Genomic DNA, 72,089 nt, shown 5'->3' on the forward strand with positions numbered 1-72,089 from the left:
CCATGACTTAAGTTCACCCTGATGGATCGAATCTGAAGGTAAACCAAGAACCCAACAAGTTTTTTTTAAATCTCATTATTTTAAACCAATTTCAGATGTTAGGAGGCCTGACTTATACCTTTTAAAGGTATGGGGTTAATAAGAGTGTACATTGTAGGGTTTCTTTTCAGGGTAAACATTAGATGAATCTATTCATAGTCTGAGTTTTAACAGGATACACAGGAACTGCTTTCATGGCTTATCATTTACATTTTGTGACATTTTACTCCATATACTCATTTGGTGCATTTAGCAAGATACAGCAGCTGCTGCCTGAGTTTCTCAGAATATGCCCCAAGCACTCCATACCAAGTCCACAAACCACCAGATGGATTCAGATGGTAGAATGAGACAAATAATCGTATAGAATACTGGAAGATTTACCTGGGTCTTTAACTCAATTATTTTGTTTTTTTGGAAAATAAAATGAAAATGTACGTGCTTCATTTAAATCATTGCTTTGGGGTGGGGCTGGGGATGAAGGGCTCAGTTTGCAGGCTGCCAGGGCCAGCCCTCTCTCACCACAGTAGCTTGGGGTCAAGTGAGGTGTACTTCTCCATGGATGCTGAAGCTCCAGTGAGCACAGCCAGGTGAAGGGTGCATGTCCCCTGGCTAGGACAGGTCCATTTTTGTCTGCCCCCTGCATTCCTCAGTCAGAGTGATGAAGGGGAACAGCCAGCAATGTTACATACAAATTGGGAGGGAGGTTCACCCCGCCCTCCATAGGGTGCCGGGGGAGAGAGAAGGAGGCTCAGAACCTGTCTGGTGATTATGTCTGATTTCTATATGGTTTTATGAGAAGTAGCTTCATTCCAGGCACATCCCATTTTCCTGACAAAACTAAGCCCTTACCTTGCTTTAAGTTACAATAAGAAGAACCTGTATATCCTTGGTATCCAACATGCTAGCCACTAGCTATATGTGGCTATTTGGCCAGTTGAGTGTGGCTAGTTGGCTGGTTGTGTATAGCTAGTTCGCTATAGCAGTAGCTACTATAATGGCTGCTGCTTCACAACTGGTTGGGCAACATGGCTCTATGCAATACTTAGTGATCCTAGCTCTTACTGATTAGCAGGAGCTTTTGAAAACAGACAAATGCTCTTAAATATATAGTAGATGGTGATCTAGAACAGTTAATTTGGAATTTGATTGCCTGATGCAAACCACACAGCATAGATTGTTTCCCCCTTATTATTATGCTGATGGTCCAAATATTGGAAAAATTGGGTCTGTCTTAAAAAAATCTGTCAGTTATGGAAGCAAGGGGGCAAAAGGGAACAAGATTACTCCAGGGTCTAGTAAAGGCACAGTATCAAATAAGTTAATCAAACTGTTTTTCATTAATTACAAAATTACTTACAAAATGTGCAGTAATAAATATCTTTTTGGGTTTAAATCTTTAATTTCATGCTACTATCTGACCCAAACAACCTAAATCTCTTACACTTTAGACTATTCACCACTGGCTAGATTAGTTGGCTTTACAGCATTACACTGTAAAGGACTGTAATATGGGTAATTTGGCCTTACTACTTCATGAGGCTGAACTTTGCTTTGCTTTTACTTCTGTTGCTTTATTTTCTGACTTACTCGTGCTAATGCTTTCAAACACTATACATGTACTGATAATACTATAACAAGCAAAAGAAGAAAAACAGACCATCCATGACAGGAACATAACATTTTGATTATAGGCCCTTAAAAGAAACAAAGTGTTCCAGAGGAACATTTTTACACTTAAAATGACACTCTAGTAAATATTCTGCTAAGAGGCTTAAGGAAATGAATGACCCAGGTGGTATCCTCTTATTGCTAGAAGAAGAATCAAGGGAGAGAGAAGGGAGATAATTATGCTAGAACTTAGAGCATCAGTTCAACACAATAGATCCTCTTTATTGTGGATCCAGACTTCAGTCCCTAAATTCACTCTGTCATTCATATTTCACAATCTTTACAATAGGATATTACCAAATATATTCCAATCTGCTGTGTCTTTTTTTTTTTTTTTTTTTTTTTTTGGTACGAAATAAGTTCAAAAGCTACCTTTCAGCCTTGCAGGTATCTCAATCTATGATGCCTCCCTCAAATTGTTTTTCTGATTGCTTTCTAATCCTTTAAATGTCAGATATACCATATGTACAGCTTGGCAAACAATTCAAGCTTTTTATTTATTTATTTTTATTTTATGTTTCAGCCAGCAAACCAAAGTATCAGAAAAAAGTCTGATTTCCAAAAATTCCATATTTATCAGCAAAATCCACATTGGTTCATATCATATGAAAGTGCAGAAGGAGGGCATGTCTTACATAACTCTGGGGGAGGACACTTGTTTGGTGGGTTTGAAACCAAACACCTGAATCCTCACTCTGGTTCACGGACTTGAATTTAGCTCTACCTTCTACCAGCTAAGAGCCCTAAACACTGGATTATTCAAGGGTGGGTTGCTCCTAGTTTCTCCTGGTGAAACTGTTCGTCTTAGTTTATACATTTATTGCCCCACGAAGAGAGACTGAGAATTACTGTGGGTTTGTCTACCCAGCAATTAAAACTCTCAGGGTATGTCTACACTACAAAGTTAATTCGAACTAACAGACGTTAGTTCGAATTAACTTTGATAGGCGCTACACTAGCGCTCCGCTAGTTCGAACTTAATTCGAACTAGCAGAGCGCTTAGTTCGAACTAGGTAAACCTCATTCTACGAGGACTAAGCCTAGTTCGAACTTACTAGTTTGAATTAAGGGGTGTGTAGCCCCTTAATTCGAACTAGTGGGAGGCTAGCCCTCCCCAGCTTTCCCTGGTGGCCACTCTGGCCAACACCAGGGAAACTCTATTGCCCCCCTCCCAGCACCGGACCCCTTAAAGGGGCATGGGCTGGCTACGATGCCCGTGCCAGGTGCAAGCCTGCCAGCACCCAGCTAGCAGACCCTGCACCTGGCATGGCTCAAGCCAGCCACCCGATGCCCCCCAGCCCTCCCCCTCTTCCCGGGACCAGGCTGGCAGCTCCCGGGAGCTTGCCCGGGACCGCAAGAGGCGGGCACCTGCCTGGGCTAGTGCGGACATCGTGGACCTCATCCACGACCTCCGCACTAGGCACAGGAAAGTGGCCGTCTAGGGCATGAGAGCTGCCAGCCTGGCCACCCAGGAACAGGTGTGCATGAAAATCAAGGTGGTCCACTGAGACCCCCGACCCTGAGCCCTGAGCTTACAATGGCCGTACTGGGTCAGACCAAAGGTCCATCTAGCCCAGTAGCCTGTCTGCCGACAGCGGCCAACCCTAGGGACCCTGGAGGGGATGGACCGAAGACAGTGACCAAGCCATTTGTCTCATGCCATCCCTCTCCAGCCTTCCACAAACTTTGGCAGGGACACCACTCCCACACCCTGACTAATACCACTCCATGGACCCAACCTCCATCACTTTATCTCACTTCTCTTTAAACTCTGTTCTAGTTCTAGCCTTCACAGCCTCCTGCAGCAAGGAGTTCCACAGGTTGACTCTTTGCTTTGTGAAGAACAACTTTCTGTTATTAGTTTGAAGCCTGCTACCCATTCCTTTCCTTTGGTGTCCTCTAGTCCTTCTTTATGGGAACTAATGAAGAACTTTTCTTGATGCACCCTCTCCACCCCACTCGTGCTTTTATAGACCTCTATCCTATCCCCCCTCAGTCTCCTCTTTTCTAAACTGAAAAGTCCCAGTCTCTTTAGCCTCTCTTCATATGGGACCTCTTCCAAACCTCTGATCATTTTAGTTGCCCTCCCCTCTCCCACCCTCTCTCTTCCCCTCTCCCACCTCCTTTTCCCAGTCTCCCCGAGTTTTGTTCAATAAAGAGAGATTCTATTTTTGACCACACGTTTTCTTTATTTTGTACATCAGGAAGGGGGGCTAGGGAAGGGTAAGTGGAAGGAGGTGAGGGAGGAATGGGGTACGAGCCACCGATGGGGAGGACTGGGCTGGCTCTGCGGGCTTCTGGGGGTTGAAGCTTTCCTGCAGCCTCCCAATTGCCCCCTCTCCCCAGATGGCAGCCTGCGGCAAGTGCAGCCAGTCTGATGGCCGAGTGCTGTGATGTGCCCAGTGTGGGCACTCAGGGCACTCCAAGCCAGGACTGCTTTGCAAGCAGGGAACCCCTGAGAACTGTCTGTCCGGGGTTGGGGGTCGTGACCCTTTAAGCACAGCCCTTGGCTTGCCTAAGTCCTCATCTGATGCCCTGCCAGCACTGCTTCCGGCCATCTTTAACCCTGGTTCAGGGTCCACTTAATGTGGACATGCTAGTTCGAATTATCAAAATGCTAATTCAAACTAGTTTTTTAGTCTGGATCCGTTAGTTTGAATTAGCTTAGTTCGAATTAACTAATTCGAACTAAGTTAGTTTGAATTAGCGCTGTAGTATAGACATACTCTCAGGCCGTGTCCAGACTCAGGGGTTTTTTCGGGAAAAGTAGCCTTTTCCCGAAAAAACTTCCCCTGCGTCCAGACTCAAGCCGCGTTCTTTCGAAATTATTTCGAAAGAACGCGGCTTTTCTTTCGATGGCGGTAAACCTCGTTTCACGAGGAAGAACGCCTTCCTTCGAAAGTCCCTCTTTCGAAGGAAGGCGTTCTTCAATGTAAAGAGGCCGTCTTCGAAAGAGAGCATCCAGACTCGCTGGGTGCTCTCTTTCGAAAAAGCGGATTTCTCTTTCGAAAGATCCGCCTGCAGTCTAGACGCGATCTTTCGAAAGAGGCTCTTTCGAAAGATCCTTTCGAAAGAGCCTCTTTCGAAAGAAGCCTGCAGTCTAGACATAGCCTCAGATAGCCAGTCAGCTGACTCAGGCTCATGGGGCTAAGAGGCTGTTTAACTGCAGTGCACAAGTTTGGACCAAGGCTCTAGAAGCCTGCAAGGTGGGAAGATCCCAGAACTCAGGATCCCCAGTGTCCACACTACAATTCAATAGCTCTTTAGTCTGAGCCTCTGGAGCCCAAGTCATAAAGCCTTCCTTCTTCCAGCACCTACGCAGGCACTAGGTCAGCTGCACTCTGGGGCAGAGAGGCATCCTCTTTTTCTCCCCAATTTGTCATTCAAATGAGCTACTGAGAACTTGAACAAAGACTCTGAATGATACTCATCCCCCTTTTCAATTCATCGTACTTGATTGTCTATGACGTTGTCATCCTTATTCTCCAGTCAGGAAACAAAGCAAAGTAAATGAAGGCAGAGAATTCCAGTTTTATGAAGCTGTAGCCCAAAATAGTGTAGAGACTTGGAGGGGGGGGGGATATAGTGTAGTTGAGGTGTGAATTTGTAAAATGAACATAAAGCCTTTCAGCACATGATATAACAACACATAAAAGGGCATGAGTACAACTTTTGTTATCAAATGTCATTTAATGAAATTGTTTATGAATGACCTTAGATGTTTGTGTGCTCATCATAATGCTGTTATTAGTTATATAACACCCCAAAATGTCTTTTTCTAAACATACAGTACTCCGGTTAAATTAAATCCATAATCAAAGCTATTGCTGCCATAGAAGGTATGTGTACACTACAGAGAAGATTGAAGCTGCTGCTGTCGATCTTCCAGGGTTCAAATTAGCGGGTCCAGTTAAAGCATGAGAGGGGTACTCCAGTCAATGCCAGTTGTCCTGCTTCCACAAGGAGTAAGACTCCCTGCTGTGTGGATAGCGCCAAAAGTCGAGTTAAGGTACTTTGACTTCAGCTACGCAATTAACGTAGCTGAAATTGCGTATCTTAATTTGACCTTATCCCATAGTGTAGACATATCTTTATAAAGTATTGCATGACATTCCTGTGTCAGACTGATTTACTGTAAATTGGCTTGTGCCAGCATAATAAGTAGCAGTGTGGCTTTGACACCCTTTAAAATAAATCAATCAACAATTGCAGGCTGCAATTTCACACCATGCTTTTTAGGTCTTGTGCAGAACTGAAATTAACATTTACTAACATAATTTATTATAGGGACTGTTGTTTAGCTTTCAAAGGGACAAAGTCAGAGTGTAAACATTCAAACTGAGATTTCTAGATTGCAGGGCTTTTTAAAAACAATGTTCCACTGTTACACATTAAGCTAGATATTAGCTTTTAAAAGTGAAAAATCACAAAACTTTTAAATAAGACTATTCACATCTTGTACCTGCTAGCATTATTTATAGACAAACCATTGCACTAATTCCTCTCCAGATACATAATGATGTATGAAATCCAGGGGCAAAATGAGTGTGGGCAGGTCACACTGATTTTGTCAGAAAGCTGTAAAACTGGTGGGCAATGCAAACTGTCCCCTGCGTTTAAGACAAAGTCACTCTGTGCTGTGGAAGGGAAGACATAGAAATGAAACCTGATATTAGGAAAGGTTTCATGGATCAGCTGCCTCATGCTTCTGTAAGATTCTGGGACTCCTATGTTGATTCTCGTAATTGCAATTTACTGATAAGTTTGGTAAGAGCATTATTCTACATCCAGTCAGTCATGTACACAGGGCTCTACTCTTTTCTGCAGCAAGAATCTAGGGTTTACTCTATTCTGCAGCAAGAATCTAGGGTTTCATATTTTTTTAAAAAATAAGGGAAAAATGTCTGTCCATGTATTTTGTATAACTTCCTTGAAGTAAAAATAGAGCTCTATTTACTCCAGCAGGAAATGTGGATTTAAATTTCTAGCCTTTTAGGCTTGCAAACAAAATCTAAATATGAAGCAAATGCAAACCAATTCAGTAACATCTCTGTAAGTACACAGATGCTATGACATGTACCTCAGAGCTGTGGACTAACCCCTTTATACAAATGGAGTTGTTAATTCTGAAACCTTAAGCTGGCAAGTTCAGTATCAATATTGCTAACTGTTTCACTGCTGATCACATTAGCAGAAATACCCAGCTAATGGACTGTTCTCAAACTACCCTCTGCATCTTTCCAGTGCTAACAGCCCCAATGTTTCCTTCCTGGTTGTCACAATCTCCACAACAGTTCTCTCAGCATGTTGACAGCCAAGACCATGTGTATATGGGAGGGGTGAGCAAGATATGGCCAGTGGCCCAGATCTGGCCTGCCAAGCCATTTAATCCAGCCTCCCCGCAACGCCCTCCCCCCTCCCCCCCGCCTGAGATCCTGAGGATGTTCAAAATGGCTGGCGGCTTCCTTCCCCTTTCTCTGCCGGGGTTGTGCAGTGACTAGAGGAAACCACCAGCCATTTTGAACAGCGAGGCACAATCCTGGCTGGAGGGAGAGAGGGACAAGAGACTTCACACGCTCCCCCCACTCCCAGACCCCAGTTGGCACATGGAAGGAATCTGCTTGAGCAGCCTGGGGCGGCTACAGGAGGGAGCCTGCCTCAGGGACACTGTTAGGCTGCTAGCCGAGAGCCACCTAAGGGAAGTGACTCCCAGCCAGATCCTGCCTCTGGCACCCTGGACCCTCTCACTTCCCAACACCCTGCCCCAGGTCACCACTCCCTCCTGTCCTTGGTCACCACTCAAATCCTCTGCACACACATCCCGCCCCAGGTCACAATTCCCTCCCAGAACCTGCACCCCCTGCTACACCCTTCCCTCAGGTCAAAATTCACTCCTGCACCACTTCTCCCTCCTGGGCCTGGCATCCCAATCCCCTGCCCCAAGTCACAACCAGCTACTTCACACAAACTCCCTCTCAGACCCCATACCCTCTCGTGGACCCCAGTCCCCTACCCCAAGCTCCCTTCTACACGCATCCTCTGTCTCAAACCTCACACCTCCTCCATAGAAAAGTGCAGCCCTTGACCACTTTCCAAAATCTTGGAGTGGCCCCTCATAAAAAATTATTGCCCATCTCTGGACAGTGGTGCAGCCGCAGTTGTACCCATACAGCTGTGTCGCTGAAGCTCATCTAGTGAAGATGCTCTGTGCTGATGGGAAAGAGCTCTCCCGTCAGCGTAGAAAACCACCTCCACAAGTGGTATAAACTGTTTGCAGGAGAAGCTCTCCTGTCAGTGTACTGCTCGGCACACAAGGACTTAGAGCCGTGCGCACAAGGGCTTATGTCAATGTGGCCATGTCTACACTACAGAGAAGATTGAAGCAGCCGCAGTCAATTATCCAAGGTTCAAATTAGCGGGTCTAGTGAAGACACTCTAATTCAAACTGAGGGTGTGTCTAGACTACATGCCTCCTTCGACGGAGGCATGTAGATTAGCCAGATCGGAAGAGGGAAATGAAGCCGCGATTAAAATAATCGCGGCTTCATTTAAATTTAAATGGCTGCCCCGATCTGCCGATCAGCTGTTTGTCGGCAGATCGGGGGAGTCTGGACGCGATGCCCCGACAAAGAAGCCTTTCTTCATCGACACAGGTAAACCTGGTTTCACGAGGCTTACCTGTGTCGATGAAGAAAGGCTTCTTTGTCGGGGCATCGCGTCCAGACTCCCCCGATCTGCCGACAAACAGCTGATCGGCAGATCGGGGCAGCCATTTAAATTTAAATGAAGCCGCGATTATTTTAATCGCGGCTTCATTTCCCTCTTCCGATCTGGCTAATCTACATGCCTCCGTCGAAGGAGGCATGTAGTCTAGACACACCCTGAGAGGGCACTCCCATTGATGCCAGTAGTCCTGCTTCTATGAGGAGTAAGGGAAGTTGAAGGGAGAGTGTGGATGGTGCCAAAATTCAAATTAAGCTATTTTGACTTAAGCTACGCAATTAACGTAGCTAAAGTTGTGGATCTTAATTCCAACGTATCCCCTAGTCTAGACCAGACCTGTAACTTATCTCTCTCAGGGGAGTGGAACATTCATCCCTCTGAGCAACATGAGTTTTGCTAACAGAGGCTGTAATGTAGGCAGAAATGTAGAGGGCTAAATTCTTCCACTCTTATTCACAGAGTAGTACCCTCTTCCATTAAAGTCCTTGAGAATGGGTGCAGAATTGGGCCATTAGGAGCAGTGTAAAATTAGTTAAAATCATTGTTGTATCATGCTCTAAGGATCAGATAAGTACGTCCAAACCAGTTGTTTAGCGACAAACGCTCACTGGTACCCGCACCAGGTGAAGCATCCATTTTTCAGCACTGGAACGTGTAAACAAGAAATGTATATTTCATCTGAGACAGTTCAGATTTCACTACACAAGAGAATGACTGCACCTCAGCAAACGGTAATACACAAAGAGGGGAGAGGGGCACAAGTATGTAAAGTAGTGGCCTCTGCATTGTCTCTCCTGCTCCCATCTCTCTGCTCATGATATCAACAAACATCAGAAGGACCTTGAACTGAGGGACGGTTTTCTGGCAAAAGGAAATCCAGCCTACAAACTAGTACAACTTGTTGTAAGAGAAAGATACTTGCTTTAAATCCTATTAGCTTGCTGACTCTAGGAATTCATTTGCATTTTTATCTTTATTTCTTTTGTAACCATTTCTGACTGGTATGCCGTGTCACTTGTAATTTAATCTTTCAGAAGTTAATAATCTTACTTTAGTGTTTTATCTAAACCGCTGTGTATGTGAATTAAAGGGAGTGAGAAACTCCATTTGGGAATAATAAGGCTGGTTTTCACAGAGTGGCCTTTCCTGCCCCCTCCAGAGGGCAGGGGTAGGACCCCAAGTCTCTATATGCAGTCACGGGATCAGCCCTTTAAGGCAACTCCCACTGGCCCACTGGCCCGAGTCTCTAGGCAAAGCCTGTGACTATTCCTTTAACACAGGGCCCACTGGCCCAAGTCTCTATAGTCACTTTAAGCCAGGGCCCGCTGGCCCACTGGCTGGAGTCTTTACACCAAGCTGGAGTTTGGTCCTTTAATGCAGGGCTCACCAGCCCAAGTCTCTATTCCCCAACACTGGTTGGCCCTTTACAGCAGGGCTGAAGGGTCTGTGACGGCAAGTTGCTGGGAGAGCGGCATCCCTGGTAGGGGGACCCTGTGGCCCTGTGAGTGGCAGGACGACCTACCAATACCTCGGTGGGGAATCTGTCCAAAACGCGCCAAGGATCCCGGGGCAGGAGAGGCTGCTCCTGCAACCTCCGTGGGCCACTTCCTACCTTGTCCGATGGGGTATCTTCCCCCATTCTCACAGGGCCCTCTAATTCCCCAGGGGCTGATCCTCCCTTGTAGGCAGCAGTGGAGATGTCCCAACTTGCACGAGTGGCTCTGCTGTCTCCCCTCCGGGCGGCTGGCTGGTGCTAGTAAGGAGCTCCCCTCCTCCGGCAGTCAGCCCAGACTGAGCTTCTCCACAGGCTTTTATAGCTGGGCTACAAGCTGAGCATGCCCAGCAGGGTCGTGGGGACAGGGCTCCTTTAGACAGGGTGACCTGGCTAAACCCTGTGAGTTCAGTACAGGGCTGGTTCGCCCAGTCACACTAGTGTATAATATTCCTTTGTTAAAATGATGGACTTACTGTGAACTTCCTCTGTCCAGGACAGTACTAGGCAGTACAAGATGCACATTTCTGGCATCAAGGTTGCGATTAAGAACACACAGGGGTCAACTTGTAAGTAATTTGTAAGTGGCTAGCTAGTAGCACTCAGTAAGATGTAACTGGAAGCAAATTGCATGCTGAAGGCTGTGTGTGAGCCGAACCTGGAGAGTTGATTGTTCGCCAGCAAAGCAGTATAAAAGGCATCTCAGGACAAAGAATTTTAGGGGGCACAGCTGTTCAGTGGTGCAGATTATTCCCTGTGGCATGTCACAGAGAGTTTACTGCTATAATTATACTGCTGAACATTTTTCTAAATAGTCTGGCCTCATGGACAGAACACTGAACGGGCACCCAGGAGACCTGGATTCTATTTCCAGCTCTGGCGAATGGCCTTGGGCAAGTCACTTCCATGCTCTGTGCCTCAGCTTCCTCATCTATAAAATGGGGATCATGATACTGACCTCTGTTTTGTAAAGCACTCTGCAATCCTCAGATGAAAAGCACTGCCAGGGCTATTAATTTAGAAACTGTTTGTAGGAGCAAAAATGAACTTTTTCTGGTATACTGCATACTGGGTTTCTGACTGAAATAAGCAGTAGTAACAAGAACATTTTTAAGTCAGTTTCTACAGGAGTTCTTATTCTGGTTTATAAAAAAATAATAATAATAAAATAAAATCGCACCCCAACCTATGCTGCTAGAACAAATGTACCTAATTGATTAAAAGGTGCCAAAAGTATGGCCTTAACACTCCTAGATTTTTAAAATGCATCCCGATACAAGAACTGTCCTTGCCAATGTCCTGAGGATGCTGGCAGCTATACCAGCCCTCTCAGTCCTGATTGAGTGTCCTGCTTTCTCCTTCTGCTGTTGCCTGATCTTTGGTGACTGGTTTAAATAGTCTGAATTCATCTTTACACTGGCAGGGCAGACCTTGTGTAAAGGACTTGTGTGGCAACCATGAATCAGCACCTGGACTAACAGGGTACCAATATATCTCCAACATATCTCCAATTCCTATCTGCTGAGAACCCTTATCTCAGACTATCTCAAGGGACCCACCTTGGCCTGTTCCACAATAGGACTTTACCCCAAATTTAGCCCCTCACAGTCGCTTATCTAAGGGTATGTCTACACTACCACCCTAGTTCGAACTAGGCAACCGGAGTTGCAAATGAAGCCCGGGATTTGAATTTCCCGGGCTTCATTTGCATAAAGCCGGGCACCGCCATTTTTAAATGTCCGCTAGTGCGGACTCCGTGCCGCGCGGCTACATGCGGCACGGACTAGGTAGTTCGGACTAGACTTCCTAGTCCGAACTACCGTTACTCCTCGTGAAAAGTTCGGACTAGGAAGCCTAGTCCGAACTACCTAGTTCGTGCCGCGTGTAGCTGCACTAGTGGACATTTAAAAATGGCAGCACCCGGCTTTATGCACATACCCTCTGTGATTTGTCCACACTACCAAGCCTGTTGATTCGCCCTTAGGGGATGAGGAAATAAAATCCTGTAGTCCTGCTTTTTACAAAGAGTAATGCTATTCCTGACCGTACATGTCCAAAATTACACTAGTGTAGGTGCTGTGTTGAGGGAAATTCTACCTCATTAGCTTCTGGGAAGCTTCCCACAGCTGTCAACTCTGACTGCTCTGACCACACCTTGCCATCAACAACACCAGGGACACACTTCTGGTGAGTTCTCTAACTTTGTTTAACTACAAGAGGGGTCAGGCAATGGGCTCTAAGTGTGGCACGCTCTGTCTCAGCCTGCTCAGCATTAGAGGGTGCTGAACAGCTTGTTCACATGTCTCCAGATGGAGCTCCAGTCTTGAGTACTGAGCTCCATGAAACTCTCACAAAGGAATCCCTCGCCTTATTCTGTCCTCCGCAGTAGGACACCTTCCCACACCAAGTCCGTACATAGGAATTTCTGTGCAGGGTGCTATTTTTGTAAATGTGGACTGCAATTTTTTTTAAATATAAAGGAGTTCAAAATAGTTATGCAATGAGAGTATGCAATGTTATGCAATGTTAATGAAAAATCTGAGTGGAAACAGTAATTGGTAAAATGATTTTGTTATAACATACTAAAAATGTATGCAGTAATAAAGGTTTTATAGAAATCACCTTCTGGGATCATGGCGGGCAGTGCGGCCATCATGGCTCCTCACTCCCTTAGCCACCCCTGCCTGTTGTTGCTCTCCCTGCTTGGTGAGACCAGCGCCAGCTGAGTGTAAGCAGGGCTTCTGGCCAGCAGGGCCAGGTCTGGGCCACTCCTCATGAGTGGGGTTGCTGTTTCTCCAGCCCTGCTGTGCTGCCACCAGCCCCGCCCACCCATACCCCAGCAACACAACCCTCTCCCTCTAACACAGTGGTTCTCAAACTTTTTAGCCCGTCACCCACCGGGCTCAATGCAAACCTTTCCATGGAGCACCAGTTGCCAATGGAAACTCACCATTAATTACATAATTACGCCAAAGCTATTTTGCTAGAACTGCAGCTAGGGAGAATGGTTTAATTTAACCAGTAAGAAAGGAAATATTAATTTAAATTCTTAAACAGACTAAGCTCTTTAACTTTCGTACTTCAAACTTCATTTTAAATAAAGTCAAATATTAATTATGTTCAACACAAAAGGTTCCCATGTTTTCTTTATTTATGGCAGGGGTTGGAAATCTTTTTTAGGTCAAGAGCCACTGATCCACAGAAAAATCAGTTGGGGACCACACAAGTGAGATGCCCCCAACTGAGACACTTTACTCTTTTGCCACTCCAGCCCCACTGGGGAACTGACAGGGAGGACTGAGGTTCAGGGCTTCCCATAGGGCAGATTTACTCTTCTGGGGTTTCAGGGTTAGTGGATTTTGTGGATCCCCCTAGATTCTGCGGTTGGGACAAAAATGTGGGGTTCGGTGTGTGGGACAGGACTGCCGACTGCCAGTGATAGGAATGAGGGTACAGGATCTGAGTGGGAGGTGAGGTGAAGGAAGGGGTGAGGGTGCAAGGTCTGAATGGGAGGTAGAGTGTCCGGCCAAAGGGATGATGCAGGAGCAGGCTGGGGATAGGGTGTCTGGTTGGGGGAAGGGTGCAGGAGTGGGCTGGGGATAGGGTGTCTGGCCAGCGAGGGAGGGCAGGAGCAGGGTGGGAGTAGGATGTCTGGTCAGGGAAGGAGGGAGCAGGAGCACGCTGGGGGTAGATGTCTGGCTGGGGATAGGGTGCAAGACCAGGCTGGGAGTATGGTATATGGCTGGGGAAAGGGGCCAGGTGTGTGCTGGGGGTAGGGTGTCTGATCGGGGGAAGGATGCAGGAGCAGGGTAGGGGTAGGTGTCTGACCAGGAGGCAGGGGGCAGGAGCGGGCTGGGAGTGTGGGGTCTTGGTGGTGTGTGTGTGTGTGTGAGGGGGTTGGTGGTGCAAGGGTATGGGAATGAGGGAGTGGGGGGCACTTACTTATCTTCAGGCCCTGTGCCAGTCCCAGGCACTGCCTCCTGCTGCTCCCATTGGTCGGATTCTGGCAAATAGGAGTAGTAGAGAAAGCCTTTAGGCCAGCCATGGCCAACCCAAGGCTTGCAAGCCACATGCGGCTCTCCCCTCCTCCCCCTCCCCCCTCTGCCTGGGTGCGGCTCGTGAAGCCCTCCCTGTGGCTCGTAAGCCACCCCTGCACACCCCGAAATGGCCCTCTCCTCCTAGATCCCTGTGCTGACCTGGGCAGGGGAGCCGCCTGGCACGGCCATGAAAGATGTAGAATTAAAGATGGCATTGGGAGCCTGCTGCAGCCAAAAAGCCTCAAAATGCGTTTAAATGCATTTTCTTAAAGGGGCAGAGCTTTTGCTCGACAACTTTGCCCCAGCTCTTTGCACTGGATCCACCGCTATCTTGGCTCTTTGCCCAGAATGGGTTGGCCACCCCTGCTCTAAGCGGTGCATCTGCGTACTGCTGTTTCCCCAGTACGGGGAGGAGGGAGAGTGCTTCTTCCCCACAAGTTGGATCACACGGTGAGGCTCAGGGCTTTCTCTCCTTCTCCCTGCCCCCAGAAGGAAACTGGTGCTGGTGCTCCAACCTCGTGAAGCGGGGAGGGAGGGCTAGGCTGTAGTACTAGCACTGGCTCCCTGCTGCATGGGGAAGGAGGAGGGCTGAGCTTGAGCTGCAGACCACCTGGAAGGAGGCCATGGAGCCCCCTCTTGCTGACTTGAGGGCTATGGGGAGGTTCGTTCACACCCTTCATACCCACCCCTTCGTATGGGCCTGAGTAAGTAGTCAGGTGTTAAAAAACCACACAGTAGTGCAGCATAAGGCCCACGTTCATGGCCACACTCAGTCAGCATTCGCTCCCAAGCAAGCACGGTGATGCGGAGAAGACTGATATCTCACATGGCAACCTGCCAGGAGAATGGGGAAACCTATTAGCACTCTCTTGGGAAGTGGAGTGTGCTGCTCACACATCCTCCACCCCCCTTCTGTGGACAGAGAAAGAAGCACTCTCTATGGGAGGCTGCAAGTGCTGGACACAACAGGAAGCTGACCCGCCCCTTCCCCCGCTCCTGCCTGCAGGTCCCTGGCCTGGCCAGGAAAGCTACACTGTCCTGAGAAGCCGTGTATGCTGGATGCAGTGGGAAGCCATTCTCTGCCACCATCCCCCTCCTGCCTGCAGGCTTATGGCCAGGCTGGCCCCTAACCGGGACTGGCTGCCTCCAGACCGAGTGTGTCCCGATGCTCCCCTGAGACATCTGTGCTCCTGCTGTGAAGTGCCCCTTTTAAAACCAAAATGTGTCCTTGCATGAAATACATTGACATTGTCTGAACTGTAACCTTCAGTGTGCTCTAAGAGATTGGGGTAGGCTTCACACAATGTCTCTCCTGTGATGTCTGCCCTTGTAACTTTTCTGGACAGCTGGGCCAGCTCGGTGTGTCCTCCGCCTCCCACTGCATCTGCCCACCTGGCTGGGATCCACAGTCAGAAATGCACCAGAGATGAACTCTTGAGGGAACAGATAGATGGCACTCTCTTGTGCAGGAGATTGGGGCCGAGAGGCAGTACTGGGTTGAGGAGAGGAGAGGAGGGGCAAGAGAGAAGACAGGAAGGCTGAATAAGGAGAGGAGGGCCGAGTGGCCGGAGAGAAAGGCCACCCAGGAGCAACTTGTGCACCAGCAGGAGACAATGTTCTCCACCCTGACCTCAGCAATGGAGCACATGGTAATCTGCCTGGAATGGGTCACTGGCCAGACCCCTGTCCATGCCTTGGCTTCCACTGGGAGGATCACCAGGGACCACAGGGGCCCCAGAACACTGGGCAGAGCTCTAGGGCAGCTAGAACCTCCAAGGTCTCTGGAGGCAGACCCTCTGGCTCCAAATGTATTCCCTTTCCTGTTGTTTTTCCTCAAATGAACACTCATTGAATTATTGAATAACAATCTTTATTGCTTGAACTGCAGGAATATGCTGGGGAAGAGAGAGGGGCGGGGGGAAGGGGAGAATGAAAGGCAAAAACAGGAGTTCCTTGTGGAGAGCCAGGGGGAAGTCTCAAAACTGGCCTTGCATAAAACTGTCCCTCAAGGCCTCTCTGCTTAGCACTGAACCTCGCTGTGCTCTCCTTATGGCGCTCGTTTCTGGCTGCCCAAACTCCCTCGCCAGGTGCTTTGCCTCAGCCCCTAACCCTGGCAGAAAGGTTTTCCCCTTATTTTTGCAGAAGTTGTGGAGCTACCACAAAGGGGATGTTGTGCTCACTGAGGTCCAGGCAGGTCAGGAGACTCCTGGACCTCCCCTTTAAACGTCTTTATGCACATTCCACCACAATTCTGTACCTGCTCAACCTGTTGTTGAACTCCTCTTTGCTGGGGTCCAGGCTGCCCATATAGGACTTTATGAGACATGGGAACAAGGGGTAGGCTGGGTCGCCCGTGATCATGATGGGCATGTCCACCTCTCTGACTCTGCTTGACCGGTTTGGGAAAAAAGTGCTGGCGTGCCTCTTTCGGAAGAGGTGGGAGTTCCAAAAGATGTATGCATCATGTGCTTTTCCCAGGAGTTGGGACTAATTGTGAGTGTGATATTGGTACTTGGGTTTGAGGTTTAATGTTTCTTTGAGTTTGTGTGGAGGGAAAAAAAGGCAAAATAAACATTTGCTCATATCGGTGACAAGGTCCAGTTATTTAAGTCATTCAAATGCAACCAACCATTCATAACTCCACACAAATGATAAAATCAAACAGGGAAACTGAGCAAATAGCAATAGATTTTAGAAAAACTGAGTAAATAAACCAGATCAAATCAGCATAAAAGTAAATTAAATGAGTGCCGTGGAGGCCAGTTCTGCCACCTTTCCTCACACTGAGTAGTATTGTGGAGCCCACTTGTATACTTACTTGTGTTGATGAGTACTCACTGTGGGTACTTCTGTCAAAATCATTATGCCCAGACTCCATACACCCCACCAATGTGGAATTATGTGCAGAGTAAGCTATTACTGTACAGAAGAGTGGTAGGATTACTCTCAATATCCTGATTCAGCACAGTGCTTCGTGTGCTACAATGCTTTTGATGAATAGGGATGGAATCACTCCTATGCTTAAAGTTAAGTGCGTTACTGAATCATGGCCTCTTGGAATTTTATTTCACTGGGGAGACACTAGAAAAAGGGTGTGCTAAGGAGGTGGTGCTGCACAGCCGTTCCCTCAATTCTTCCTCATCATGAAAAACATTCTTCAGTCTTCATTTGCATCTAGAATCATCTTCCATTTATTTAGCTCTGGTAGCATCTTTTGTCTTCTGTCAGAAATGATTTATTGCCACCAAAAGTGGTTGAGTCAGATTTTAAAACTGGGGATGAGCAATAACCTAGGGAGCACTGACTACCTGCAGCAGCACTCTCTGTCCAGGTACTGCAACACTGATCCTACATACATGTAAATGAGAGACCCTGGAGGAAAAGAGACCACAAAATGAGTCCCTTCCTGCATTCACCCAGGAGTAGTGGTTCCAATCCCGTGGGGCTGGGCCCAGTTCTCCACTCTGGCCATTGCAACCTGGGGTTGGGATCACAGAGCCACTCAGGTATGGTGTGATGGAGAAGCAAACACAACTCCCACTCCACCTGCAGACATGTGAAAAAGCTGTTCTGCACCCCCCGCCCTTCTGTGCTGTGTAGGCAGGGAGAGAGCGTTCCACACCTCACACCGCATTGTCTGAACCTGCTTGTAGTTAGACAAAGTTTGTGAACACAACAGAAGTGCCCTCCCTGGGGTTGTTGATGGACTAGGAGATGTCCTAGGAGGATGGGATTGGCTCCAGAGTCATGAGGAGCTCCTGGCTCTTAGGCATCATTGGCTGCCTAGTCTCCTTTTCCACCTCCTCATGACCCTCTGCCACCCCACTCTCCTCCCAGCTGATGCCAGCCATGTTTTGGCGGACTTCACAACCACACTGTGGGAGCTGAATGGCGTCCAGCTGGTTGTGGAACCGGCAGGTATAGGGTGCTGCCCCAGAGCATCCACTTGCCTCCTTGGCCCTATGACAGGACTGTTGCAGCAACTTGATTATGACCTTGCACTGCTGGGCGTCCCTGGAATATCCTTTTCCCCTGAGGCAGGTTGCAATCCTGCTGCAGATCTCGGTGTTCTTTTTGGTGGTTCTGAGGTCACTGAGGATGGCTTCATCCCACCACACCTCGATGAGGTCCAGGATCTCCTGGACAGTCCAGACTAGAACTCTTCTGTACCCCGGGAAGTGGAGGCCATGGGAGCAGAAGTACTCGCCACTGTCGCAGCATCTGACGGATTTCACATGTGCCACGGCGTGCTGCTCACTCTCACTGGGCTCATGAGACTGGCCACACAGGTCAGGTCCTTTTATGGTTCCTGGGTCTTTTTGAGCTCAATGGGAGAGCAGTGGAAGTAGAAGGTGTGGCCAGAGTGGTCATAGTAGACAGCTGCAGGAGGCCCTGGTGAAAAGCCGAAGTACAGACGTCGACTGCTGCAGCCCCTAAGGGCCATGCAACTGGCTTGGTAGTATGGACTCATAACTGGGATAATCGACCGGCGGTGAGTAAATTCAGTGTAAAATCCTATCGCAGACCAGACCTAAGAGCAAATCTGTCATTGTTTTTAATAATACATGATCAGGACCACAAAATGCTGTAAAAAAAGCAAGGAAGGTGATACAGTGGTGTGGCCTGTAATGAAATGTGTGAAATTAAGGAAGGAGAATAATTCATGAGGTAAAAGTCACTAGATCAAATGCTTTATTATTAATTATATCCAATGTTAAAGAGGTGTAAACTGAGGTACAGACTGGTTAAATGATTTGCTCAGTGCCATCAAACTAATTGGAACTAAACTCATGTAATCTGACTATCCCATGTTCCCATCACTTGACTAATTTGAAAATACTTTAGAAGGAGTCTACACATTACTTTGCAGTACCTGCTTTAATACAACAGTTTTTAAGCTTGGACATACAGTCAATATGGTTATGGATTAATCCTGTATTAGGAGAAAAACAGATTGGATGACTTAAGTCCCCATCCTATACTCCTAACTGCTGGAATGGGACTTTACACACCATTCTTCCTTAATCCTCTAGAACTGAAGGGACTTTCTTGCTATGGACCAGATAATGATTTCATGTACACTGGTATAAAGCAAGTGTGATCAGACAAAACCAATCTAGATCTGCTGAAGATGGATTTACAGTAGATTGACAGTAATGTGAATGAAATCAGAATCTGGCCAGATACTACCAGCCTTACTGATTGACACTAACGTTAAAAATGTGAATACCCAGACTGGAGTGCTCTCCCCTGATATTTAATATATAAATTGATGTCACAACCTATATCAGGAAAGTTTCATCTCATGAATTATTCTCCTTCATTAATTTCAAACATTTCATCATAGGCAATACCACTCAGTGAAGGATGGCTTATCCCCTTTCTTAACTTATAGCACTTTACAGTTTCTATGTCAGTCTTAGGAAATATATGACTTATGCAATATAAATTGACTTCAGAATGATTTTCTATCAATAGTTAGATGGGAAAATGGCAAATGTAGTATTTTAAATCCAGGATCTGAGACATTAAAAGCTATTCAATGTATTTTGGTGCTTTAGAATCCTGTCTGAATATCTCCTGCCATGAGTGTAAAATCCCTTTCTTATCTTCATATATATAAAAATCTAACAATTTAACCTATTCTGCAACAGTCTGAGAGTTCAAAGAAAGGGCATCATGACTCAAAAAATGAGGAGTACAGGATCTTTTGAAAAAGGCTTTTCTTTTTCAAAGAACCGCATCTAGACTATGGTTTCACTTTTGAAATAGCATTTTTCAAAAGAACTCTGTGATGCGATTATGCAAATGAAGTGTGGGAAATTCAAATCCCAGCTTCATTTGCAATTTCGATATGTCTAATTTACAGCCCTCATTCAAAAGAGGGATGTAGTCTAGACATAACCAAAATTATTAGGGGGCTGCAGCACATGATCTATGAGGAGAGACTGAGGGATTTCAGTTTGTTTAGTCTGTAGAAGAGAAGAGTGAGGGGGATTTGATATCAGCCTTCAGCTTCCTGAAGGGAGGTTACAAAGAGGATGGAGAAAGGCTGTTCATAGTAGTGACGGATGGCAGAACAAGGAGCAATGGTCTCAAGTTACAGTAGGGGCGGTCTAGGTCGGATATTAGGAAAAACTATTTCACTGGGAGGGTGGTGAAGCACTGGAATGGGTTACCTAGGGAGGTGGTGGAATCTCCATCCCTAGAGGTTTTTAAGTCTCGGCTTGACAAAGCCCTGGTTGGGTTGATTTAGTTGAAATTGGTCTTGCCTTGGGCAGGGGGCTGGACTTGATGACCTCCTGAGGTCTCTTCCAGCTCTATGATTCTATGATTCAATACTTACATGATTTTTTTTACCTACTACAGTATTAGTATGATTTATACCAAAGGTTAATGTAAATGACAGATTAGCTATTCAATACATGGCCTGTGGGCCACCTGTTTGTTTGTGGCCTGTGGTGTAGTTTTGGTTTATGCGGGGCTCAACACATGGCCCACGGGTGTGAGCCAAAACAAAAAAGTAGTCAACATAATTGTCTTCTGTTGATATGTGATTTAGTAGTTAAATTCTTGGCCTGTAGTTGCTCATTAAAAATGCTGTCATATGGGTGGAAATCTGGTAACTATTGCATTTTATTAATATTGGCAGAACTGACTTCAATGGGGCCTGTGTGTTGTGTAGACTTGCCTTAATCTTTGTATTCAGGCCCATCAGTGAGAAAGAAGCTATTTGCATGTATATGTACAGTTGCGGCCCTCAGCATGTGCTGTGAGTATCACTGTGGCCCCTGGAGCTTCCAAAGTTGAGTAGCCCTGGATTAGCTGGAAAACATGTTCTGTTTTGTTTTGTTTTGTGTATTTGATGGCTCTTGTGTATAGTCAGCTTTAGTTTTTCCTTTTATTTGTGTGGAGAAAAATAGAAAAAATATAGGAAAACCTACCAATTAGCTATAGTGCACACCTGTAACACCCGAAACTATCTTTTAATTCTGTTTTGAATTGGCTATATATTTCAACTGTATGGTGTCCTTTAAGGCCAAAATACTCCTTTCAGATGTATAAAGGGGGCTCTCTGTTCCAGCTACAGGCTGCCATGTGTGTTTCTGCCGGAACCATGCATGAAAGATGTTTAGAGCACCATTTTAGCTACCTGGTTCGGCTCCCACTATTGGCTTGTCCCTAATAATACAAGGAACCAGGACAGGGTTCCACTACAATTTTTTTAATGTCCACATTGAGTCCATGTTATACCCTGTTTGCTGATGAATGTGAATGAGGTGTCATCTGTTATCATATTATCCATCAGCTGTGGTTTTTTGCCCGAGATCATAAGCATGCTATTATTCACTATTCTGTTAGCAAAATTAGTTTGTCTGGGTCACTAAAATGACTTCTTAGGTTGACACTATGACTTGCTGTATTTGTTCTAAAATTTACCTTTTTATTATCATCTGCTTACAACGTGCTGAAAAGTTTAGGTATTGTTGAAGCAAAAGCCTCACTCAGTTTACGCAGCTAAACAGACAGCTTTATTGATCAATAAAGCCAAGTGAGCCAAACGTGGTCCCAGCAGAGCCAGGCCCAGTAAGGCTGGCTAATACAATCAATCCTAGTATCTTTATACCCTTAACCAAACAGTCTGACGTCAGGGCATCCAATTACAGAAATCATCAATTAAACTAGAAAAAACAAAGCCTTATCAACAAGATGGCGGACAGGTACGAGGGAATACCTCTCCTGTCTGAACCAGCCCAATTAACACATTCCAATAGCCCATCCTGTAGGCCTCTTCTCACGGGGTGACAGAAAGTTCACTCTGGTCTACGTGCGAGAGGGAAAAGCTGAAATGGTTTCTGTTATACAAGATGGCTTCTAGCTAAATATGGTTTCTACAGTTTCTAAAGTATTCAGCTACTAAATGATGTGCAAGTAGGCCTGGGGCATTCTACAATCACCTAGGATATGTCTACACTGAACGCTTATTTTGAAATAAACTATTCAGTTATTCCAAAATAGTTTAGTTTGAAATAGCATGTCTACACTGCAGGGAAGCCTCAAAAGTAGCCCGAGGCAGGCTTCCCTAATGTAGATGTGCTATCTCGATTTAGAGCCCTAGGAGGCACTGGGGTCTAAGGCAGAACTTAGAAAGGCCCTGGTGAGGGGTTATTTCAGAACAGCAGCAGTGGAGCATCTACACACGCCTTATTTCAAAATAGCTACAGGCAGTCCCCGGGTTACGTACAAGATAGGGACTGTAGGTTTGTTCTTAAGTTGAATCTGTATGTAAGTCGGAACTGGCGTCCAGATTCAGACACTGCTGAAACTGACTGCCAGTTCTGACTTACATACAGAATCAACTTAAGAACCCCAGGCGTCCCCAAGTCAGCTGCTGCTGAAACTGATCAGCAGCTGATTCCAGGAAGCCCGGGGCAGAGCAACTCTGCCTGGGGCTTCCTGTAGTCAGCGCTGGTCAGTTTCAGCAGAAGCTGACTTGGGGACGCCTGGGGCAGAGCAGCTAGGGTGCTGCTGGGTTGCTCCAGTAGCGCCGCTCCTCGGTGCTATTGGACCAACCCAGCAGCACCCCATCTGCTCTGCCCCAGGCATCCTGATTCAGCCGCTGCTGAAACTGACCAGCAGCGGCTGAATCAGGACCTGGGGCAGAGCAGCTGGGGTGCTGCTGGGTTGGTCCAGTAGTGCCCAGAGCGGGACCAATCGGCAGCGCCCCAGTTGCTCTGCCCCAGAGTCCAAAACAAAAGCCTGGTCTGCTGGGGGGGGGGGCACACTAGCTGCGCCCCCCCCCCCCCCCAGCAGACCAGGGACACGGGGAGCAGAGCCGCAGCAGCAGCGGGGTGCCGCGCCTCTGAGGCTTTGCTCTGGCAAAGCCTCAGAAGCGCGGGAACCCGCCCGGTGCCCCTGGTCTGCTGGAGACGGTCTCCAGCAGACCAGGGGCACCGGAGCAGCTTACGAACGGGGCTTTCTCGCCCCGACCTCCGGGGCGAGAAAGCCCCGTTCGTAAGTGCGGATCCGACGTAAGTCGGATCCGCGTAAGTCAGGGACTGCCTGTATTTCGGAATAGGCGTTATTCCTCCTAAAATGGGGTTTACAGATTTTGGAATAAGCCGCCCGTTATTTCAAAATTATTTTGAAATAAGGGAATGGCTGTGTAGATGCTCACATTGTTATTTCAAAATAATGCTAGTTATTTCAAAATTACCTTGCCCCAAAGTCCCACAAGTGCAGGGAGGCTGGTCCTTCCACGCTTGGTCTGCTGGGAGAAGGGTATGTGAGTATGGTATTATATTAGGTGACTCTATCTGTATGCTTAGATAAGTACAATTGATATACAGGGAACCCACAAGTTGCGACCGCCCGAGTTGCGACCGCCTGAGCTGTGTCCCTCCCCTGCACTTATTATTTTTTAAAGTGTGGAAGGGGCCGAAAACCCCTGACTTACATCCTCGGGCTGCAGTTACGATGGCTCACGGCGCCTTTTGTTAATGAGGGTTCGAGTTACGACACCCCCGACTTGCGACACTTCCCCAGGAACCAATCGTGTTGCAAGTCGGGGGTCACCTGTAACCAAATTTTGTTAATGTTACCCTCAGAGGTGATTGAATCAATCTGTGTAATCAGTGCTGTATATTTTGTTTTGTTTGCCATCTTAATGCCTGTCGTAATAAAAAATTGTTTTAATTAGGTACTATCCTCATCATGAGCATGGCTGCTGTTGTGAGCCCCCAGGTCCACCTCCAGAAATAGTGTTATAGCTTTCAACGTATGTGGCCTGGGATAAGGAGGATGAAAACCTATAATCTTCTCATCAGATTGGCGAGCCTTACCCACATAAATTCTATTATACTTCTCCCCAAGGCTACACCCCTAACCCCACTACCCAGCTGGAATGCCTGAGCGGGGAAAGCCCCCTGCTCTGATTCTGATCCCCAACAGGAGCACGGGGCATGTGAAGCAGGGCAAACCCCTGTGTCCAGACTCCCCCCCGCCATTTTTCCAGGGACCCACCCCTTGACCTTACACCCACCCCTTCCTGTCATTGCCTGCCCACCCAAGTATCCCAGGCTTCCTTCCCTGACACACAAGCATGGGTGGACACCTGCTCTGCCAGGATCACAATGGGTATACATAAAAAAATTGCACGTTGGATAGACACTGATCTTATGGATAGTGTAGTAGCTGTGTCAGTCCCAAGATATTAAAGACACAAGGTGGGTGAGATGATATCTTTTATTGGACTAACTTCTGTTGGTGAAGCAGATAGGTGTTTGAGCCACACAGGCCTGAAGAAGAACTCAGTGTGGCTCAATAGCTAGTCTTTCTCATTGGATCTTCTGGTATAGAAAGTACGATACAGAGATTTTTTTGTGTGTGAAAACTGAATAGTCAAATGTGGCCATTTTCAGGACTGGTCTACATGTAAACTAGGCTGACTTAATCGGAAGTGTTCAAAATGCAATTAAAATAACCTAAGCATTGGAGAATACACTGTTAGGTCACTAGAAATGTCAACCTAGCTACTGCTCAAGGGAATGGATTTACTGCAGCTGTGGGAAACCCTTTCCACCACTGTATAGACGTACCCTCAGTTACACATGCTATATTGCACTGAGGGCAATGGAAGCTCCATGTGTCTATGTGAGGACAGAATTTGGTCCATAGTGCACAGAAATAGGCTAGCGTTGTTTAGCATCTTCCCACTGGTAGGCTTGGGAAGATCAGATTTTTATGGATAAATGTTGCTAAACATTAATTTAACCATACACACAAACTCATGGAAAAATATTGCCATCACTAATAATCTAAATTCACAGATACACAATGTAAGAATAATGCTAGTAGAAAACTTATTAGTTTGATTTAAAGATGTTTACTGTGTATATTTTGATGGGGTGTTGACTATTTGTATTTTAACAGTTTGATCATTCAGATTATGAGAACAAAACTGCAATATAGTTCTGGCTAGAAAAAAAAGGAAGTGTTTCAAACAAAATACAATTCTCAAAATTAAGGACATAAGAATTTCTATACTAGGTCAGACCCAGTGGGCTATCTAGTCCTGAAGGGATGCTAGCCACGATCATAAAACTATTGATGGATAGATTCGAATACCAAATAGGACCTTTGGGATCATGTAATCTGACCTCTGATATAACACAGACCATAGAACTTCCCCAAAATAATTCCTAGAGCAGATCTTTAAGAATAAAACATCCAGTCTTGATTTAAAAGTGTACAGTGATAGAAAATCCACCATGACCCTTAGTCAGTTGTTCCAGTGGAGATTACTCTGTTAAAAATTTGTCTGAATTTGTCTAGCTTCAACTTCAAGCCATCGGATTGTGTCACACCTTTTTTCTGCTAGCCTGAAGAGCCATTCCTAAATGTTTGTTTCCCATGTAGATACTTATGTAGGCCATAATTAAGTTTCACTTTAACCTAGCAATTACAGGCCCCAGGGCAGAACAGTCAATGGCTCCCCTAGAACTAGATGGCTGACGTTTATGACACTCCTTTTTATCCTATTGAAAACACATTAGAAAACCCACTATACAAAACTTTTTTTCCTGTTACAGCACCAGTATTAAACAAATTGTAAGTCTAAATGGAAGATGTACAATTTGTTATTTTGAATTATATATTTAAATTAAATAAATACATTATGGAATGAAATTAATTAACCTATAAAACATTTAGGTTATGCCTAGACTACAGAGTTTTTTTGAAAAACGTGGCCTTTTTTCAAAAAAACTTCACCTGCATCTAGACTGCCGTCGCATTCTTTCGAAATTAAATTGAAAGAACGCGGTGGTTTTTTCTACAGTGGTAAACCTCATTTTCCGAGGAAGAACGCCTTTTTTTAAAGAACGCCTTCAAAAAAAGGTGTTCTTGACCGCAAACAGGGCTTTTTCAAAAGAAAGCATCCAGATTGTCTGGGTGCTCTCTTTCGAAAAAGTGGATCACTTTTTCAAAAAAGTTGTGGCTGTCTAGACAATCTTTTTTGAAAGAGTCTTTTGAAAAAGCTTCTTTCGAAAGAAGCGTGTAATCTAGACATAACCTTAAAGAAGCACAAAGTAAAAAACAAAACCCTAAAGTATCAGTAGATTAATTAAACATGTAATTGTGATTCATGAGTAATCTAAAGACAAGAGAAAAACTGATAAAGATGTAACTGAATATGACCAACAACGTTAGAATATAGTTGGTGCTGTGGGAAATCAACACACAGAGTAATGAGAAGATGACAGGCATGGTGCACCACATCCAGGCCTGTATGCAGGAATTTTGGAGTGGAGGTGTTGCTTTTTTTGTAAATGTGGACTGCAATTATTTTAAATATAAAATTTTTAAAATATACATTTCCTGCTGCTCTGGAATATAAGGGACCATTTTTTTCAAAAAATAAATACTAATTTAAAATACAAGTTGACCCTCCTGAATCCAGGACTCTCTGGTCTGGCAACAGCTGTGGTCTGGCCGGGACCACAATATTCCTGCTAATGTATTCACGAGTGATGTTTGTTTTCTTATGCAGTCTTACACTGTGCATTCATTTTTAATCCGCGTTTGTGATTCACATTTGTCCTTATCAAATTTCATTCTATTTACTTCAAATCATTTCTCCAGTTTGTCAAGACCATTTTGAATTTTAATCCTATCCTCCAAAGCATATGCAACCTCTCCTAGCTTGGGATCATCCACAAACTTTATCTGCTTATAATATTTTCATTTTAAAAAAATCATATGAAATGGCTTGATAATAAACATTGGACAAAGTGCATAGTATCTTAATGTACTTATCATGTTTACAGTTTGGAAAGACAATCACTAAAATCAGGGACATTGGAGAAGCCTAGAGGAACAGTTACCACATTCTTATCTTTGAGTAACAAAAGTAGCTTATTTTATCTAATCATCTCATTCGTGTGCAGGAATTTGGGTAGAACTTGTCAAAGGATGTCTGGATTCTGCTAGTAAGTCACCGCCAAGGGCCATCTTTCATAAGCATAAGCTGGACCACACTTACAGAGTCCTTGTTTGCATACTGATTCTTAGTTTATATATTTACATTCCAGCTTTAGCAACAGTGTATTCTACTCAGCTATGGAACAGGTTCACACCAGACAGATCTGACATGGTTTGGGTTGCAAGCCTGAATTATAGCTGCCTTATGGCCCAGAGACCAGCTGGTAATGTTCTACATGGCAGTAAGTAACTCCTTTATCTCTGTATAGAGCAAAGTGAGACTGGAAATGTTATTGGGATTATTTCAAGGTAGTGATGATGAGGCCAAACTTCAGAATTCAGATCCATGTTCCAAACCCTCTTCTCCTCAGTATTCAGAGCCTTGTATCTGAGGTTAAGCTTTAAATTAAGATTTAAATCAAAGAAGTCAAGTAATCAGAGCTGGTTCCTGATGCATTTTTATATAGGATTTGATCCTCCTTTCATTCCTACCAGTATAAATGCAAATTAACGAAACATTGGTTATACCATCAGGTACCTTTCCTCGTGTTTCTGCCGCAACCTACTGTCAAGGGGCATCCCTGTTTGATCAATCCACCCACTACAGCTGGTCAGAAGATGGGAAGGAAATGGTTTCATGAAAAACACAATGGATTTTTTCTCTTGTATTGGACACAAATTTCAAATGATAAAGCTGGCCTGAAACATTTTCTGGGGGGGCGCTGAGACCTTTTCCAATTCTGACAGTATGGGGGCACAGTGTCACAACCACCACCTTGGCTATGCTTTTGCAAGTGGAGGCCAAAGCCTCTAACTCAGCAAGATAGAGTGGAGTGGGGGGCTTCGGTCCATCCAGAGGCAGCCTCAAGGGAATCTCTGTGACCCAGACTGTCACAGTGGCCAACAAGAAGATTGACATGGGAACCCTCAATGCTGAAAAGGGCTTGTGTTGTGGAGAGGAAGCCAGAGATGTCTGCCAGAAAAGGGCCAGGACTTAAAGTGGGCCAGTGTCTAATCTGAGTTACAACAAAGTAGATCAGACTCTCGTCTTCCTTAATGATATGGAAAAAATTAATTCAAATGATTGTGCAAATGTTTTTGGCATACAGTCTCAACCTGGAGAAACACTTGGTTAAAATAGTAACCTTCCTTGAGGTTCTGACCAGTCACTGTGACTAGCATAGAGCAATATGAGTAAGGATGGCACAGAGAGGAGTCACTTGGAGGGGGCAGTCACGTGGCTGGTGCAATCTGACCCTGCTCCCTGGCAGGAGTACCAGGAGGGTGCAGCTGGGCAAGCCCTATGCCTTAACCCCAGCTGTCAGGAGTGCCTGGCGGGTAGAGCAGGGCCAGTCTCAATCCCAGATCCCAGCTGGAGAACCAGCAAGACAGACAGAGCAGGGCAAGTACTGGGGCAGGAGCAGAGCTGGAACTGGGGGGAGGGTGGGCCTGTGACAACACCCCTGTTGTGTATTAATATAGATCAAAATGATTGTTCAATATATACATATAGTTGATGTCTAACCTTCATGAAGATTAACAGGATGTTACTTGCATTGTTTTCACTTATCTGTATGCTGTTATAACATAGCAGCAAACATGTATATTGTGTATACTCCTATAACTAAATAACCCATCAAGCAAGAAAGAAGCCTTGTGGCATGCAAATGAAGAACTTCAGGGGGAAAAAGTGCTAATTTCAAAGTAAGTTGCCACTGTGTATGATGACTCAAAATGCATTCCTTACTCTCCTTCATCAAAGGAAAAGCCCATCTGGGTGGTGACACTGACAGCTTATTTTCTGTGAAAAGAAGCTACAAATATGGATTCAAAGAAACATTCTGCATCTCTGAACTGGTTGAACTCTTACAGGGAAGGGCAGCAAGTGCAAAACAGAAATCCCTATAGAGAATCTGAATATCCTGAAAAGACATGTGGGCACGTCTACACAGCAGGGCAAAAGGCGAATTAAGCTAGGGAATTTGAGCTACGGCAATTGAGTAGCTTAAGTTAAAACAGCTTATTTCGGCTTTCGGAGGATTACTGGGGTCAGAGTAAGAAGACTTCCAGCTCGCCAATATTTCAGAATAATGGATTGCAGTGTAGACATGCTCTTTGTTATTTCGGAATAACATCAGTTATTCCAAAATAACGCTGCCATATAGCTGTACCCCGTGGGAACTAGTAGCTCATTCTATCACTGCCACCATTTGGAATTACAAACTGTGATCCACCTGTGGATATATATATATATATATATATATATATATATTACCTGCTTTAATCTCTCTAATTCATTTCCTTTTTTTAGCTAATAAAACATACTAGATTACTATTGATTTGGCTATCAATGTTGTCTTTCGTGTAAGATCTTGAGTACTAACTGCTAAGTGACTGGTCACTTGGGACTGGGAGCAACCAGATGTGATATGATTTTTGGTGTGACCATTTTATGTTATCACAAAATCCAGTTTGTCTGGGTAGCAAGATAAACAGGGGAGTATAAGGAAACTGTCTGTGACTCCATGTTAAGACTGGTATAATCAAGGAGCTCAAATTTGTCACTGGGTTTGTGCAACTTAATTATAGAACACATCACCAGTTTGCAACGTCTACCTTATTTTTAGAAAGCCTGCCCTAAGGTTAACGTGACGGGGCGTTCATGCCTCATGGCCAGGCGGCACTTAACACCCGCACTGTGGAGAGGGGAGGGGCAGCATTCTGGAGAGAGAAGGCCCTGATCCTGCATCGCTGTGGTGCGTGCACCCGTGCTGCTAGCCACACAGGCGTTGGAGAGCCGACGCAGGTTGAAGGGAGTGGATCCGCCTGGCAGGGACGCTTATATGGCACTGGCCAGCATCTTAGGGAGGGGACCAGGTGGAGAGGCTGTGCCAGGCAGAGCAGGGCCAGCTGGATGGTTTGGCCTAACCCTGGAGCACCAAGGGGGGTCCAAGGGACAGTGGCAGCTGTTCATGGGCTTTGTGCCAGCCACAAGACACCTGGGAGAGACACCGGGGACCGAAGGCTTCATCATCGACGAGTAGACAGGACAGTGAGGACTTTGTGGGTGGTAGGAAGCAGCCTAAGGCAAGGGTAATCTGGACTCCATTCAAACGACCCCGCGGGTTGGTGAGTTGCGAGCGGCAGCCCTACCAACTGAGCAGAGAATTGGCTCCCCTGCTCTTAGGGCCTTGGGCCAGGATCCAGAGTGAGGAAGGGCCTGGGTCCCCCTACCGTCCAATGCTGGTCCACGTGGGTGAGTTACGCTCATTCCAGGAACAAAATCCTGAGTAATTGTTCACTGGAGAGGGCCTCCCAATGCAAACCAGAGACTTGGTAGGATGGACTTGAGTTTAGGGAGAGCAGGGACAGCGGCCCCCGATCAGGTGGGCCTCATTACCAGGGGTGGTTCAAAGGGGACAATGGGTCCCAGATACGTATGTTATATTCTTTTTGGTTATAAATGTACTAAGTGGGTGTTAACCCGAGCAAAGACTCATACGTGGAGTGTTTATTGGTGATTAGTAGAAAGGGATGTCACCGACTGTCCATCGATGATGTGACAGTTAAACGTAAAAAGCAACAAATGCCCTAAGATTGGCATTCAGTCATGAGCTATTCCAGACAGGGTGACCCCTGTGAACTTAAGTGTGTCTCTTCATACTGAAGTATTTTTATAATTTGTATTTGGTAATTATTTAGGCAAAATGCCCACTGAAATCAATGGGAACAAAATAAAGTCAAAAGCTGCACACAGCATTAACAATTGGCCAGGTTATTTTATTTTTTGCATTATTGTTAATCATGTTGTCTCAGCTAGTCACAAGTAAGAATTGCAGTATTTTGCTTTGAGTCTCATATGTGATTTGTTCCCACTCATAGGCCTGAGAACCCCATACTGGCCTATCTTCATTTGACATGGCACAGATAAGAATACAGTAGTAACCATAGTGAGAAATAAACTCTTTTCAAATTAGTTTCATTCAAGAGTTTAAACTAAAACATTCGTACTATAAGCTTCCTGATTAAAAATGCATGGTTAGTCCATTTTTGTTGTTTCTTTTTAATACAATCTACCACCACAAACATGAAGATGGAATTTAAAATGTCACTGGAAGACTCATACTCTAGACTAGGGCTACTCACCAGGTGGCCCGCAGGTGGGATCCTTTGAACATGGCCTTCACTGGGAACATGTTCCACAACTGTGAGTCAATATAATGGTCTTCAGTTGATATGCATTTTAGTAGTTAAAATTCCTGGACTGTCATTGCTCATTAAAAGTGCTGTCATTTGCGTGGAAATTGGGTAAATATTGCATTTTATTAATATCAGCAGAACTGACTTCAATGGGACCTGCATGTTGTGTAGTCTTGCCTTAATCTTTGTATTCATGCCCATCAGTGTGAAAGAAGCTATTTGCATATATATTTGTATGTATATTTGCATGTATATGCAACTAAACTTAAGTTGAGACTCTTGGCATGTGCTGTGAGTATCATTGTGGTCCCTGAGGCTTCCAAAGTTGAGTAGCCCTGCTTTAGAGCAATCCCAGTGAATACCATTTGACTGTAATTTAAACCGTTTGGTGGTGTCAGCACCTTAGCTGTTTACCTTGTTGCATCTTCCAAAAACAAAAGCTGAGCTTGACCCTAAATCTATCTTGAACAACCACTGTTGACAGACTACTCCAATTGAAATCTACAGTCTCCAATAAAACAGCAACAATTACGTAAAAGATTTGAATGGTCTCCACTACATCTTTGTATCCACATAGGACAAAGTTGTGGCATAACAATGTTGTAAGGTTTATTTCATGACCATGTATAAATGAACACATTGCTTTGGTTCCCTAAAGTATTTCATAATACTTTATAGTGTGCCATGAACCAATCATCCCACAATCAGAATGATTGAATGAAAAAAGGAAAACTTGGCAAATAGAACTTTTCAAAATTGTAAATATGAAAAAAGTGTAACTGGAATGACTTCACTGCACAGTAAGTCAAAAATGTACCAGTGGAATAGTTTTTCACTGTAAAAAAAATCTCATTGGGAACTAGAATGAATCAATGTTGCCAAAATTTCATTAGGGGAGAAGGATCAAGGAATTTGAAGTGCAAGTGGTGTTCTCATCCATCCTTCAGGTTGAAGGAAAAGGTCTGGGTAGGGATCGTCGAATTGAGGAAGTAAAGGCGTGGTTGTACAGGTGGTGTTGGAGAGAGGACTTTGGTTTATTCGACCATGGGACTCTGTTCCAGGCACAAGGATTGTTAGGAAGAGATGGTATCCACCTAACCAAGGCTATGTCTACACTGGTGGCTTCTTACGCAAGAACATCTTCCGCAAGGGTTCTTGTGCAAGAACTCTTGCGCAAGAACACATCCAGACTGCTATATGCAAGATATGCTTTTGCTCAAGAGTATCCATGGCAGTGTGGACACTCTCTTGTGCAAGAAACCTCTGATAGCCATTTTAGCCATTGGGCTTTCTTGTGCAAGAAACCCCTGCCACGCATCCACACTGCACTCTTGTGGATGAGAGCTTACACCTGTTAGAAAAGAGCGTAGCTCTTGCACAAGAAGCCCTCTCTTACCACGCTTTACTGTAAATCTTCTTCTGCAAGAGTGGGTGGGCAGTGTTGATGCTCTGCAGAAGAACAGCCATTGTTGCACAATAACCCGTCAGTGTAGACATAGCCCAAGAGAGGAAAGAGCATCTTCACGGGCAGGTTTGCAAACCTAGTGAGGAGGGCTTTAAACTAGGTTAATTGGGGGATGTTCACCAAAGCCCTGACGTAAGTGAGGAAGTCAGACACCAGGAAGAATCACAAGGAGGAATGAGCAACAAAGGAGGACCCCTGATTCGGATGGAGAAGGTAGGGCAATCAACTAGTTATCTATGGTGTTTGTACACCAATGCGAGAAGCCTGGGAAACAAACAGGAAGAATTAGAACCCGTGGTCCAGTTAAAGGACTATGATTTGATTGGAATAATGGAGACTTGGTGGGATGACTGGCATGACTGGAGCACTGTCATGGAAGGGTATAAACTGTTCAGGAAGAACAGGAGGGGGAGAAAAGGAAGAGGAGTTGCATTGTATGTAAGAGAGCACTATGATTGCCCGGAGCTCCAGTATTTAGAGGGAGAAAAGACTGTTGAGAGTTTATGGGTTAAATTTAGAGTGGAAGCAACAGGGGTGATGTTGTGGTTGGTATCTGCTATAGACTGCCAGATCAGGTGGATGAGGTAGACGAAGCTTTCTTTGGACAACTGAGTGAAGCTTCCAGATCACAGGCCCTTGTTCTCATGGGTGACTTTAATCACCCTGAAATCTGTTGGGAAACCAATACAGCAGTACACAGACAATCCTGGAAGTTTTTGGAGAATATTGGGGATAACTTCTTGGTACAAATGCTGAAGGAACCGACCAGGGGCCATGTGCATCTTGACCTACTGCTCACAAACAGGGAGGAACTAGTAGGGGAAGTAGAGGTGGGTGACAACCTGGGAAGCAGTGATCATGAGATGGTAGATTTCAGGATCCTGACCAAAGGAAGAAAGGAGAGTAGCAAATTACACACACAGTATCGTGTTATTATTTTGTCCCATGGAGATGATCCATTCAGAAACATGCAGGAGTGACCTTATTTGGAATGGAATGTTTTGCTTCCTTTCAAAATGACTTTTTACAGTGTATTCACTGACACACCGTTTGGGGTACACTTTGTATACACTTTGGAGTTCAGATTTGGAACCCAAAACATGTCAGGCTATAGAACAGCTCTAATGAGGAGCTCCCCGCTTGCCTGGATCCAGCCCCCAAGGCTCAGCCCCGCCCCCCCTGCACTGGGGAGCCCCTGCTGGCGCTCCAGCTCCCCTGCTGCCCCACCAGGGGACAGGATCACTCCATGGGCTCTTGCGTGTGCGGAGGCCGCATCAGTGAGGGGTGTTTTATTTTGTTGCCTCTCGCTCGTGTGCAGCCCCCGCCTGCTCTTTCCCTAGGTCAGTGCCCCCCCGTCGGAAAAGGTTCCCGCCCGGGGTCAGAGCACTGGTGGGAGGGCGGCAGCTGACTCGGGGTTCCTGAGTCCCGCGGAGTGGCACGAGACGCCCCCTCGCTCCCCCCCCCCCGCAACTTGCTCTCAGGGCCCATGACGAGCTACACGCGCGAGAGCCGCCGCCGGGCGCTAAGGGAAGCGTCGCGAGCTGCAACCCGCAGGCGCGGCTGCGCCTCGCGGTCACGTGAGCGGCGCCTACCCTCTCTCTCTCTGGTAGTGGTGCGGTGCGACGCTCTAGCCGCCCCGGCGTCCTCGCTCGCTGCTCCTCTGTGGTGCGCGGCCAGGGTTCATGGCGGCCCCTAGCACCGCGGTTCTGGTGGGGGGCCCTCGGGAGCCGGGTTCCGTGGCGGCACAAGGGCGGAAGAAAACCTACGGCAAGGTACGGGGCGGCCTCTGAAGGGGGCGCAGGGGCCGGAAGTGTGTGTGTGTGTGGTGGGGGAGGGGCAGAGGCGATGCTGGGCCGGGCCGGCCCTGTCTCGCGGCCTGCGTGTAGCCGGGTCTGCGGCGGGGCGAGGGGCGGGCAGCCGCTTCCTTCGTCGCCCTGAGCTCCGTAGCGCTGCGGAGAGCTGTTAGCTTAGCCCCGGCCCCGCTGCCTTCTGCTGCAGGCTGCGCCAAGCGGCCTCTCGCCTTCTCCGCCACGCGTTTAACTTGGGTCTCTCCGCCTTGTGGTGTGGACTCGCCGCCCGTGACTGTACATCTCTGTCCCCAGCGCTGCTTGCGTGCGCGTGTCTCTAATAAAGCTTGCTGTGCGCCGCGCGTTGTCTCTGTATCCCGTTTACTCTGACCCCGCTCATTTCCCCCTACCGCCTGCTCAGGCTATTAAATAAGAGCCAAGTGCAAGATAATTCCACTTGGCTAGTATCGTACTGAGATATATCTAGCAAGATAGGCTGGAGCTTTCCACATTTCCATTGTTTCCAAGCTTGCCAGAAGTAGTGGCTGATGCTGTCTCAAAACTAAAGCACATAAAAAACATCCAACATATTTTTAAAAAATGGGGGGCTAAAGCTAGTGCTACTGTTTGGATATAGATGAGCAATGAAAAGCACCAATTTGGGAATGGGGAGACCCAAAGTTGCAGCTTCTGGTTTGTTCTTCCATTTTTTCCTCATAACACAGTCTTATTGTCTAGTTGTATTTAATTTCCTACCACCTTTGCTTCAATTTTCAGCAGTGCTTCCCTGCTTTCCCACAGCACTGCTCCTTCAAGTATTCTTGGCTTGGCTTACATAAGTGCTTTATTGTGCCTTGAGCATCTGCATCCCAAATCATTTTGACTTGTTTGTTTGATCTGTTCAAGCAGTAAATTCCGATTCGGAAATCCTGGAGCTGTGAATACAAGATCTTTTTTTAAAATCTGGTTTTGCTGTGTGAAATTTTGAACGGTTTCATTTTGCATGTTTTAGGTTTAAAACAATTGAATATACTTCTACCTTTTCCAATTTTGAAATCCATTGGTTTCTATGTGTATACTAAGGATGTTAAGGACTAGTTGGCTGTCCTCTCCTCCCTTCCCCCCACCTCCTTGCTGTGTGAGGCAGCAAAGGGGGGGGGGGAGAAACAGGGTACTTCAAAGCAGCAGCACCGCACAGTTGATCCCAGGCTGAGCTGTGCAGTGCTGCCCGTTTGAAACACTGCCATGGCATTTCAAAGGGGCAGCGCTACATGGAGTCTAGGGTCAGCTCCATGCAGCACTAATTTGAAACACTACTATGACATTTGTGTGGAGCCCGGGGTCAGCCGGGGTTCCAGTGCAGAGCTGGTGGTCTGCTGGGGAGTCCTCAGCTTACCCGGGCTCCACGTGGCATTTCAAAGCAGCAGTGCAGCATGGAGCCCAGGGTCAGTGGGGGACTCTGATTCCCCCGCTGATGCCAGGCTCCATGAGGGCACTTCCACTTTGAAATGCACAAGAGCCTCCACTGGGGACTGATGTACATTTCAAAGCTGGCACTCGTGTGCAGCCTGGAGTCAGCGAGACTTCCCGCTGGCCCTGGGCTGCATGTGGAGTTCTGCATTCCTTCTTTGAAATGTACTGGAGCCCCAGCTGGGGCTCTTGTACATTTCAAATAGGAATGTGGAAGTGCCTTATCGAGTAATTGATGGAAATTCGACTATTTGATATTTAACATCCTTTTAGTGTCTGCCAAGCATGCACATGTAAATCAAAGGAAAATTATAAACTTACTGACCTAGAAACTTTGTTTTATTGTTGAATGCACAGTGGTGTCCCATAGAAATAGTGCTTTCTCAAAGCAGATCACAGGTGGAACTTCAGGTACTGCAATTTTACATTAGTGCAGGTGTCTAATTAGTGCAGGTGCCCAAAAATAGCAATTGAAAAACTGTCTGGCAGTTTTGTTTTTAAGGAAAATAGATGCAGGCAAATAACAAGTACTTTTACGAATCTTATTTTAAATTCGTCTTTCAATTTTTCAACTTTTGAATGTATCTGCAAAACTGGGAGCTTGTTTCACCTTTTATCTAGGAGAGAAAGGAATCATTCAGAAATATACATGTAGTGAAGAATAAAACAAACGTTTTTTCTCTCTTGCACATACTCAGACCCAGACTATAAGTATACAGCTTACACCATTGCCAGAATCATTCCTTGTCTATTATAATTTTACCCAAAACACATTTTTGGTAAAGGCTGTTGAAAGAAATGTTTTATATTGAATGTAATTATTTGTATGGTCCTGTATGGATTATACTCTAAAATGTAATTTTTGAAGTATAAGATTAAAATATAAGTACTTATCTAGCAATTATTTTGGATAAGTGAAATCACTAGCAAAATAAAGCTTGAAAAATGTTGGAAATCTTAATATACTTAAAATAATCATTTCAGTACCAGTGCTCCCTCTAAGCCAGGCATGTCCAAAGTCCGGCCCGCGGGCCAATTGCGGCCCGTGTTCCGGTTTAATATGGCCCCCCAGGTAATTTGGCAATATCTATCTTTTATGGCCCCCAACGAATCCATATGCATTGAGATGAATACATTGTAAAATCTCAGTTAATGTCAGTTGGTCTAAATCAGTTATAAATATATTTGGACACAACATGTATACTTGGTGTTATGTTCCTCTTCATATTTTTTGAACTTAAAAGTTGACAGACAACCTTTATTACCAATAATATGTAATGTCCTTTACAATGTTCCTGACATATATTTCAGCTTCCTGGATTTTTTTTTCATCTGGCCTTCAGATATGAAAGGCAGAGTGATTTAACACCTGTTTAGATTTGTCATCCATGTGATGAAATGAAAAGTATGCCGTTTGCAATAAACTTTGCATAAAATAGTTAATTTGCATTTAATTTTAATGGTTCAAAGAATGTCAGGCAAAATGGTCGGCCCTCACGCATGTTCACTTCATCAAATCTGGCCCTCGTTGAAAAAAGTTTGGACACCCCTGCTCTAAGCTGTGGGGCAGTACAGCTTCACAGGTGATTAATCAGCCTGCTTAGCAAAGAGCCAGGAGTCTCTCTGACTGGGCTGGGCTGATTGTTGCCCAGCAGCTTAGAGGGAACACTGGTATGCTCCAAAGCAAACCCTGATAAATCTGACTTGTTATATTCTCAGATGGTAAGTTCTGAAAACAAAAAGTCAAAAATTTATATACCAGCTATAAGACTTAAAGCTTTAAAGGCACATTGTCAAAGGGGAAGAAATAGCTTTCTATTGCTCAAAGTAAAACTTGAAATTCTTATAATTCAAAAATATTAGAGAGGAAAATATCTAGTTTGTTTATATTAAGCAAAACCATAAAACTGACTATAAATGAAGAATTGTCAGGTAAACAAACCAGTCAGTCATTTTGGCCAGTTTCTGTGGCTCTCTTAAAAAAGCAATGGAGGGTAGAAAAATATATGAAAATAAATAGAAAGTTGGTGGTAAAGCCACAAAATTTGACAGGGGTTCTGGATCAAATTTTAATTGACTGCATTTTGGTTTGACAATGTTCCTTATAAAAATGAATGAAGAAATAATAATAGAAAAAATACAGAAAATCTTCCGATGCCACTAAGGCCGAAGACAAGTGTAAGCTAATACATAGAGAAATGGGAGTTATGTTGAAATGATGTGTCTTTTTTCTATGTATGAAACACTTTGATCCAAAATATCGGAAAGACTTACTGAATGTATGGAATTTATTTATAGTGGAGAACAAGAGCATTCTGTAAAAGTTGAAGTGGACTCCAGCCCATGAAAGCTTAAGCCCAAATGAATTTTAGTGTTTAATGTGCCACCTTAAAGACTTTCTGAAATATGTAAAAATTAATTCTCTGGTGTCATGGCTCTAGTTCAGATATATACACATTTCCAAATGAACATACAGATTATAAGAGCTTACAAATTCTAGTGACGTCCATAAGAATTTGAAATAAAAATTTTCTTAGCTCTTAAGTCCCCATTGGCTTCCACATTTTAGGTGATTGTAGAAACTGAAGTGTATGAAGTTACTTTCTGTTATGCAGACCTTAAGAGTTTTTCATGGCAAGAGTTTCAATCAGATCTCACTGTTGACTTTTCAGATGACCAAGAATTTTAATTGAGTGGAATCTAGATAATCTATGTTTGATTGTAAATACGTTCCTTAAAATATAGGATTGAGGGCTGTAGCCTGAAATCAGGCAGTCAGTGCATTTCAAAAATAGCTAACAAAAACATACTTGCTGCTCTTAACATGAAAGCCTCATATATTTTGTCAGTAGTGTCAAGTTTGTTTTTAACTTGCAATGGCACTGAACAGTATTGCTGAGATTCCTGATATGTTTCAAGAATTTTTTTAACTCAGAAGTTTAACAGAGCACATCTTAATTGCAAAGCCTATGATAAGGCACAAAGATTTTTAGAAATAATTACTGTATTAAAAATGATTATTCTGTTGTATATTTACTTCTATTTTCAAACTGCTATAGAATTGTGTACTCAGGTGTTTTGATGCTCACTGAAAATAGTGCCTTAGCGAATCATTTGGTTTTGGATTATTTTACTTTTAGAAATAACTATCACATGCAAGACACCTGTCAATTGTGTCTGCAAAGAATAAATGGTAACACTTTGATATGTTCCTCATTTATTCATAATTGTATTTTAACTGCGTATTTAAATTGTGTGTGTATATACACTTTCAACAAGTAACATTGATATTAAGTTTAGGAAAACTCTGAAGCATTACAATCAAGGGGATTTCTGCTGCAAAGTGCTGCATGCAATTGATTTTCAGTCTGTTTTTAAAAGACACATTTAGTCATTGTCTCGTCAAGAAACCTTTCTCTGCTTTAGACACTTAAATGATGCTAACATCTTCAGTGTATTGGTTAAGTCCTGAAACAGTTTCTATTTAAATATTAATGTATGTTGCTAGAGTATTAGAATTTTTGTGTGCTGAGTATCGTGCTTTTATTTTGTTGGAAGCGATAACTCAAATAGTGCAGAATACTTTTTTCCAGTGTACAGCTGGCTTTTGCTATACCTATCAATAAAGATTGGTAGTACTTTGTTCATATTTAGCAAAATAGGTACACTTCTTGTTAATGTTTTCTAATTTATATATTTGCCTAAACCTTTATACAAAAAGATCATGTGAGTGAATTTATAACTCCAAATTAAGCTTGTGTTCTTAGTTCAAAATTGCTTGTGGGTGGGTGTGGAATTTTGAAAAGCAGATTATCTCACTACAGGTACGTCTACAGCAGTGTTGTTTCGGAATAACTAACATTATTCCGAAATAATATTGTCCAGTGTTTCTCAACCTTTTTAAATAAAATACCCCTTCAAAAAAATTATAAGTACCCCCAGTACCTACAGTTTTCAGACACACACATTTTTTTTTCTATCATTGCAACACATTTGTTTAAACAATTTAATCGTAGCTGGACGGGCGATGAAATTTTTCGATGTAAAAAGTACAAAAATAATAAGGCTCTGTAAAACTTAAAACACAAATTCAGTTTTCTCCAATTTTCAGTGGTGTTGACGTACCCCCCAGCCTTCTCTCGAGTATCTCTAAGGGTACTCGTACCATTGGTTAAGAAACACTGACACAGTCCACATCTACACTACAAGCAGTTGAGCTGGAGGACGTCTTACTCCGACTCCTGTAATCCTCATTTTACAAGGAGTCTCCGACTTCCTGCTGTATAGACAGCACCAAAAGCTGAAATAAGCTATTTCAACTTAAGCTACGCAATTGATGTCGCTCAAGTTGCATAGCTTATTTCGGCTTTAGCCCTGCTGTGTAGACGTGCAACTTGCACCATTGATTTGCACTAGAAAATCTCAAAGCTTTTATCAGATTTTTTTTTAAACATTTTAAAGGGCTAAAATTGAGCTTACGCCTAGCTATGATATGTGTATTATACTAAACCACAGGGTATCTAAAGTAGTACTCTGGGAATTTATACTTCTCCATAGTTAAGTTTAGATATTTAAAGTAGGTCAACGTTTTACCATGGATTTGAATGAAAGCCCCTCTTCTGAAAAGAACATAATTATATAGTATGACTTTATTTTTTAATAAAATCCAACCTATCCTTAACCTTATCAAGTATAACAAAAAGAAATAGTATACTAATATTTAAAAAAAACTTAATTTTAGAATTTTTTTAATACTTGAACTTAGTTTCTCAAGCTCAGAGATAAAGTTTTGCAGCACAAATCTGATTGATTTTAATGATCTCTCCAGGGTGATCCTCATAGAAACTTCTAAAGACTACAAAGAATTGATTCTAGGCAAAGTAACAGTGAAATAAAATAACAGTGAAACTGATCAAGTAAGATGGATCCATGTTCAGTTGGAATTCAGCTCCAAGCTGCCAATGAGTGTCATAAGATATACTATACCCGTCATGCTGGCTTCAAGACTAAGCAAGATCTATCTTCATCAGATCTGCTACTACTTCAGCTTAGAACTGGAATGACTCTTTCTGAGAATAATACCATCTGCTTCCATCATGCAAAAATTTATATTGACAGATTTGAAGATCTGCAAAAATCATGTTGTGACCCATTTAACATACACAGGAAAGTATCAAAGAAAAACTTACGTTCAATCGACTTAGATGATGCAGCTTTTCTAAGTGCCAAGTTTGGAAGACAGTTTGTACCTGGTTGGAAGCTTTGTCCAAAGTGTACACAGATAATCAATGGAAGTGTGGATGTTGACACTGAAGATCGCCAAAGAAGGAAACTTGATTCAGACGTATGTATATGGGTCAATTTTTTTTCACTCCTCTAAACTCCACACGCTAATGGGGTGGGGCTTGACTGGAGTCCTACATAAAGAAAGCTCTTATCTTTTTTTTTTCTTCCTTAAAATGTGAAAGTGTTTAAAAAAAATGTACAAGAGATATTTATAAACCTTTTGGGAAAACTTGCCAATTAAATGGATGTGTTTTAAAGGGAGAGAGTCAATATCTTGTGTGTTTTTTATACTAACTTTTAAAATCTATTTTCTTATAGGACAGTCATTTAATAGTTCATGTCCTGACATTTTACAAAAAAATGATTTTTCTGTTCCCCTGTAAATGTTTAAAGGTCTTTTCTTAGGCTACTAGTAAGCACATTAGTAAAATTGAATGTAGACTGGGTGTACTTTGATGTGTTAAACTGATCCAGTTAAAGTCCACACTCTTCCCCGGGGTTTAAACATGGTTAACTTAGAAACATTAGTGTACACTGCCTGTCTACTATAGACATTTAGAAAATGTTGGCTAAATGTTTAGTCCCAGTCCTACTCTGGGACTAAAATATACAAAAAAAAATTAAACTGAAAATGCAGTCTTTTGTCAAAATATTGACTAATCAAACCAAATATGGATTATATAATTGCATACTTCTTAAGTATTGCACACAGCATGGAAATAATTCTCATCACAAAAAATTGGCTGCAAGAGTTTATGGTAGACTGAGTACATGTGGTTTCAGTCCTACAAGGCCACTGTTCTAAGTCTGGTAGCACAAATATGCCAAACTTATAACATTACTTATGGTATTACTTGTCTTGAAGGCAAACAAGACAAGCTCATTTTTAGAAAGGCTGAATCATCTCTGTGTACATACATTGTTACAGACATGTGGCACAATGTTTATTCTTATTAGTTTTACTGTATGTCCTCAACTATCCAATATAATTGGGTTAGGAATTTTTGTATTTTGACTTGTCACTATTTTGACTGAGGTACTATCCAGAACATGTCAGGTTTCTTTTCATTAGAAAACATTTCATCAGAAGTTTAGTGGCATCATGGGAAAAGTTTTTTTTTTTTTTTTTAATTCTGTTAATCAGCTGATGTGTATGCTATTTACATTTAAAATTACAAGCCATTTTCCTATACATGTTAATATTTGGAGAGAATTGTCTTGATCTAGTGATGTGAGGAAATGAAACTGAAAAGGTTTTTTTCCTCTTACATATTCAGAAGTTATAGGAGAATAAATAAAAAACAAAGGACTTAATGGAAATAAAACCAATGTGCTAAATGTATTGTAAATGTTAGCCTGATTTTTAAAAACTAAGTTTGATGCTATGAGAGGAAAGATTGTTTCAGAAGGGTTGGCAAGTTTTGCTTTGAAATTGACACAACTGCCCATCTAGCTTTACGGCATTTCCCAAAACTATATTATAACACATCAAACCCTTATTAGGAAAGGATAGAGGTCAGAGTGAGGACTAGAAAATAAGAACCCATTATAGTTATCAAAGTAAGGCTTATATTACTGTTTATTCACTCGGGATGGTACAGTTGCTTCATGTAATGGTTTTCTTTAAAGATTCACATGGTCCTTTCCTGATAGATGCAGCACTTGGGCCCAGCTTTGTGCTTAACAATTTACCTGAGGCTTCACAACATCCCAGCTTGATTGTCAACTCATCTGTGGATTTGGCTTGGTATTAATATTTAAAATTAAAATTTCTATCTTGGTTCAGGGGCGAACAGCTAAAGCTTTGAAGTCCTTGCAGTTTGCTAATCCAGGACGACAGACTGAATTAGCTCCAGAAAGCAGTAAAAGAGAAAAGAGAAGGCTACAAACAAAAAGCACATCGGTTAATTCTGACAGGTGGGCCGTTTTACTATGTTAATACATATTTGAAATGTTGGTTAGGGATGTTAGCACAAAGTATTAATGATTACACAACTAAATCATGGCAAAGCTCTCAAATTAGACAAAGCAACTATTTCAAACAAATTCAGTATGTTTTATGTATAAATACTAAATTCATTATAATTTGTCACACTTCTAAAGTATAAAACCCAAATCAAGATACTTAACACTAAAGGGAACTTTAGAAAAATGTCTAGTAATGTCTAGTAATATAATATATGTATGTAAATCTGCCATGTTAGAGGATTACCCATCAATTTGGTCAACACCCTGTAACTTCAGTTTTTATTTTGTGATTTTTCAATCACACACACACACACACACACACACACACACACACACACACACACACGGCTTTTTATTTACACTTTTTGGATTTCCTAGAATTAACTAGGAAGTAATCTAAGTGAGGTGTAAAAGGAATATTTCTACTGTTGCCAAAAGTACTATATCTCGCCAAACTAAGTGATTGGGCAACAAAATGGCACATGAAATTTAATGTGGATAAGTGTTAAGTAATGCACATTGGGAAAAATAACTCCAATTATATGTACAGTATGATGGGGGCTAATTTGGCTGTGACAAATCAGGAAAGAGATCTTGGAGTTATCAGGAAATCAGGAAAGAGATCTCTGTGACAAATCAGGAAAGAGATCTCTGAAAACTTCCACACAATGTGCAGCGGCGGTCAAAAAGGCAAATAGGATGCTAGGAATTATTAAGAAAGGGATAGAAAATAAGACCCAGAATATCTTACTGCCCCTGTATAAAACTATGGTACGCCCACATCTGGAATACTGTGTACAGATGTGGTCTTCTCACCTCAAAAAAGATATTTTGGCCTTGGAAAGGGTCCAGAAAACGGCAACTAAAATGATTAGGGGTTTGGAATGGGTCCCATATGAAGAGAGGTTAAAACGACTGGGACTTTTCAGTTTAGAAAAGAGGAGGGATATGATAGAGGTATATAAAATCATGAGTGGTGTGGAGAGGGCGAATAAAGAAAAGTTATTTATTAGTTCCCATAATAGAAGAACTAGAGGACACCTAATGAAGTTAATGGGTAGCGGGTTTAAAACTAATAAGAAAGTTCTTCTTCACACAGCGTGTAGTCAACCTGTGGAACTCCTTGCCAGAGGAGGCTGTGAAGGCTAGGACTATAACAGAATTTAAAGAGAAGCTAGATAATTTCATGGAGGTTAGGTCCATAAAAGGCTATTAGCCAGGGGATAGAAATGGTATCCCTGGCCTCTGTCTGTCAGAAGCTGGAGAAGGATGGCAGGAGACAAATCGCTTGATCATTGTCTTTGGTCCACCCTCTCTGGGGCACGTGGTGTTGGCCACTGTCGGCAGACAGGCTACTTTGCTAGATGGATCTTTGGTCTGATGGCCATTCTTACGTTCTTTTATTGTGTATATTCTCTGAAATGCAGCTATACCTTTTGCAAAAGATTATATTATTGTACTAGTAAATTGAGTTGCAAGTGGCTAAATATGGAATTATGGTAAGAAAGAGATTTAGAACCTTCTTGTTACCAATCTTCATACAAGACCATTATAAAAATTATGCTCTTGTTTTCAGAGTTCAGATTTTAATATACATGGTTGTCAATAAGCAGTGGAGTATATGTATGCTTGGTGACAAACGTTCTGCATGAGAACTGCTGATCAAATTTAATTCCTCTCTTCATCCATTGCTAACTGTTGGTAATCAAGATAGCTGGAAGGTATTCTGTTATGAATTTTGGAAGTAACAGCTGTTTTTTATTATTCAGGCAAGTAATCCCGGCAAAGAGTAAAGTCTACGATAGCCAGGGACTGCTGCTTTATAGTGGCATGGACCTCTGTGACTGTCTGGATGAAGATTGCCTGGGATGCTTCTATGCTTGTCCCAAGTGTGGATCCAACAAATGTGGAGCTGAATGTCGCTGTGACCGCAAGTGGTTATATGAACAAATTGAGATAGAAGGAGGAGAAATTATTCGTAATAAACATGTGGGATAACTGTTTTTGTGTTGGGTACCAATATTGAATTTGGTCAATGAAAATCTGTGGAACCTATCAACGCACATGAACAGTCTATTGAGACTTACAAATTCACTGTTTGATATGGTTTTAGAAAGGTTCTTATTTATAGTAATTGTGTATTGTCACACTTCATTCCACCTTGTACTCATCCATACAAACCAGTGAAAAGGCTGGATCAATGCAATGATTGATTGTTCAGTAGGAGTTTGAAACTGAATAGCTGGTTAATTGCTGAAAGAAGTTTGGGATTAGTTGCTGAATATGTCCTGCTGTGTAGAGGGGGCTCTTTCTCCTTGCATCTCTCCTTTCTCACTTTTCCCCTTGAAAATTTGGTTTTCCTATTTGTTTTTACTGTCCTCTTAAAAATACATCTATTTCAATTTAAAATGTATGCAGTGGCAATAATGGCAAGTATTAGCAGGTGTGTGTAGTAAAAGTAAATACTTCATTTTCTAAAATGAGACTTGGGATAGGGATGTAAGCAACTAGTCAATTACCTGATAAGCATAAGCTTATCGGATAGTCGAGTAGTGACTAGTCACTCTCCCTCTCCCTGTCAGAGGCAGCAAAGGGGGCAGAGAGAAGAGCCAGTGCTGGAGGGAGCTGGCTTAAAAGCCAGTTTGTCTCAGCCCCATCTCCATCTCCATCTCCATCTCCACAGGGCAGGCAGGGGAAGCAGAGGCACAATGGGGAAACAGTGTGAGTGGGGACTGAAGCAGTCTCCATTTGCGCCAGGTTTCTACTGCTGTGCTGCTGCTTCATTTCAAAGCCTGAAGCACCACAGTCGGAACACACTTGTCCCATGGGCAGCTCTTACTACATTTAAAAGTCTGAGGCACAGCCGGGATCGCAAGTGCCGCACCTTTCCTGTATCAACTAGTTGACTAGCTGATTAATCAAAATTTCACATCCCTAATTTTGGGACTGTTATAACATACTTCATTTAAATATATAACAATATAGGGGCTAAATCAACATGTTCATTGCACTAGTTAGCTATAGATGTACTTTTAGAAATAAGCTTTGTCATAATTACTTGGACAGTATTAATGGGTGCTTTCTCACATGGCAGTTCATAGTTTCTTCTAGATGCACCATTGTAAAAGAACGAGTATTTCAAGATGGAGAAAATTCTGGTTTTTAACACCAAAGGTGTTACAAACCCATAGTTTTGGAGCTTAATAACTGGGATGTTATTTAAAATAAAAAACCTTTCCTAAATTAATCTTGGCATACACTGTGTTGATTCAGTTTTGTAATAAAACTCAGTGATTCCTAATGACACGAGCCACAGTTATGGACTCTGGAGTCTGCAGCAGATTGTTTAAGCAGATCTTTCCCAGGTAACCTGTCTGTGGTCTGTCTTCTGTTTATTTGGTTGTTTTCATTGGGATGAGGGGCAGATGCCTTTGTTTTGAAGATACCTTAGTATTACATCACATTTTCTGTGAAATGTTTGGATAGCTGTTCAGAAGGCTAGATCATCTTCCCTGCTATGGCTACTCTGCTTCCACTTTAAACAGTCATTTGCAGATTCTCCCTAAATAGTTGTTTACAATCATACAGTGCTCTTATAACCTCTAACTTCTTGTCACCAGTTAGGATAGTGGGTATGGCCAGTTGCTGACCGTACCCTTGGAAATTATGGGTAGCTGACACAATGTAGAACAAGCTTGGGGCTACTCACTTAAACTGAGGAACTGGATAAACTGTGGGCAAGAGCTATCTTTGCAGCCCACTTCCTAAACTGAACTGGGCGAGCAAAAGCGCAATCTGGCATACATCTTACATTTATGGCCATGTACATGTGTGTGCATCTGGACTGTTGTGCTGCACAGTAACTATTTCCATAACGTTTTCTATTACCATCTTATAGACTTTGTTTCTCTCTTCAGGTACAATGGTGATCCTAGAATATGAAATTACTTAGTGATATATTTCTATAACCATCTGCCAGATTAAATATCTAGTTTTACCCGGAGACATTTTTTCATATTGTTTACAGTTGTCACTGCATTGACATAATTTAATATACTGCTTACTGTAAAGTCTTGGGGTTTAAATCATTTAGACTTTTAAATTCTGCAGTAAATAAAAGTTCAACATGGCTAATGCACAGTAGACTGAACTGCATACTTTAATCCTTTTTTAGATAAAGGTTTACATTACACATGCCACTGAAAATAGTCCAAATGTCTTTCCTTTGCTTAGACTAAAATAGCTAAATTGCTGTGCAAACCAGTTGAGTTTCAATAATTTCAAACCAAAGCGTAAATTTTATATTTCTAGCTTCAGTCAGAATTAAGATTTCACATCTGAGTGTTACAAAACTTCTGAAAATTAAATTTTAGTAGAAATGCTAATAAATTCTTAACAAGTAGAACCTAGCAATTGTCCTGTGAACATAGCTTTTTTGAATAGAACATTTTGTACAGTCTTACTGTGGATTCGGACTTATTTTGTCCAACTTGCATATATTTGGACTATTTTACATAAATTTTGCTCAAATTTTGCTTCATTTTACATAAATTTTGCATGTAACTATTGTCTTTTGAAGGATTTTCTTGGTAATTGTACATCTTATAATCATGACATTTTACCGTTTAGATATTTTCATTTCTAGAAAATGTGAAACTCAGAAGGTTTGCAGCTATAGATCAGATTTCTGGTTGGATATACATTTCTTCTGTTAACTTCATGGGTTATGCTGCCATCTGCTGGTACTGATGAAACATTAAACTTCAGTTTAATCTGCTTAATTTAAAAAAAAAGTTGGCTATACTTTTCTTTTACCATTGGATTTTTGATTAATTGAATAATTACTATGAAATGGATTGTAAAAATCTTTTGACATTCTAGCTCCTGGTAAACTTTCTGGAGCATCACCACATTAAAGCACTCTTACACTATCCTTATGCAATCAACTTTACAAGAAGTCTTGTAATTTTTCATAATCAAATGTAACTATAAATGACTGTCACTTTTTAACTTGGTCAAATGTAGTTAGTCTTTCAACTTACTACTTCCATAGTAAAGTTTCATTTAAGTTCAAAAATTTATATAAGCTAAAAATTGTCTTAATTACTATACACATAATTTATGTGACTAGTATTAGACTAAAGTACCCGGTTTTCCGATGAATTTGTAAATGGTTGCTTTAGATAGGAGTGCCTAACTCCTAGATAGTGAGAGCTGTTAGCACAGGTATCACTGTGACAAACAGGTACGTTTATTGTGCTCTGGACAAATACCAATTTTTCATTCTAGTACAGGCATGGGCAATAAGCAGCCTGTGGTCTGGACATGCTTTACCAGGATTAGTCCCTGGTGAGCTGCCGGCACTTTATTTACCTGTTCATCTGAAGGTACAGCCGCTTGCATCTCCCGTTGACTGCAGATTGCCTTTCCCAGCCAGTGAGAGCTGTGAGAAGCAGTGTGGGCTAGGGATGTAAAATCCTGTTTTAATTGGCTAACTGGGTAAAGCTATTGTTTTAACTGGTTAAAGGGGGATGGGCTTAGGAGCCGCTCCATCCTGAAACCCTGTAGGCAGGAGTTGCTCTATCCTGATCGGAGCAGCCCCTGTCCACTGCGGGCCCCCTGCAGGGCTGGAGCATTCTCTTGCCTGCAGCAAGTGATGAGCTGCTCCAGCCCCCGCCAGTTAATCTTAACTAGTAAGCCTCACCCATTAAGGGTGGGGCTTGCCAGTTACTGTCACGTCTCTAGCGTGGATCGGGGTACCACTTCCTGTAGCTCCCATTGGCTGGGAATGGTGATCCACAGTCAATGGAATTTGCAAGTGGCTGTACCTGTGGATACACAAAGTACCAGTGGCCCACTAGGGGCTAATCCTGGGGAACCACATCTGGCCTGTGGCCCACTTATTGCTCACCCCCGTACTAGGCACTTTGTTTATCAACTTGGTCTTATTCCTCTCCTTTTTAAAGCTTAAAGATTATATGCTGTTTGATCATGTGGGGAATGCTCAGAGATCTCCAGCTTCATAAATCTGAAAATGTTTGTTTGGTTACTAGGGATGTTAAAAGTTGTGCATTAGGGTAACCATGTAACTACTGAAAATCTCATTGGTTACATGGTTACTTGTGCTAAGGGCTCTATACTTTATTGCTATATACTGCAGAGCCCGCAGTGAACCCTAGAACATGAGGTGACAGTTGCCTGCTTGCTTGAGTAGTGACAGCCTGTAAAATAAGATCTGCCTGTAAAATAAGCTCTTCGTTGTTGTCTATATTGTATTACTAGAGCTGATGTCAGAGCTGTCCAACTGTGATTCTTAAAGGTTGATTTACCATTGTCCCGAGGCCTTCAGTATCTGCTATGAAAAGTACCAGGCCACACTGGTGTCATGAACTGGAACGAACAGCATGTTAAAGAAAAGTGTGTGTGTGTGTGTGTGTGTGTGTGTGTGTGTGTGTGTGTGTGTGTGTGTGTATATATATATATATATATATATATATATAGTGTATACGTATAAAGGGGGGAGAGAGGGAGGAAGAAAAACACACGCAATGGTCATAGTACAAGGTAAGAAAGCAATGGCTCTCATTTCACCTATGGAAAGTGGCTTATGGTCTCCAGATCCTGGTAACATTCATTCTGAATGACTCCCACCACTGCTGTTCTTTTGCTTAAAATGAAAGCCACACTCCTGTGCCTAATGAGTTTGTTAGTATAGCACATCACAAGGACTGGAGACTGCTTCAAGGGAAAACTGGTTGAAGCCTGATGAACCAGAAAGAGAGGAAGCAGACCAAAATCATAATTTGAGACACAATATCGCTTTGGTGATTGAAAGTAAGCCACGGTGGGAAGCTGCAGAAAGAAGGTAAGAAGAAAACCATCTAGAGTGAAGAAATGTAAATACAAGAAATGAACACAACAGTTTGAAACATGACCATGTGATGACTGAGAAGATGTTGGCCCATGGAGCCATTGTTGCATTCGAGCCTAGTCTCCTCCACTATATACAATGTTAATGGGAATGGTTCCTTAATATCTATCCTTCCAAACAGCTATCTATCATGGGGAAGTCTACAGTCCAAAACATGTTTTCCGAAGTGCCATTCCTGTGTTAAAGAGTTCTGTCTTAGACTATAATCTCAACAGTGCACTTGTATCAGCAGTGACGAATATGGATGATTTAGCTCCACCCACTGACAGTCAAGTGGGCTTGGTTTTTTTAGGTACGTTGAACACCAAATCTGTCCAGACCGTCAGACAGTGTTTCAGCAGTGGATGTACAGCCCCACTCTAATCTGCCCTTCTTCAATTCACTTGTTGGTGTTACTAGACACAAACCTCTTCATTTCCTCTGTCGAGAATTTATTGTAACCATCTCAGAACACTCCAAATGCTATTTTCATTAGTGCCCTCATCTGCCTTCACGTTGTCAAACCACAAATGCCAGAAGCTTGAGGATTCAACGTAAACTGATGGCAGGTGCCCATGCTGGAAAATAGCCAGTTGAACCCTGAGGCAGTGGATTCTGGGATTTGCATCAGAAATCCAATAATTGTAGGAAGAGTGGTGAGAATTCTATAAAAGAACCTCTATTTTAGATGATGGCAGCTCTCTATAAAAGAACCTCTATTTTAGATGATGGCAGCTCTCTGAGGCACTATGTAATAGCTGCCAAGAATGGACTCTGAGAAAACACCATTGTAATGGTATATCCGGCTGTAGTGTGGATATAAATCAAATTGTGCACTTGTAAATTGTTGTTTTGATGGTGCTTCTAAGAAGTATCATAGCTGGCTTTGCTGCCACAGCTGTATTGCAATGTGGATGAACTTTTTACCTGTATTTCATTTGAAATCTTGATGGAGCAAGCACATAGAAAAGACTCCTAGACACTTTTTATCCACTGCCAACATTATACTGTAGATACAGAATCACAAGATAGAGAAACCCTCGCACCACAAAGATTAAATTTCCAGTTTATTTCACTCACACCGTTTGAAGCTAAAGGGTTTTTAAAAATAAACTTCACAGTCACCTTTTGTTTGATCAATACTGTCAGATTTTTTTAAAATCCCAAAATTGCAGTATGTCCACTAAAATGTCCATGTATCTCTCTAACCATATGAAAAGTTGTCCTCACACTGTTACTATGCCCTTATTTTGCTGATGTATGGTTGTCACTTTAAATTTTGTTTTTAGAATAGTCCAAAACCCCACTTTTGTTACTCTTATAACAGAAAAGCAAAACCTTTTAAAATCAAGTTCTACAACCTTGAATTTCACATGCATTAAAAATACAAGGAATAATGACAGATAAGTCGTTGTTTAAAATTTGTCATTTACAAAAAGTTTGCAAGTCCAAAATTAGTCTAAAGGTGCCATCTAAAGTTGATGTACTCAATGAATTAGTCACAAAGAGCAAATTATTTTCTATATGAATAGCACTCTCAATACACATCAGTTGAGCTATGTAGTAGTTGGGCGCTTCTGGCTCATGATACTTTGAATACAATGTGTTGCATACTTTTTTGTTTTTTCTCACCTGTACAATATTCTGAGTATGATATGAATACCACTTTCGGACTAATATAACTTGTTTGAAATCTTATTTAAATAAAAGTTAGATGAGGCCCTTTCTAGCTAAGATATGATCTGCTCTATTTTTCCTGGGAGAGTTGATGGTTTTTACACAGTGATAAAACATTTCCTGGGATTCTGTCTGTCTAATTGATTCAGCAGCTAATGCTTCTATCATGGGTATAGCAGATTCAGGTAATTAATTATTGAGAGAAGGGATTTTGTTAATGTCTGCCAACACCTATGCTACTGAAAGGCATAACATAAATAATGCATGAATATTATATTTTAGAGAAATGAGTTGGGGGTGAAAGCGAGTGATACCTCCAGCAACTAAAAAAATAGTTCCGCCTGCATAAGTACTCTTCTTTCCTGAATGGACTGTAAAGACTCATTTTACAAATAACCAATATTAACTGCCACCTGTCAGCTTTTTATAGCATTCCCCCTCTTACTTAATGCAGTCTTTGTCAAATTTTAAAAGGTTTTGGATGCTTTTTTCATTAATTGACTTTTTAGGCTCATGAATAAGATTGGATAACACTGGTGCTGCGCATTTGATATGGACAGCTTCTACCTGTACAGATCTACAAGTGAATTTCAAGCCTGACTTTTGACCCTATAAATGCTTCACAGTGCAGAACTGAAGAACAGAAATTAAGGATCCGGTTCCAAAAGAACAAGAGTGTAGACACACACAAAGCAGCCATGACAGTACACCTGACCTGGCTATACAATTAGGCTAAGTCTACACTGGCCCCTTCTCTGGAAGAGGCATGCTAATTTAGAACTTTGGAATAGGGAAATCCGCGGGGGATTTAAATATCCCCTGCGGGATTTAAATAAACATGGCCGCCGCTTTTTTTCCGGCTTGGGGAAAAGCCGGAAAAAAGCGTCTAGACTGGCGCGATCCTCCGGAATAAAGCCCTATTCCGGAGGATCGCGCCAGTCTAGACGCTTTTTTCCGGCTTTTCCCCAAGCCGGAAAAAAGCGGCGGCCATGTTTATTTAAATCCCGCGGGGGATACTTAAATCCCCCGCGGATTTCCGTATTCCAAAGTTCTAAATTAGCATGCCTCTTCCAGAGAAGGGGCCAGTGTAGACGTAGCCTTATAGTTACACAGAATATGACAGAAATTGAATATTTACTTTTGGTAATGTGTGTCCTTTTGAAAATCTGTCCCATAGGCTACGTCTACATTGGCCCCTTTTCCGGAAGGGGCATGGTAATTTTTGAAATCGCAATAGCGAAATGCGCGGGGGATTTAAAGATCCCCCGCGGCATTTAAATAAAAATGTCCGCCGCTTTTTTCCGGCTTTTAGAAAAGCCGGAAAAGAGCGTCTACACTGGCCCCGATCCTCCGGAAAAAAAGCCCTTTTCCGGAGGATCTTATTCCTACTTTTTCCTCCGGAAAAGGGCGCTTTTTTCTAAAAGCCGGAAAAAAGCGGCGGACATTTTTATTTAAATGCCGCGGGGGATATTTAAATCCCCCACGGATTTCCCTATTGCGATTTCAAAAATTAACATGCCCCTTCCGGAAAAGGGGCCAGTGTAGACGTAGCCTAAGGGTGTATCTACACAGCACCCATAGCTTGAAATAAGCTACACAATTTGCACTACACAAATTGCGTAGCTTATTTCTAGTGTATTTCTAAATAGCTTTTTCCGTAATTGGACAGCGTCAAATTTCAAAATAAACCTCTATTCTGAAATGTCCCTTAATCCTCTTGGAATGAGGTTTACAGAGATGTCAGAATAGCGTGCCTATTACTTTGAAAGGTATTTCGAAATATCAGGCACACTGTCAATACATGAAATAGCAATTTTGGGATATCAGAAATATCCCGAAATAGTGCCGCATTGTTCATTTACCCTAAGGGACTTGACCATCTTCACAAATGGATGAAACCATAATGAGAACACATGAGTCTACTTTGAATCCTGTGCTCAAAGCATGAGAGAGAGAAAGAGAGGTGATTGTGCACAAAACCATTTCATATGATTTTGGAGTTTTTAAAATTTTCCTTTTTTTGTTTTCCATGGTTTTTTATCTCTTAGGTTTAAGGAGTTGCTTTCTCAATTGCATTTATTAAAATACGGACCTCAGAAGATCTCACCTGGCAAAATTCCATTGCATTCTGTAGGGACTTAATCCAAGTTTTGCCTTACTCCAGGTCAGCACCTTTCCCCAATAATTCTTTATCCAATGCTCTGGAAGTTTTGACTTGGCTTCCAAACTGACTGATCTTGTTGGGAAATGAAATTGATTGGGGTGACAGGAATAACTGTTTCAACACAACCCTATAATTGGATCAAGTGTTAAAAGCATCTATAAATTTTAAATATTAGCATTAATGCAATAGGGGAGTGTTTTAGCTTCTATTGTTCCAAGTGACACCTAAAATTACTGTAAGAGGAAAAAGAAACTGGATAGCAAATGCTTTTCTTATTTAGGTTTATTTTTTATTATTTTGATGTCAACTTGTCCTTAGTCAACACTGAATAGTTTTCTATTGGGAATCAACCAATCAATCAGTTTAAAATGTTACTGCTGTAGTTGTTACACACACAAACAGGAAAGACAAACAATTTTAAAATAGAAAAATATAACACCAAACTTTGCCAAGGGAATTGACACCAGAGTACTTGAAACTAGTTTTATTCGTTTCCTAAACTGGCTACATTGAAAGTTGCAATGTCCTTTGATATATAAACTATAGTAGGGATGCTATAGAAATAAATATTCACTATGATGATAAACTGCAAATCACTTGACTACGTCTACACTGCAGCACTATTTTGGGATACTGGAGGTATCCCAAAATAGCTATTCCACATTTTTTGAGCGTGCCCGTATATAACTGGCTCACTATTCCAACATCTCTGTAAACCTCATTCCACAAGGTGTAAGGGGCATTTCAGAATAGCAATTTATTACAAAATAAGTGCTGTATAGACAGTACCACATTTTGAAATAATCTATGCAATTTATGTAGCTCAAATTGCGTAGCTTATTTTGAGCTCTGGGTACAGGGCAGCCACACCCTTATTTTTAGTTTTAAACCTCACCAATATTCTTTTTAAATGGACTAGTTCTTAAGTTTTAGAATGGCAGGGGCTCTCTCAAATCCAGCAGAGGGCACTGTTTTACTATGAAGATGAATAGTTACATTTCCAAGGTTAGTATCACTACATATTTACCAGCGAGTGTACAATGGGACTCCACGGGGGTTCAGGGAATCTACAGTGGCAGAACCATTCAGGTTTGAAGCCAAAGGCAGGAAATGGACTTGTCATCATGTAAGTAAGGTTGCAGGATCAGACCCTTTAGATTGGCACAGTTTTAAGTATGAGTTAATATTACAAGCAATAGAGAAATCAAAATATTTATGCATACTTTATGTATGTTGACTTTTTTCAAACTTTCTGATAGACCTTTAGCCTCTCAAGGAAACAGCTCTTTTACACAAAACGATTTACAGTCTCTCTCAAGCTCATCTGAAGTGGGTTTTTCCCACGAAAGCTCCTGATTTTATATATTTTTTGTTAGTCTCTAAGTGTGCATCTACACAGCAGGGCTTAACTTGAAATAAGCTATGTAAATTGAGCTACGTCAATTGCATATGTTATTTCGAAATAGCTTATTTCGAAATTGGGAGCGTCTACACAGCACTTATTTCAAAATAGAGCACTCTTCCTCCGACTTTCTTTACTCCTCATACAATGAGGGTTTCAGGAGTCGGAGTAAGAAGTCCTCCAGCTTGACACTATTTTGACATTGTTGAAATAACTGCCTGCTGTGTAGATATGGACTAAGTCATTCTGAAATAACTCTAGTGATTTCAAAATAATGTTGCTGTGTAGACGTACCCTAAGGTGCCGCAAGACTACTTGTTTTTAGCATCTCTTAAGTTTGCTAAAGGTTTATGACCATTAGTTCATAATTTGGTCAGACCTCCTCCTGTCTCTTCCCCTCCACCATTCCCCAAAGTCACTAGATTAGCTTATATTTCTTCTCAATTGCCTGATCTCCATGACTCAGTCCTGCATAACTTACCAGAGAATAACAGTTGTCAACGTCCACATTATTGTAGTGGTGCCATGCATGCTGTTACAGTTACGAATGTCAATTTTTCCAGTACAAGTGCCTTTCATAACTGGCAAGCTAAATGGGCCTTTGACTTTCAGTTTAAAAAAAACGACTTCATATCCACTTGCCATAGATTCCCTGCAGACTACAAGGTGAAGGTGCTGCAGCAACCTCTCAGGGCTGCAGCAGATTACTCCTCAAGTCTCCTCCGCCAAACTATAGCCTATTGTTTGTGCTTTACATTGATTTCATTGGTTTATAAAGATGATCTGTTTCTCTTACTGTCTTGTTTTTATAGGGCCCTTTGCTGTACATTATAAGTGCTAGACAGATACATGAGAGCTACATAGTGAGAACTCGCATATTCTGTTGTTTGCTTTTCCAAGGTTCAAGGGAGCTTTGTTTTGACAGGACTTTTCTAGCTGAAGGATGGACTGTAATGCACTCACATCTCTGCTTTACATGTGATGGCATTGTCTGTCCATTCTTATGTAAAACAGCACAAGAATTACATTGTAACATTGCTGCAGGCTAAATTGAGAGAAAGGGGGAAACTCTTCAGTTGTCTTCTGATCATGCATATTTATTTGTTTTCTAAGGGATTTGGGTTTTTATCTTGAAACTCTTCATTTTTCTCACTTAAAAGGCAGGGCTGAGAATATGCCATTGTCACCTTATCCCATTCATTCACCTGCTGGAAAAAAAAGAAAAATCCTACGCAAAAGAGGAAACTGTTTCAGATAGGGGTTTTGAATGAACAGTCTGTTTTATCTATTTTTTTCCACTAGCAAAAATCATGAGCCCAGTAGTCAGTTTAAAGTGTCAGCTGATTCTGACAAAGGACCAAAAGTCTTTCTCTTGCTATCCCCACATTAAAACCAGCACAGACAGTCGACGGGGGTGCAATCAGTGGTCGATTTAGCAGGTCCTTACTAGACCCACTAAATCGAACCCTGGGAGATCGATCTCCACATTGTCTATCTCCCAGTAAGTGGAGACAAGCCCTTAGTTCCATGGAGGGTACTACTCAGACATTAGCAGGCTGAGAATTAAAAGTAAAATTTTTGGCCAACCTTTGCAGTGATGGTTGCTAGGGCTATGTCTGCACAGCAGCATTATTTCAGAATAACTAACGTTATTCCAAAATAGCAAAGAGTGTGTCTACACTACAAGCCTTCATTTCAAAATAATGTCGAGCTGGAGGACTCCTTACACCAACTCATGGTAACCCTCATTTCATGAGGAGTAAGGGAAGTTGAAGGAACAGTGTTTTGCCTTCGACTTCCTGCTGTGTAGATAGTGCCAAAAGCTGAATTCAGCTATTTCGACTTCAGCTATACAATAGACGTAGCTGAAGTTGTGTAGCTGAAATTCAACTTTTGTCCTGCTGTGTAGACATGCCCTAATTGTCTTGGCTGTTCCTTTCACTAGCTATTGTAAAGACATTTTAGTTGCCCATGGAATATGGGCATGGATAAAATAAAAAGCCTTTGGAAATATGAAATATGGAAACATAAGAATTTATTCTTAACCTCCTTGATATTGGATACAGTCATACCAACAGTAACTGAGCAGAAACCCAGTGATAATGCATTAACAATGATAAAAGCTGGTGACATCTGAAAGCGGCTAGACAAACACATTAATAATTGGGGGGGGGGGGACTTTTGTGTCTACAGTTTTCTGGTTTGCCTCTAATTATTAAAAGAAAAATGACAGTTTATATGCTGTGTGCCAGCTACCTTTGGTTTATAGACCTTGCTTTCTTACCTGTTCTGCCGATTCTTTATGGGGCAGTACCAAGCCAGATCTGCTCAGGTTTATACCTGTTTCAGCAGGAGAAAAGCAGAGTGCAGAATCCCTGACCATGGAAAGTTCAGCAAGTGCAATAATATGGTCATGAGTGTCAGTTGCGCTCTCTCCTTTTTTGGGGCAAGGGAAGGGAATGCTTGAAACCCAGTTTTCCTCTCCCCATTGGATGATTCTGTTCAAGGATGGTGGAATATATTTATTCCACAAGTTCCTTGTGCACTGCTAAGTGGGAGGGCTCCTGTTCAGTGCCCAGAAGAAAGCTGCCTATTGATTCATCTTGCATCAGTGAGGTTGAATTGTAGCCCACTTTGTGTTTTAATAGGTTAAATTACGCCCCTCCCCCCAACTTTGAAAAGGATTCAGATGTTGATCCCAACTGTGTATGTTATGCTGCTTATGATTCTTAGTAAAGTTACTAACATGTACTGTTTACACAGTTTGGCCTATGAGGCTTGTCTGACCCTACTTTCTGAGGATCACCCAAATGTAAGGCATGAGCTAAGTGGTATAAGTTTGGCAGTAAGAGTGCGTTTGTTAGAGTACTCCTGAGAAAGCAAGTTCCCTCATGCCTGGATTTGATCGAGAGGATGCACAGAGTTTTTTCTACCTAAGTACATGTTCTATAAGGTAGGGTATGATAAAAAGGAATCCCATTTTTGGTTTTTACTGACCCTAACATTAGTCAAGAGCTCACTGTTAAGTCAGGATATTTTTGCTGTTGGAAAATTATCCTATTTTTCCCCCTTCAATGTAATCTGAAAGGCTCATTCATCACACAATTTCACCTGATAGCTTGTTTGATATTTTGATAGTACAATGTGAAATGTACATTTATCCCTAAGGAATGGAGCAGCAATTCTTTCCCACCTTACATCTCTCCCTTTTGTCTGAAAGTGCTAATTTCACAGTTGGCTTTTTTTTTTTAAAGTAAACTGAAAGCCTTGCCTCCAATACAGGACTAGTTGATGTTGCTCCCTACATGTCAGAAATTGCTACTGACATTTCAATTTTGCTTTATTTTTTTTCCTTTTCTTTGATAGTATTACAGAGAATTTACATTTGAATAAAAAGCAAATAGTGCATGTCAGAGTAAGCATCAGAGAATGTCAAATTGTTTCCTCCTCCCCGCCCCAGTTACAACTCTTATAGGGTAATGCAATTAAAGGATAATTACTAGACATGCAAAGCCAAGGTTATGATCAGAAATGGTTACCCTTTCACTTGCTAAATAAAATATTCCTATGGTGCACATTACTGTGCTAGTAAATATAATACACATATCTAGAAGCAACCAAATGTATGGCTTGGCCAGAAGAAGTACAGATTTGTGTATAAATGACCATGGTAAGCTTAGTTTTCCTTAGCTATTTTGCTCTGATTAATGTGATAAATTAGCTTTAGGATATAATATTAACAGTATATTAATCACATTTTATTGCCAGTAACATAAACTTTGAAATAGTAGTCATTTTAAGTTGCTGACCTATTTTTCTATCTACAAAGCTACATTTTGATTTCTCATGTGTCCAGGTGAGGCATCAGCAATACAACACTGAGGAAATATACCTGTGGTAAAGTTACCTGTGGTATAGACTCTACAAAGTTTACCTATAATAGTTTATTTTATATGCTTAGGCAAATGCTATTGTTAAATTAGACCCTAGTCAAAAGTTGCACTAAAAGAAGGTCATCTCACCATTGAAAGTCATCAACACGGAAACTTGGCTGAAAAACAGAATGTCACTCACAAAAATGTACATCATTTCATGCTTATGTGTAGTCAACCTTATTCTGATCTCCACTACCACATGCTGGCAATGCAGATGATTCTAGTGAAGCCACAGCTACTCCAGATTTACATTAACATGACAGAACCGAATCTGGCTCATTGGGTTAGCCTAGAAACAAATTGATTTCAGAAAGGGAAGAATTTCTCTCCCCAGCCTCAAGCCCTATTAGGTAAGAATCACTATTATGAGTTAAATTTTGAAACTACAGTTTTCCTTTCCCAGTGCTGCTGTTAAGATTTGTGGGGAGCAGTGTGATGTAGATATTCACTGCACATCATAAGGGTGTATGGAAGGGTTTGACAGCACAGGTGGTCAAGCTGACCACTTCTCACTAGAAGCAGGAAGCTTAGGCAACTGGGGAAGAGGTTTCTGTGAACTTGTCACTACTAAGGCTATTAAGAGATGGGTAATTGGCTGATCGCGTAACTGATGCAATTTGTATCGACTACACAACTGGTCGATAAGGGAAAGCGCTCTGTCCTGGCTCGCGCTGGCTCCAAGAGCTATCTCTGCTGTGGCTCTGCAGTTTAAAGGTAGTCCGAGCCGGGTGCGCAGGCAGCCTGGCTCCTACTACATTTAAAATGCAGAGCTGCAGTGGTCTTGGACCCAGTGCGAGCTGGGACTGAGCCAGGCTTCCTCAGTCCTGGCTTGCACCAGGTCTAGCAAACCCTGTCTGCATGGGGCCCCAGTGGAGAGCTGGAAACCCCACAGACAGGGGTTGCTCCGCATCCTGCGGAGCAGCCTCTGCTTGTGGTGAGCCTGGGCCTATGCCCCTCATTCATCTGCGCCCCTCATTCCCTCTAGGAGCGCAGGGGGAGGGAAGTGGCACTGTGGAGACAGTGCTGGGGGGGAACTGGTTTTTAACCTGACTCCCCCCAGTACTAGTTCCTGCTTCACCCCCTCCTTGCTGCCTCTGATACACAGGCAGCAAGGGGTGGGGGGAATGCAAGTAGTTGACTCAGCTACCCAATAAGCCTAGCCTTATCGGGTAGTCAACTAGTTGCTTACATCCCTAGTCACTACTGCCAGGACAGAGGTAGTTCAAAGGCCTTTGTCAGTGGGAGCTGGAACTCGTTTTCCTTATAGGAGAGATGGGGGTGGGGTGAACATACATCATCAAGTGGATTAAGCAGAGTTTTGATGGTGTGCAGGCAGAGGCAGAGTTGTGAGTACAGTACTGTCATTAAAGAAATACTACCATAATCCATGTTAGCATTGTCTTGCCTAACTTTCGTTCACCCACTGGCTGGCTTTCCTTATTGCTTCTCATGTCTTCAGATATACCTGTGGACAGGCTGCTTGTCTGATAGGTCCTAATCCATCCCACGATGCTGGTTGTCTTCAGAGATGGACTCTTGAGTACCCTTTCTTCTGACCAGTTGGACTTCTGCAAATACTGCCTCTTCTGAGGGACAGAAGCTCCTCATGGTAAGGTTATGGGTGCTAGTGCAGCTGCACATGCATAGGGGGTGTTGACTTGTTTTTTTCTCTACTGAAGAAAGATTCTGCAGAAACCATTGCTCCCAGGATCTTCCAACTGTCTTCTGATTGAGTATTGAAGAAATAAGTCATAACTCGGTGGTTCTTAAAATTTCTCCATTAAGCACGTTAAGAAAATATCACTAAATTTTAGGGAAGCGATGAGGAGTCCTGTGGCACCTTATAGACTAACTGAAGTGTAGGAGCATAAGCTTTCGTGGGCAAAGACCCACTTCGTCAGATGCAGGTACATGCATCTGACGAAGTGGGTCTTTGCCCACGAAAGCTTATGCTCCTACACTTCAGTTAGTCTATAAGGTGCCACAGGACTCCTCATCGCTTCTGCAGATTCAGACTAACACGGCTACCCCTCTGATACTTAAATTTTAGGGGTGAGCCCAAGCTGATGGATTCAGATGAAGATCTGCATCTGATCTTTCCCAGAGTGTGGGGGTTCTTGACATTCTCCTTTTTGCTTTGGGTTCCTAAAGATGACAGTATCATGAGTGAATAGAGCACAGCTCAAATTCAGAACTCCCTTTTCTAATCCACTTTAGTGCTGTTCATAAGATACATAATTGTAAGGGTTGTTTTTTTATCTGTATTATGAAAGCATCTAGAGGCTCCACTCAGGGGGCAGGATCCCACTGCAGTAGGTCTTGTACAAACAATACAGTAAAAGGACAGTTCTTGCTCCAGTGAGCTTACAGTCTAATTCATGACTGGGGGGTTTATGGGAGGCTGGCTGGAAGTGTGGGCCAAATGTTAAAAATGGAGAGGGAGTAGCACACATTGTGAAATATAAATCAGATTTTTGTTAGTACACGTAGTAAAATGGATAGAGGGGATTTTTTTCATATTTTTAACCAGACTGTGCCTCTTTGTTTTACATGCTTATTTAAAGTTGTATCCGTACACAAGCATTAGTCACACACATTGCCATCATGTATAATAAGATAATGACTAATGTTGGCATCAAACAAAGGCAGTCCCCACTACCTTTAAAATAACAGGTCTCTGCAATGGAGAATCACAAAGTGTTGCTACATGCATAAAATGGAAGGAAAAGACTCCCCATTTGGGAATAATGGCCACTCAGGAACCAAGGCATGGAAGGAGAACTACTGTGTTGGGGAGCTTCCCTCCTCTTTCCCTTGGAAAAAGTCCTTATCCTGCTAATTGGATGGACTGAATTTAAAACAAGAAAATTAAAATTTCTTATTTAATTTCATTGTTGGAATCCTTGGACCATGATCAGTTACAGAAAAACATCAGGATTGATCTGGAGTACACAGGACCCATTTTCTATTAAAGTATATTAATGCCAGGGTCTGTGCAATTAGTAAAAAGTCAATTCCCATTACTAGTTAACACTATTGAATATCTGCTTTCTTTAATAAAAAGCCATGTCCAGTATAAAGAGTGTAAATCAATAAGCAGCTATACATTTACATTTATTTTGCCTTCTCCTAAAATACACAGAGATGCACTACCCTCTCCAAGCCTAAATGTCTGCCAAAAATGCTGTGCTCTCGCATGCTTCTGAATAATGTTCTGAGCTCTTCCATCAGAAAACAGTTTGCGCATTTCTAAAAGCTTTTTGGTAAAGCTTCCAATTTCTGGTAAAATGTTTGTATTAATTTAGTGCCCATCAAAATTGCTAGAATGGCTGAAATCTTTATAGAGCTGAATCCTCTATTTATATAATAATAGGTACAAACTGAGGCACTTGAAATACAGGCTTGCCTAAACTGTAACACCAATGTGCCTCAATCCTGACCTGAATTGTCCATACCAATTCAGTCCTGGGTGTCTGTGATTAAACTGCTTACATGTTTGTTAATTAATTGGTGCTAATTGTAAGTTTATGATGGGGACAATTGTCTAGGAACAGGATTAAGGCCTCATGCAAAAATGATTATAATCAATGGGAGCCTTTCCCTTAATGTTTGAGTTTTGGATCAGGGTCTCATGCAACCAGTCATTTCACAGATGCTACCATACACGTTGGTGCATAGTGACATGGGTGAGAATTGAATTAGCTGATCTAGTGGTGACCTTTGTGTTTTATTTTGATAGATATTTTCCCCTCATGACTGAAATAGAAAGCTATGATGTATTATATTGAAGTTGTAATACAAACAGGATGCAAGGCATTATCTTTTGTTGTCATGTTCTCTGATTTTTCACCAAAGAAATTCCAATATTCAAAAGAAAATGCATTTGATTTTACAAGTATTTGCTTTTTAGTATTGAACAGTAGTCCACAAATCTCTGTTTAGTTGGAACCATGTGTCAATATCCATTTAACTGAATTTGATGCCCAATTGAAAACACACTCTCTGTGCCAGTAACTTCCCCACATGTGGCACTGTTCGGGACATTTATGCAAGCATTTCAAATTAGGATTATGTCACCTGATGCCCACATGATGAGTTCTATATTTTGCTCCCTGGAGCAAACTCCTATCCCAACCTGTGCTGCAGCATGGGGTAAGAGGGAGTGAGTTCCATCTGAGAGATTCTCTGGACTGACACCTAGTAGAGGACTCATCTCTGGGAACACCAGGCCTCAGGCCAGCTCCCCAGACACAGCTGTTGGAGATGCAGTGGGCTATTCCCCAGGAGTGAAGGCCACATCTGTTTTTGTTTTCACTGAAATGTTCTCTTGGCTAGTTTTGGGGTTTCACTGAAAAATGCTCAGCAAAATGAAAAACAAACATTATTTTTGATGAATACCAAAAAATTTCAGCAAAAACAGATTTTTTCCCTCCATTTCCCCCATGAAAATCTGCTACACCAAAAAAGCGTTATTTTCAACAGATGAAACATTTTCAACCAGGTCCAATCCCCTCCCTCTCTCTGGTTACAAGTTCTCCTATTCTCCCCTTTCTTTCCCTCCTTTACAAACTGACATTTACCATCTACTATTGATCACTGCATATCGGATGCAACCCCTTATGTATCATAGGCCTGTCCCTTCAGGCAGTAAGCACATGTACTCCGCTAGCCTGTATTGCAGTACAGGCAGTCCCCGACTTACGCGGATCCGACTTACGTTGGATCCACACTTACGAACGGGGCTTTTCTTGCCCCGGAGCTGACGGGCAGCGGGTCGCCACCCGTGTCCTCCGGGGCGAGAAAAGCTTCTCCCGGTCTCCCTGGTCTGCTGGGGGGGTCCAGCAAAGCCGCTGGACCCCCCCAGCAGACCAGGGGGACAGGAGCAAAGCCGCGGAGCACTCCCGCAGCGGGACAGCCCGGGCGCGCTTCGCGGCTTTGCTCTCCATCTCCCTGGTCTGCAGGGAGACGGGGAGCAAAGCCGCGGAGCATGCCCGCAGGGGGACAGCTCAAGTGCACCCGGGCTGTCCCGCTGCGGGCGTGCTCCGCGGCTTTGCTCCCCGTCTCCCTGGTCTGACCAGCAGACCAGGGAGATGGGGAGCAAAGCCTCGGAGCACACCAGCAGTGGGACAGCCGCAGTGCGCCTGGACTGTCCCGCTGCCCGCGTGCTCTGCAGCTTTGCTCCGCGTCTCCCAGGTCAGCAGACCAGGGAGACAGAGCAAAGCCATGGAGGACTTGGGCGGTCCCGCCACCCCCGTCTCCCTGGTCTGCTGGGGGGGGGGGGTGCAGCTAGTGCCCCCCCCCCCCCAGCAGACCAGGCTTTTCTTGCCTACCCCTGGGGTAGACCAGCTGGGGGCTGCCGGGTTGGTCCCGCTCCGGACCAACCCGGCAGCACCCCAGCTGCTCTGCCCCAGGCGTCCTGATTCAGCCGCTGCTGGTCAGTTTCAGCAGCGGCTGAATCAGGACGCCTGGGGCAGAGCAGCTGGGGTGCTGCTGGGTTGCTCCAGTAGCGCCGAGGAGCCGCGCTACTGGAGCAACCCAGCAGCACCCAAGCTTCTCTGCCCCAGGCGTCCCCAAGTCAGCCGCTGCTGAAACTGACCAGCGGCTGACTACAGGAAGCCCGAGGCAGAGTTGCTCTGCCCCAGGCTTCCTGGAATCAGCTGCTGATCAGTTTCAGCAGCAGCTGACTTGGGGACGCCTGGGTTTCTTAAGTTGAATCTGTATGTAAGTCAGAACTGGCATCCAGATTCAGCTGCGGTTGAAACTGATCAGTTTCAGCAGCGGCTGACGCCAGTTCCGACTTACATACAGATTCAACTTAAGAACAAACCTACAGTCCCTATCTTGTACGTAACCCGGGGACTGCCTGTATTTAGCAATATAGAGAAGTGAAGGAATAGTGGGTTGCATGAAAAGGTTATGTCTACACTCGCGGCTTCTTGCACAAGTATGGCCATTCTTGCTCAAGAATCTGCAGAGCGTCTACATTGCTCCGCCGCTCTTGTGCAAGGAAATTTACAGTACGGCATGGTAAGAGAGGACTTCTTGCACAAGAGCTATGCTCCTTTTTAACAGGTATAAGCCCTCTTGTACAGGAGCCTTTCCACAAGAGGGCAGTGTGGATGCTCGGTAGGGATTTCTTGTGCAAGAAAGCCCTACTGCTAAAATGGCCATCGGAGCTTTCTTGTGCAAGAGAGCGTCCACACTGCCATGGGAGCTCTTGCACAAAAGCACAGCGCGCACATGGCAGTGTGGACGTTTTCTTGCACAAGAGTACTTGCACAAGAACCCTTGCGCAAGAAGCCGCGAGTGTAGACATAGCCAAAGTGTTTGGGTTTGAAGCACTCTGTACTCCTGTAGTCTTACCACAGATGGGTGTGGTAACTCCAGATTGGGCTGCTCTAGTTTTACCCAGTCATTGGCTGTGTTCAGTACCAGGCATGCTCATTAGTTGTTTGAAGCTACTTACATGACTTTCACCTAGTAGAACACACCCTGAGTCACTCCCTGTGAGTGAAGCCAATGAGTATTCAAGAGAAGGAAGAGCCAGCTCTAAGAACTTTCTGGTGGAGCAGTGTAAGATCCCCAAGGGTGAACTGGGAAGTTTGTGCCCAGCAGTGTTGCCTGCTTTTTGTTGGTTAGTCTACAGGCTGCCTCATCCTACTGGAGAAGAGGGAACTAGAATGTGCTGTGGCCTTTGCAGATTGATTGCAGAGACTCAAGCAGAGCTTTGAGGGAGACTGAGAGACTATCGTTGGTTTTCCTACTGTAAGGACCTGGCATGTGCCCTTAGAGACTTGAGTTCCATGGAGACTGAGAAGGGTAAGTCCAGGAGAGAATGCATGTTTGTATTGGGGCTGTTAGAGTTTAATCGATTAACTGGTTAACCAATAAGCTGATGCTTGTTGGTTAATGTTAAACTCTGCCCTGTTCCTGGGGAGGTGGCTTTGAAGGCAGCTTCGCTGTGGCAGCAAACATTCCCCGGAAGCGAAGCTGGCAGACCCTGTTGGCCCAGGTCCCCTTCACTGCGGCAGTGAAGCATCCCTGGGAGCGCCGGGCTTGCTGGCAGCCCTGTTCCCGGGGCGGCTTCTCTCAAGGGCTCTGCAGTATGAAGCTTATTTAAGCTTTATTCTGCAGAGCCCTCCTTGTGTGTAACTGCTGATCTGTAGTGCTTACATAGTTACCTTATTAAATGACTTCTCCCTAGTTTGCATGTATATGTACATAATGATATTTTTGCATTTGAACTTGTACACTCTTTGGTGACCTCCCGTTCCTCAAATGTTATCTATAAATGATTTGTCACTGACAATATTCACAACTGTTTCAAGAGTTCAGTAAACGGGGGATGGGGATACTAGGTGAATGTTTGCCTGTATAGATTCTGTTGTTCTCATTCTCATACACAGAGATTTACCTCAGTATAATCACTATAAAACTCCTGAAAAGGCTAAACTCTTTGTGGTTCAGCTGAGATTCAGAAAAGGGGAGGAAACACGATACTTAATGTTAGCACGGTGCTTCCCCCAAGTCTGTTAAGCAAGGATTATTTTTTTGTAAATCAGCTAGCAGGACAGCGATCCTAATTGGGGCCTCTGGGTGCTTCAGTACCACAAATAATTAATATTAAAGGAAAGTGAAGAGTAATGGAAGAATGTGTATTCATATTGCCAGAGCCCTTTAATTTTCAGTGATTTTGTTTAAATAAATACAGTATATTGGTGTTAATTATATTATTTATGGTAAACATACCAGAGGTTTGTGGTTCTGTGTATTTATCTATTGGCTAGACTTAAATGTCTGCAGCAGTTAGTAATCTGGAGGGTTAGTCCTTTGCTCACCTGACTAAACATATGTTCAAGACCCTCTTTCTGGCTTGGGGTCCCAAATAATACTGTGTATGTGACGCAGTTTACTCCACACGTGATACAATTTACTATTCAGTGAAATTGTATTTTCTGTTGCTGTTCTCACAGTGCATCTGCTGGACCAACAGCTGCCAGCACCACATGCATATATAATTCCTATATTTAACAGAACAGTTTGCAAATTTTATACACTGTAATGATGACTGCTATACTAGACAGCTGAAATTTATACCATCAGAATGTAGGAATAGAAAACAGCTATCTCAATTTAAGTAGCCACTTACAATGCTGTATCCTGCTGAAGTTTTTACATGTACTTCATCCTGCATGTACTTTCTCTTAGCTGAAAGTATAGATTTTCAGCTAGAATTTTCAGTAGATAGCTATGAAATTCCCAAAAATATGCTGTGGAGCACTAGCACTGTAACAGTTAGCCCTTTATGAGGATATCAGAATTACTGGAATATCTTGGAGCAGCAATAGATTTAGCTAGCACCTCAGTGCATTTAGTTGTCTGAGCAGAAGCTTGTCTAGACACTGCAGACAAATGAAAGTTGCTAAGTAAGGGGTTTGTAGGAATTATTCTTTGAAGGAATGGACAGTGCCTTTCTGGGATTCACCAGATTTTTAACACAGAGAGAGGATGTGGGTTTTCTGCTTTAAGAAAATGGCTAAGTGTTTTTCTACATATTTAACATTTGTGAAGTCTGTGGCCCTGATTGACAGGTCCAGCAGAGCTTTGTTCAGTGCAGGCCTGAGAGGAGTGGTAAAAGGAGGCTTTTCACAACCTGTGCACTCCCTGAGCTGGGGTTGGTTTAGTCCATTGCACAATTAGAACAGCATGAGGCCTGCTCCAAATTGCATTCACCTGCTCTCAGAGCCAGGAGGCTGTTACAGCTGCTGGCAATAGCCAGAGCTCCCTTTTGCTTGCTTTCCACCTTTATACACATCCTGTACTGGGGGCTATGAAAGGTGCCGGTGTGAAAAGCTGCATCAGGACCAGGAATCTGGTATTGTATTGTGAGACAGTAATAGGGTAACTGGAAAAAAACAACAGAAGAAAAAGATGAAATGGATTCTAATTCAATTGTTGGAATGAGGAGGGGAAAACAAACTATGGTAAATATTGGAAGGGAGAAATTGACTCCATTTTGTTCTTCTCTGTTAAAGGGATGCTCATCAAATTTGCCTTGCCATTTAGGTTGAGATGCCATGAGCTTCTACTAACCCTATGACCAATAGAAATATTTCGATAGAATGTCTTTTCCAGATACATTGGAAACAGAATTTGCAACCCCAAACATTTTGTTGGAGGTTTTTGAAAGTGCAAAGGAGAGCAGAGCACTCAGCTCCCATTGATTTTTCAATGGAAACTGGGGAACCTAACTCCCATTTGTGCCTTTAAAAATTGCCAGTATATAAGAACCTGAAGGTGAAACTAGTTACTAATCAGTGGTATAAAAATTATAACTTAAATATTCTTACAAATTTAATCTAAATTGTTTCTAGAAGATATAATGCTACTACTTTCTGCAGAAATTTTTCCAAATTTGAGAATTTGTTTTGGCTATTTTACACTATACACAAATTTTTGAACCAGCCGAATATCCCTAAACACAGAGTTCAAAGTCATGATCATGAGATGGTCAAATTCAGGATCCTAACCAAAGAAAGCAAAGAGAGCAGCAAAATACAAACCCAGGATTTCAGAAAAGCAGACTTTGACTCCCTCAGGGAATTGATGGGTAGGATGTCCTGGGATGCTAACATGAGGGAGGGGGGAAGAGTCCAGAAGAGCTGGCTGTATTTTAAAGAAGCCTTATTGAAGGAGCAGGAACAAACTATCCCAATGTAAAGCAAGAAAAGCAAATATGATAGGTGACCAATTTGGCTTAATAGTGAAATCTCTGGCAAGCTTAAACACAAATGGGAAGCTTACAAGAAGTGGAAACCAGGACAGATTATTAAGGGGGAGTATATATTGCTCAAGCATGCAAGGTATAATCAGGAAGGACAAAATGCAGTTGGAATTGCAGCTAGCAAGGGATGCAAAGGGTAACAGGTTTCTACAGGCATGTTAGCAATATAAGGCGGTCAAAGAAGATACGGGACCCTTACAGAATGGGCAAAATAAGGGTGACAGATGTGGGAAAACTGAAGTACTTGTTGCTTTTTTTCCTCCTCTATCTTCACAGATGAGGTCAGCTCCCAAACTACTGCAGTAGGCCGTGTAGTAAGGGAAGGAGGGGGCAGCCCTTGGTGGGGGAAAAACAAGTTAAGAACTATTTAGAAAAGCTGTACATACACAAAGCCAAGGGGACAGATCTAATGCATCTAAGGGTGCTGAGTGAGTTGGCTGATACGATTACAGAGCAATTGATCATTATCTTTGAAAACTCGTGGTGATTGGGAGAGGTCCCTGATGATTGAACAAAGGCAAATGTAGTGTCCATCTTAAAAGGGAAGAAAGAGAATCCAGGAAACTATAGACGAGTCAGCCTTCCCTCAGTCCCTGGAATAATCATGCTGGGGATCCTCAATGAATCCATTTTGAAGCACTTGGGAGAGAGGAAAGTGATCAAGACTAGTCAAGACAGATTCACCAAGATCAAGTCAAGCCTGACCAACCTGATTACCTTTTATTATGAGGAAAATGTCTCTGTGGATATGGGACAGTCAGTGGATGTGATATGCCTTGACTTCAGCAAAGCTTTTGATACGGTCTCTGACTTCTTGCCAGCAAGTTAAGGAAGTATGGGTTGAACAAATGGATGTAAGGTGGATAGAAAGCTGGCTAGATCATTGGGCTCAGTGGGTAGTGATCAATGGCTTGATGTCTGGTTGGCAGGTGGAATCAAGCTGAGTGCCCCAAGGGTTGATTCTGGGGCAGTTTTGTTCAACATCTTTGATAACCTGGATGAGGGGATGAATTGCACCCTCAGCAAGTTCGCAGATGACACTAAGCTAGGTAAAGAGGGTATAGCTAGACTGCGGGCGGAGGGGGGAGGATCGGTTTGGGATACCTCTGGTATCCTGAAAAAACTCTGCCACATCCAGGGAACGCGTTTGCTCTTCCGGGTTTTTTTGCGGAAGAGCAAATGCGCTCTTTTGGAAGCTCCTCTATTCATCACTATGAGGAAGAAGAGGACTTCCAAAAGAGGGTTTTTTCTGACATTTGGCCCAGCCAAGTGGGCCAAATGTCAGAAAAGGCTCTTCCGACAAAAGATTCGGAAAGGCATTTTGCGTACCTTTTTCTGACAAAAACTTGTAGTCTAGCTGTACCTGTAGATATATTGGAGGGTAGGGATAGGGTCCAGAGTGACCTAGACAAATTGGATGATTGGGACAGAAGAACTCTGATGAGGTTCAACAAGGACAAGTACAGAGTCCTACACTTGGGACATAAGAATTCCAAACACTGCTACAGGCTGGGGGCCAACTGGCTGAACAGCAGTTCTGCAGACTTCTTGGGGATTACAGTGAGTGAAAAGGTGGATATGAGTCAGCAGTGAGCCCTTGAAGCCAAGAAGGCTAACGGCATATTAGGGTGCATTAGGAGAAGCATTGCCAGCAGATCCAGATAAGTGATTATTCCCCTTATTCCAGATGTGGCCTCACCAATGTTGAATAATTTCATCTAATTCTGGACCCCTGCCCCATTACAGAAAGGATGTGGATGAATCGGAGAGAGTTAAACAGAGGGCAACAAAAATGATTAGGGGGCTGGACCACATGATTTATAAGGAGAGGCTGAGGGATTTGGGTTTATTTAGTCTACGGAGGAGGGTGGGATTTGATAGCAGCCTTCAACTTCCTGAAGGGGGTTCCAAAGAGGATGGAGAGTGGCTGTTCTCAGGATAAATAAATGACAGAACAAGGAGCAATGCTTTCAAGTTACAGTGGGGGAGATCTAGGTTGGATGTTAGGAAAAACTATTTCACTAGGAGTACTGGGGTGAAGCACTGGAATGGATCACCTAGGGAGGTGGTGGACTCTCCATTCCTAGAGGTTTTTAAATCCTGGCTGGAGAGTCTTAGCTGGGATGATTTAGTTGGGATTGATCCTCCTTTTAGCAGATGGTTGGACTCCATGACCTACTGAGATTTCTTCTAGCCCTATGATTCTATGTACATCAGTGTTTGTGGAAACTACATATTAAATTCACATGGGAGAGTGTTTCCTTTAGCATTATTTCTGTACAACAGCTGGATCAGCTTGTACAACAAATACTTATATCTGATTTAATCAATCATAATTAATACTTATATTAACTCAATCATAATTGACTGCAGTTCACATTTCAAATATTGAGCATTGAACACTTGAAGCAAAGTGCAAACTATACATTAAGCAAACTTTTTTAAATTAATTGGTTTTAAATAATAAATTTCAGGAAATTCCAGTGTATTTGTGGGTGTTCCAATGGGGAAAAAAACCTAAGCTCATCAGGTAAAATGTTAATGATTGGCTCAGTGCTAGCAACTTGTAACATAAGAAATGTTGTTTAAGTGTACTATTTATAATAGTATCTATATCCACCGTAGATCTAAAACAATGGGGGTATGTCTACACTACCACCCTAGTTCGAACTAGGATGGTTAATGTAGTCAATTGAAGTTGCAAATGAAGCCTAATTCAAACTACCTATTCCATGCCCCATGTAACCGCAGGCATGGAGTCCGAACTACCGGGGATTTAACAATGGCGGCGCCCGGCAAGATGTAAATGAAGCCCGGGATATTTAAATCCCGGGCTTCATTTGCAACTTCGATTGACTACATTAACCACCCTAGTTCAAACTAGGGTGGTAGTGTAGACATACCCTGGGAGGCTTACATGTATCTCATTTTCACAAAGTATTTTTACCCAACATATAAGCTGTGTGCAAAACATTTCTAGAGACACCAAGGACAGTAGATTTTAGACCTTGAGTTTTCTTTTTTCAATAATCTGTGTGAGACTGGGAAGTTGCTCAATAAGAGGATAAAGAAATGCGCTTTCACCTCCGAGTTCAAGT

The 72,089-nt window shown here is 43.0% G+C and overlaps 1 protein-coding gene across 1 annotated transcript; it reads left to right on the top strand.

Moving 5' to 3' along the window:
- The first annotated feature begins 34,220 nt into the window (after positions 1-34,220).
- Positions 34,221-48,061, top strand: ARL14EP (ARF like GTPase 14 effector protein). The gene is made up of 4 exons (XM_075927781.2): positions 34,221-34,380; positions 40,694-41,209; positions 42,938-43,068; positions 44,889-48,061. The coding sequence occupies exons 2-4, from the start codon at positions 40,787-40,789 to the stop codon at positions 45,115-45,117; spliced, it is 783 nt and encodes a 260-aa protein (XP_075783896.1). The 5' UTR covers positions 34,221-34,380; positions 40,694-40,786; the 3' UTR covers positions 45,118-48,061.
- Positions 48,062-72,089: the final 24,028 nt, after the last annotated feature.

This window comes from Pelodiscus sinensis, chromosome 5 (genome assembly GCF_052426305.1).
Source record: "Pelodiscus sinensis isolate ZL-2025 chromosome 5, ASM5242630v1, whole genome shotgun sequence".
In the NCBI taxonomy this organism is placed as follows: domain Eukaryota; kingdom Metazoa; phylum Chordata; order Testudines; family Trionychidae; genus Pelodiscus; species Pelodiscus sinensis.

Coding starts and splice junctions, on each gene's coding strand:
- ARL14EP (XM_075927781.2), top strand. CDS start 40,787: ATGGATCCATGTTCAGTTGGAATTCAGCTCCAAGCTGCCAATGAGTGT. Junction 41,210..42,937: donor GAAGGAAACTTGATTCAGAC/GTATGTATATGG, acceptor ATCTTGGTTCAG/GGGCGAACAGCTAAAGCTTT. Junction 43,069..44,888: donor ACATCGGTTAATTCTGACAG/GTGGGCCGTTTT, acceptor TTTATTATTCAG/GCAAGTAATCCCGGCAAAGA.